This window comes from Triturus cristatus, chromosome 12 (genome assembly GCF_964204655.1).
Source record: "Triturus cristatus chromosome 12, aTriCri1.1, whole genome shotgun sequence".
Taxonomy (NCBI): domain Eukaryota; kingdom Metazoa; phylum Chordata; class Amphibia; order Caudata; family Salamandridae; genus Triturus; species Triturus cristatus.
The window spans coordinates 485,151,445-485,223,533 of record NC_140595.1 but is presented as its reverse complement, the minus strand read 5'-3'; positions in this window follow the sequence as shown (position 1 = coordinate 485,223,533).

Sequence of the window (72,089 nt, the reverse complement as noted above, 5' to 3'; positions counted from 1 at the left end):
ACAACCACCGAGAGCTGAACGCCTTGGGTACAATCAACCAGGAAAGTCACCAAGAAATAAAAAAAGCCCATCACCAAGTGATGAAAATTCTTACTCTCCACCTCAAATCAAAAAAGTCTTACTCAAAGGGCTTTGTGAAGGAGAACCAGGGCCACATGGCCTTTGACAAGCCATTTTGGAAGAAGATGTAGAATTCTAGTCAGTGTTTTTTGCCATGCTATTCAAGGAAGTTCAGTTCAGCTGCGCTATACCTGAGAGTAGACGAGGCTCCATAACAAATCCTTTGTTCAAAGAAGGTGACAGGACAAACCCAGCTAACTATAGGCTCATAGCTCTCCTTCATTCAGAAGCTAATCACTACGCATCCCTACTACTGGTGAATTTGACCAATTGGTCAAATAAAACCAATTTGATCCCACTAACTAAATCTGGGTTTAGAAAAGGTGTAAGCACAACTAAAAATAAACTAGCAAACACCTTTCTGATCAACCAATACAAGCAGGCTAAGAAAAAGCTACACCTCTGCTTCATTTTTTCAAAGCAGCTTTTGACCACATAAACAGGGCGCTATTGTGGAACAAGCTGAAAAGCTAGGGTCTCCCGGAGAAACTGCTGCGAGCAATCCAATCCCTATACTCTGAAACCTGGATTCAAGTTAAGATCAGGGATAGTACCAGAATATTCTTGGAAATCCTGACTCACCAAGTACTAAAACAAGAATGCGTGTTAGCTCCACCTCTTTTCAACCTCTTTATGGCAGACTATCACCAGCGGGGTTCAGAAAAACTCCATTCTCCCCGTTGGTCTCCTTGTATTTGCTCCTCTCCATCTCACCCATCTATCATAGGCAGATAACATTGTGATTTTTAGCTCAACCAAAGTAGGCCTACAAAGACCTGTTAACATCCTGGTACGGTATGCAAGAACCAACCATTTGGAGGTAAACGTGACAAAAACACAAGCAATGTCCATAGTTTATTGACTTGGATAGGCCACCACAATGGTTTTAAATGTTGCCCAACTGGAAACAGTATTCAATTACAAATACCTGGGCTGTACATCAATTCTAGAGGAAACTTCTTCTTCCAAATACAGTATGTAGAGAAGAAGGGGCTTGCGTTAATCCATGCAACCTTGGCAAAAAACTGGATGGGCCATAATTTCAAAAACTCTTATTAGTCATCATCGCCAAACGTCTACCAATTATTACTACACCAGCATGGCCATGAGAGGGCAGGACCCTGCAATAAAGGATAAAACGCAGACTAACACCTTTAGGCCAGTGTTCAACCTGCCCCAATGTGCATCGCCAGCAGAAATTTGGCCTAATAAAGCAAGATCTGGCCAGAAGATCAACAGCAATAAAAAGTTGTTATACCATCAGTTGAGATCAAGATTCCACACTAAACAGCACATTATAGTCAGCTCTTCAAAATGATCAGCGGTCAGAATACCATAAATATCTGAATGCCTCCCTCAAACAACTGTGCGAAACCAAAGTATTGTCTTCAAGGCCGCCATATGACGCCTTTAAAAACTGTGGCCAATATGGTAGAACAGCTACAATATTGTCTTGAATTCAAAATCAAATTCAGCTCCTACTCTCACATATGGATTGCAATCAAATACTATAACACCCTGGCACCAGCACCTTACCTAGCAATCCTCTTTTCGACATGTATAAAGCCCTAGCCCATGATTAATTGCATGGGTATCTTACCAACACTAACAAACCAGCCAATTTGAAAACACGCTGGTCTGACATCATGTAGAGTTTGCAAAGGAAAAAAGGAAGATCTAATTTATTAGATCTATATTTGTCTCCAGCTAATAAAAGTTTCAAGGACAGAGGGATCTGTACGTGTAGGGAATCCATCATAGCAAGCCTTAATCCTGGAGACTTGCAGTTAAACTGGAAATTTGGAAATATCTGGCAATGACCCCAACCAAATTAAATGGGGCTAATATTGTATGATTGTAACACTGGGAATATGTGAAAGCTCAATCACCATCTAAGAAGAAACAAAACCAGACTCCCTGAGGATGAAATATTGTGCCAGATCTAAACAATCAATTTGGTGTTTCGAAACACTATATTACTAAACATGTCATTCTTGGTGTAAAATGAGTGTTTACATCTTCTCTCAGGATGTTCTACTTTATGACGGCCTAGGGATGATCTTTAACAGTTGAAAGTAATATTATCATGACAAGTCCACTAACACAACTTAAAAAACACACTAATCTACTTTAGGTGGAATAGGCGGCTGAATATAGGTTACATTGGCTTTGCGTAATTGCCCAAATTCTGCCCCTGTTTTAAAACTGATTGGTTTTAATCATGTAGTTTTAGGATAACCCTGTGTCAACCCTAAGTCTATGTCCCATTGTGCTGTGGGTGTTAGGTGTATTGTACTATCTCTCATCACGTGCGATGATAAAATTTAATCTAGGCCTAACTCAGTCAACACTCACTTGGTCTCCTCACGCACGCTCAGATTTATGGCTTGTCAGATGGTATCATCGGTCATCACGTCAGGCTAAAACCAAAGTAAAATCCATTATTAATTGTCCATATAATTCCTCAAGTCCTAACCATGGTTCTATTTCACCACGGTGCCCAGTCTTACCTCTATCTTGAATTGCTGAGCTTGGTATCACAAGTAAATAGATTGGATGTATCTGTAAATGAAGCACATCATTTACGAACAGTCTGACCCAACTAAAGTCCTTGTACACTATAAAATCTGATGGTTCCCTTGATGAACATTTAGCCCTGGCACATAAGCCAGTGCGCATCTGTAAAATGATTAGTCTCTCTACATTTGAAATCATTAGACCAGTCTATCGCAGGTATCGGCGCACACCAGCGCGAATCTTCAAAGTTAAGCACTGAAAATTCCCTCTACATTAGAACTAATAAATACCGCCTGCCACAAGTATCAGCAATTAAACTGCACTTCTCTGGGTAAAATGCATATTCCATATGTATGCTGAGTAGTCTCACTATATTTGCTAAGATCAATAAACTGTGCCGCAAGTATCGGCAGAAGTGTTGGCATAGTGACCGCACATCTCAAATTTAAGGTAGATAAAGTATCTACCCATCATTGCATTTTAACCGTACATCTCTGGATTCAAATGCATCTTCCATGTTTAAGCTAAGTGGTCTCATTACATTAGAATATCAATAAACTCTACTGCAGGTGTCGGTAGTATGACTATACATTTCCGGGTGATGGCGAGTTAAAGCCAATACAGCAGATTTGTTATATTCAGTCTTCCCCACCCGCAAGGTTTTTGTACTTACTATTAGTGGCTGTATGTGTCTCCCTCACATATCTCGGTCCACCGTGTGTGTCGTCAGCAAGTGTTTGGACAACATGTGTCTAATGCGAGAGTATTTAAACCCGTTCTGAATGACGTAAATGCCATTCCATTTCTGGTCTCCACTAAAACATATCGTGGATGGCGGCCATATTGGGACAGTTTATATCACAGACTGACATTGTGGATGGCGGCCATATTTAAATGGTGTTTATAGCCATAGCACATGACCTCTCACTGTCAACATGATAAATATCCCCATAAATCACCACATTGTTTCCACAAACTGACGTCGTGGATGGCGAACATATTTGATTTGTGAGTGGCCCTGTGTAAATTATCACAGTAATCATACCCCAGAACGTTATGTGTTCCTATTGTTTCCCTGTTATACTAAGTTGACAGTGGCGGCCATATTGTCATGGGCTGAATCAGTTACAGGTGTATCAACCTATTACCAAGTCGATCTATAATTCTAGCGTATCCTGCCTTATATTCAGTGTCTCGGGGTGTTCACCCACATTACTGAGTTGGGTCAGCTTTCTCTTGTCTGAACCATTGTTTGCCATGACCTAAGCCATGGCAGAAAAGCATTGTCACGCTGTCTTATCACATATATATTCACACACAAATATCTGGCATTCACATACCATTCGTTGGGCCTCAAATTATACTTACTGGATTAAGGTCTCACCATTACTTCATGCAGTGTAGAGGGAAGATCATAGAAGAATTGATTACAGACATATTATAGTTCTCGCAGTTAGTGTATGCTCATTTTACAGGTATGTCATGATATCCATATATATCATGTACAGCCTGAGCATAAGAAGTTATATACATATCTACTTTGTACAGAGTCATTTTCATATCCTATCATGATTGTTCATGATCTCCTGAGTTGTTAACATAATGGCAATCTATATTTGTTGGAGGTTCTTACTGCATCAGTGATGTCATCAATGATGTCACTGACCATGTCATGAATCCGTGAATATATATATATTCACTGAAAAAAACATAGGTTTCAGGCACGTTATAGTTAGGAATTAGCATTTAAAAAACCTTAGAAATTCACTGAAAAAAACATAGGTTTCAGGGGCGTTATAGTTAGCTGGACTTTTCACTCGTACAAAACCATTGAAATTTCCCCGTTATAGTTAGTTCAGCTAACTATAACTTGCGCGCCCGCAATGCACTGCTGATGACGTCACATATTACATCACTCATGACATGGTCAGTGACATCACTCATTACATCACTGATGACATCTCAAATTGTTGAAAAAAATTAATTTAGCCCTCCCAAGGCCTTAATCGGCCCCAGGAACCCCAACCCCCGGGTCATGGCCTTTTTTTTTTTTATTCTTAAGTAAGGGGCTGCGTTGCTCCCCTCCTCAGGCCACTTATGGCCCCGGGGACCCCATCCCCCGGGGCCGGCCTTTGTTTTTTATTATTTAAAAAAAATATATATTTATAGAAAAACCTAGGAAATGCTGGACAAACCGTATCACAATGACGATTTGCGTGATATTCATTAAAAGGTGACTATGCATAGAATGAATCCACATGGAATGTATTTACACCGCTAGTGAAGCTCTGACGTGTCTGACGCCCTATCGTGCCTAATCCCGGCGCCCCCGCCGGTGGGTACTCTCCAAGTAGACACCCTTGTCGTTTATTTATACAAACATGGGTAGCTATTGACAGGCACATTTAATATACACGCACACCAAGCCATTCAAAGGGGATTCGAAAAAAATTCGACCAAACTATGCAAGAAACCCCCTCACGGTTAATAAAACACACATCCACCGCCGGATGTGTAATACTTTTTATTTTACTCTCTGGAAAGGAGACAAACCTCACTTGAGAGTCACAGCGTGCTCCTGGCTGAGCCCAATGCTGTGTTACACCCACCAGTGCCCGCCGAGTGCCTCACACCTCTGTGTTGTATTCCACCAGCTAGTGCGTATGCAATGACACTCTATAGCCCATGTGCACTGTAACACCACCCTGTGAATATGTCATGCCACACTTGCCTTCGCATGGGTTATATTGCCCCATCTAACGTGCCTTCCTCGATGCCTATGTTACAACGCACAGCGCTATGCCATACATATTACAATCTGGGATCCATATCTTTGTCACAGTGCATATGCAACCTTACACTCCCCAGCACATATTTTATATTACAACTTTAGAGACTAGTTAGGTTACACAACAGTGCCCTGTGCATATTACACTCCAAGGCGCATATCGCATAGCACGCGCTAGTGCCTGTGCTATCTCGCGCTCTGTCATTGCGCACAATGTATTGCATATTAGATTTCACGCCCCGGTTCATCTTATATCACACTTTTTGGTGCATAGTTTATACCATATACTATATCTAGTTTTCATTTTCAATCGTGCTTTCAGGACTATGTTCTATATAACACTGCGTCCACCTACCCTTTTCACAGGCATTATATTTTGCGATGGGGGGTGGAGGGTCAGGGGGTGTTTCTGCGAAGTGAGCCCAGAGTCACAGTCACAAACGTCTTCTTCTTCCTGAATAAAAGTGAGATTATGCTGCATACTTGTTCATATTTTAAGTAGTTCGCACAGACACACATTTTAAAAACAATAAAGTTCCTAATACCCACCTTCTCTGAACAGTTAGCTTGCTGCCCCATCCACCTCCCCCCTATCCTCTGTTGTCTGAATCCATGGACTAGCCTACTCCCTCCTGCCATGCATGGTCTGATGTGCTGCCACTGCCCCCCATTTAGCATGATGTACCAGTCCACTCCTCCTGCCCTCCATTGCCCAATTCTATGGCCCATCATTGACCTTCTGCTTAGCCGCTGTGCTTAGCTTGCTGCCCCTATTCTCCTTCCTCTGCCCTCCGATGTCTTTGTGCATACCCCTGCTCCATCCTTTTTTCCCACCACGTTCCATGGACCTGCCAATCCTATCTACTCTGAGTGTTCTGGTGAGCTGCCTTTCCCCTCCCACCTGCCTAGCATTGTCAGATGACTGTAACCTGTCCCTGCCACCTTCACCCTGCCTGTCCACATGCCATGCCCCTATCCCCTTCCTCCTGTCCTCCATGGTCCATTTTACTGCCACACCCTTCTGCCCTCCCTGGTCTGTTGTTCTGCAATTGCTCCTCCTGCCTGCCCCGCGCGGTCTGTTGTGAGGGCCCTTCCCCTGAACTCTCTTGTCTGTGCCCAGGTCCTGACCCTCCCTTCTATCCTCCATGGTCCTTTGTGCATGCCCCTGCACCCTCCTTCTTGCCCATCATAGCCATTGTGCTACCACTAACCCTCCCGCTTGCCATGCATGGTTTTCAGTGCTGCCATGGCCCCTCCCACCTTCCCTGTGTGGTCAGCTAGCTGCCCCTGACCCCCTCCCACCTTTCCTCCATGGTCTGTGTGTATGCCATCATAGTCTCATTGTTGCTCTCCATGGTGTGTCTTGTTTCTAGTGCCCATTCTGCCTGACCTCCATGGTAATCTTGCTGCTCCTGCCCTGCCCCCTTGCCCCCAGCCCTCTGTTTCCATGTGCAGACCCCTATTCCCTCCCTCCTGGCTTGTCTGTTCCATTGTAATGCTCCTGATCCGTCCCTCCTGCCCTTTATGGTCTGTTATGCTGCAGCTTTCTCTCCTGTCTGTCCATTATGGTCAGCTAGCTACCATTGTCTCTTTCCCCTCTGTTCTCTGTTGTCCATGTGCATGGTCCTGTCCCCTCCCTATTGCTTTCTATGGATTGTTGTGCTGCACTCCCGTCCCGCATGTGCTGTGTGGTGTATTGTGCTGCTGCAAACCCTGATGCCTGCCCTGTAGGGTCTGTTTGGTGCACCTCTCCATGTCCCTCCAGTCCTCTGTTATTCGAGTCCATGTCCCTACCCCAATTCCTCCTGCCTACCATGATCCAATGTACCATACTTGGGAACATTTTGAACTTGGTAAGAGGGCGATTTTGAAAAAAAACTGGGGTATTGATTTCCCCTTTCCCCTCGCGCGATCGCAATCCACTGCTGATGACGTCACATATTACATCACTCATGACATGGTCAGTGGCATCACTCATGACATCACTGATGACATCATCCTTGTGATAAAGTGGCGGCCGCGCGAGTTATAGTTATCTGAAATAACTATAACGGGGGAATTTCATAGGTTTTTTACGAGAGAAATATCCACCTAACTATAACATGTGTGAAACCTATGGTTACCTCTCTGCCAAATTTCAAGTAATTCTGTTCAGCCGTTCGGGCTGTACCTTGGACTAAAGGTCCCTATGGAAAATTGCATGGGGAAAACGTGTTTTGGGACCCCCCTTTTTTCTCAGCCCCCGCTTGACGAATCCCCCCGAGACTTTCAGGGTAGGAGCGGAGCGGAGCTCCCCACCTATTTTGAAAATTTTGCGAGGATTCATCAACCGGCGCCAAAGTTATTCCAAATAGAATGTTGCGGATTTCCTATGGAAACACGGTCCTAACTATAACTATCTACTGGCGACCGCCAGCAGATAATATATATATATTCTGCTCCAAAGGTTGTCCACCAGGTGAGTAGCACTCGATCAGCAGCTTTATTTATGATAGGCAGGGACGAGGATCCGCAGGCATTTCCAAAACGGAGCGGCTTCTACGAGCGGATTCTCGTCCCTGTCTATCTTAAATAAAGCTGCTGATCGAGTGCTACTCACCAGGTGGACAACCTTTGGAGCAGAATATATATATATATATATATATATATATATATATATATATATATATATATATATATATATATATATATATACATACATAAATATATATTTCAATTCATTTGTTGTCTTTTTTGTTTGAATGTATATTGTTCAATATAAGAATACAGGACAGGTTTCAATGTCCATAACATTTGCATGATGTAATGTTGATTGTAAGTGTTTTTACATAAAATAACATATTGCAACCGTGTTTTTTTAGATTTTATATCTGTTCTTATTAACAGCATATTTTCACTAGGTATGTTAAACTTACACATTTGAAAGTGTTGTTAATGTTTAATTGAAATGACTACAACTACCATGATGCCTTTTTTTGTTTTTTTTGAAAATAATAGTGCAATGATAACTTGCTCATCCTCTCTTTCCTATCACATTTTCACATTTGTATTGATCAATCTCACTATCATGCTACACTATGATATGTTTTGTGATTCATTTTGTCCTATCCCTGTTATTTTATGAAATTGATGTTACTTGTTATGCAACTCAATGTTTATTAAGAAACTATTTTAAGGTATGTAATTTTGTATGCTGAATATAAGTGGTTCTTTTTGGGAAAATTTACTCTGAAATGCTCATATGATGGCTAATGCTATAAATCCTTCTAAGTTGTGGAAAGGTTAGAATATTAGCAGCTAGGCCTTTAAATGGTTTCATTCACATTTCACTTCTCTACTGAGTTGTGTGAAATATTTGGTATTATGTATGTATACTTTCTAATCATAGTGCATTTCAGGACATCTTTTGATCTTCTATTTTTGAATTAGTTTTGTGTGTCATTTAAACTGTTTGGGTAACCTATTATAATACCACTGAAAGGTACAATTATATTCTTTAACTTTTTACTTTCAGGTTGCTTCATATTTATGTCTCAAAATAATTGGATGTATAATCCTGATTTTTTTAAATTTGTATTTTTATTAATGTATTTATTCAGGATACCTCCACTCCAGACGAGAATCAAGCCTTTAGTGAGGACTACATTCCTACTAATCCGGTTGCCGAAGAGCAGCCTGGTCCATCTGGTCTGTCCGGGCAGACAGCTGCACTAGGTCTGAATCGGCCCATACCTACACCTCCCACCCCATCTGTTACCACACCTCAGCCTATGGATACCTCCACTTCCTTTGTCCAAACCAACATCACAGCCAGCTTGTGCTTGTGGTTATACACCACCACCACTATCTCCAGTTTAAATAGGTACCTGTGGGTTGGGGCACACTGGGTGAAAGGCACAAGGTATTGGGGGTAAGGGTCGGGTAAGGAAATCACTGAGCCAGCAGAGTAAGGCCACTGGGTTCACTGTCACCCAGGCCACCATAGACCAAGGCATGGGATCCCTCCATAACCTAACCTGTATTAACATAACATGTGTATTTGTAAAGCACATGTTCACCCAAAGGTATCTTGGCGCTGAATAACAGATGTTTTGTTGTTACCCAACTCAATGGTACTCATTTTATTGACCTCAGAAGGATGAACGGCTGATTGGACCTGTCAGGATTTGAACCTGTGACGATGAGGTTCAACACAGGCCCCCAACAGTGGACTCTGATGAGTCCCCAGACATAATTGCCCAGGTCCTGACAGAGCTGTGGGAGAGAAAACGGTTGCAAAGGAAGCACAATGTACAGATGGAGATTCTGAACTTCAATTTCGGCTCCCTTACTGCGTTGCTCCATGATATTTTCATCCATATGTGTAGGGCTATTCCAGCAACATCTTTCTCTTTCTGTGGTCCAACTACATCGGGTGCAACTGCATCTGCCTCAGTTACAGAAAAGGAGGCCCTGCCACAAGAGGAAACAGCTGCACCCACATCAGTCCCTGCAATGGTGGACCCACCACACCCCTCAGGAGGGGACGTTCAGGATGACTGCCAGGAAAGTATGGCAACACCTCCACCACCACCGGCGGCAAAAGGCACAGAACCTAATTTCCTCCAGTGTGTATTGTTTATTTATGGTTATGTTGAATAAAACAAAACAGCCAAAGTCAAAGACTATTGTTGTATTTCATTTTTCGTTTTTGCTTTTTACATCATATAGTTTGAAATTAAAGCATCAAAATGATTGTTTAATCATAAATAATTTACACACAAAAAACACAGATCATTAACTAGTAATTTATTAAATTGGAATAAAAACATGTTTGTAATTCTTTTCTTCAATCTTACAACCCATGTATAAACCAAATAATGCATTTTTCTCATTTGCAGTTCCAGACTTTGCCAAGATGGAAGAATGGAATATAATTAAATAAATCAGATTACATAAGCTAACTATTATTAATGTATGTCATCAGCTGGAGCCAGCTCTTCTGGCCCACAATAGGAATCCCACCAATTGTCTAAATCATGGCAGTCCCTAATTTAGTGGCCACAGGATCATTCCAATACAGGGTTGCAATATCTGGTGCAATGTCACAAAAATGTTAAGTGTTGTGCTACAAGAAGTTCTGTCTGCAATGATAACACACATCAACAGCCTCAGACACTTAACACAAAATGAGGATTTTGCAAATGTGAAGGGAGATTAGTATGGTTTGTGTTGACTTCCAAATGTGGTTAGAACAATTTAAGCATAACATATTGGCTTGGTGCCAACATTCCACAGAAAACAAGTCTAGCACAATTTTAAAAACGTCATTTCATTCATTGTGCAAGTTGCCTTCATACAAGATATGCACACACAAAGTCTGTGTGTCTTTCAGAGGATCACCCCATGTTCCCTCTGTACTTTGCAACAGCAGTATATAACTGCATATGTCAGCACAACTTAGAAATGTCCATATGAAGATGACATGGTGAAGGAACCTAAATTAAAAAGCAAAGGCAATTAGTTAAAGACATTACAAAATGTTAACATAACAAATAAATATTTTGAGGGCACAGTTTCTAAGAACAATCAAAGATAAACAATGTAAATGAACAGAGTATTCAATGTATCAAAACTTTGATCAACAAACATCTTTGCAGTGTATATTCCTTAACTTACTCTTTCTAAGAAATTTCCATCCTCATCCTCATTAGATTAATAGTTGGTTTAACATGTAATGAAATAAACTGTGAATATATGATCACACTCATTTGAAGAAGTTGTCAATACCATCTTGACGTAAGTCAATTCCTTCCTCTTCACCACTATTATCTTCATTTGACATTTCAACATCCTCACCTTGTGGCTCTTCATGGTCTCCATCCTCTGCAATGTATGGGATGCTCCGTCGAAGGGCTATGTTGCACAACATGCAGCAGGCCATGATGATGTGGTACACTTTATAGGGTGAGTAGAGTAGGTCTCCACCGCTCTTACCAAGACATTGAAATGTGGCTTTTAGGAGCCCAAAAGCCTGTTTTACTCATCTCCGTGGTCTTCCATGGGCCTCATTTAAGCCGACTTCCCCAGGTGTTGTTGGATTCCTCAGCGGTGCCAATAACTATGGTTGGTTAGGATAAGCTGAGTCTCCTATAAGAACAAAAAATTTCCAAAACATTTAACAATAGTTTAGATCATCAAATTTGAAATTATCCAAACAAGATATTCACAGATTGTACTTACCAATAAGCCAGGCCCTATCAAGTCCAAGGTGTGACATTTGAATGTGTATGCTGTTGTTCCATAGTACAAAAGAATCATGGGTTGATCCAGGAAAACACGGACTCACACTTGTGATGTACAAATCTGGTAAGCAGACAATGTGCACATTTATTGAATGGAAGTTCTTTCAATTGCGGTAGACATTTTCTCTGGTGTGTGGTGGCACTAAGGCAATATGGGTACCATCAGTTGCTCCAACCACATGTGGTAGGCAACCCAAAGCATAAAAATGTCCCTTTACATTGGAATAATCCTCATTTCATGGAAACTAGATGAAGCTGTTGATGTGTCTCATCATTGAAGAAAAATGTCTTGTAGAACACCACTGAAAGTTGGTTGTGACATTCCACCAGATACTGCCACAGTGTACTGGAAAGATCCTGTGGCCACAAAATATAGCACTGCCATGATTTTGACTATTAGTGTTATTGCTGTGGTATTCTTATTGAAAGGCAGAAGATCTGGCTCCAGCTGATGATAGAAATCAAGATTTGTTTGCCTAGTCAATCTGAATTTTTTGATAACAGCACGTTTTTCCATGGTGGCAAGGTCTGGAAAGGGTCTGAACATTTGTGTCCGCCATCTACTCACTCTACCTGGGTTCAAATGTCTGCATTTAAAATAATAAGAATGTTGCAAATGTCAGCAATCATTTTTTATTTTAAATAAAACACACATTTCATCTAGTTTCAATAAATATACTTTTCTGTCAACAACAGTACAAACAATACAACACAAATATTGGGGGAAGGGAAAAAAATCAACATTAGCATTTTGTATATGTAAACAAAGTAGCCATCATTGTGAGTGGCGATGATGCACTTAACATTCACAAACACACTATTTCAAAGCCTAAAATGGTGGCTGCCTGACCTCGCCATCAGGATTGTGGCTATTAGTTGGCTGCAGCGGAAGTTGACCAGGTGGTGGGTGTGATACTCCACTACGAACACAGCCATAGGCTAACGTGTATGATGGCAACATATGAAAGCCAATGGATGTGTCCGTCTCCATTGATGATCATGCACATGTACACAGCCTTTAAAAAAAAGCTCACTTGCCTCTTAACACTGCAGCCTAATCCTCCTCAACTTTTGCTAATGTTTCTGACCTCTGGGAGCCAGGATGCTAGGTAAAGCAGTTGGCAGGGCCCAAGCCTTCCCACCAAAGGAGCTGGAGATGCTGGCTAAAGAGGTCCTGTCTCTGTACATCCAGCTGTATGGCTCACCAGAGGAACAGGTACATGTTGAAAATTAATATGTAATTCTGACTAACTTATATTTACTTTTTCAAAACACAGGCTAGAATGTCCCTTCTAGTTCCTGAGTAAAGTGTAGTGGATGAAGTGAAGTTTCAAATTCTTTTTAAATTACCTAGAACGATAATAGTGTGCATTTTTAAAAAACATTATAACTACAGAACACCACAACATTAGTATGTGTTATGTGTTTGAAGCCTGATATATTATTTGGTGTGTATTTCTATGCATATATATGTAGATTTGATATTATTATGTGAATTCTACAAAATTAACTTCATGTAATTTTGAAAACACAGTCTATTTTCTATACAAATGGATATATATTTTAATACTAAAAAAAATTGATATTAGCTATTTGTATTATTCCACAAATCACTCATGGTAGATCAAGTGTCTCCGACCAGTAAATTGTGAGCTAACAGTAACTCCCAGATACCTTCAGAATAGCTCACAGCCTTGAGTTAATTTTTAAAATAGCACAAGGTTATATTTTCTTTTAAAAGTTAAGGGAAGTCTGTGCACCATTTACAATTTTATTATCAGGCTGCAGATAGCAGGGCCTGATAATGAGCAGTGCACAGTCAGATTCATGCACCAGCCTGGGATTGGGTCACAGAGGTGAACAACTGAAGCACTGAGGTATATAACTCTGAGATAAAAGTCCGGTTCAACTCAGTATTGGAGCTGTGAATAAAATGTTTCTGAATGCTTTTAAATGGGAGAAAATAGAAATTGAAAGTTACATTAATGAGTAAGTCAACACTTCATTTAAATTTTCTCCCATTTGAAATTGTCGCATTTACAACCAGCAGGCTTCTTACCCCCAGCAGCCAGTAGACACTGCCATGAGCATTACGGGTAAAATGCAGCCAAATTCTAATAAGAGAGAAAATTAAAGTGCAGAAAAATGTTCCATATTATGAACTTTTTGGCAGAATATTGTTCTGCACTTTAAAGTTCTCTCATAAAAAAAACTACATTGTATGCTTATGTTATTCATGTAGGGGCGCCACATATGGCAAAACGTATATCCTGTGCCGAAAGTACATAAGACACAGGCTCTCAGTCACACATACACATTTGTCCCATTCATATGCGCCCATGTTCATACGTCCCCCAAATATCGCACTCTCACTGACACACATGGCAGCCCTTTTTATTGTGCCTTTAGTAATAGTAAGTTGTTCAAACCATGGTATCTGGCTCTATGGACATTAGCCTGAAAGTAAATGCAGCTGGGCGTGGGGGTGTCTGGCAACAATGCGCAAGTTGTTTAGCCTTCAGTAGTTCACGATGATTTTTACTAATTAGAAGTATCTCTTACAACAGAAAACAGAAAATGTTGTAGACCCCCGGCTTAGATTATGTCAGTGGGATGAATTAGTAAAATAAGGACATGTCAAGGGATAAGGGCACGCAACATGTTACTACAATTTTGTTAAATTTTATTTTAAAAAATCCGTACAGGTCAATGCCAATCAATCTAGAAGGCCATCATCAAGAAGGTGTGGACACTGAGGGTCTACAAGCGGTGCAGCATCCATTGATGGAAGAGGTGGGAGGACCTACGACACTGGACCAAACATCAGCTGAAGTGCAGCTTGGCCAATCCTCCTAACATGGGAAGTGTGTGCACCACACCCTGACCCCCCAAATGGCCCACATTCTTGCAGTGGCCTACCCCCCGCCTGATGGTCAGTAGAGAGCTCAACAGCAGCATCAATGATGTAAGCCATTTGTGGAGTTTATCATGTTACATGACTATTTTTTGTGACAGCAACTAAGTATGGCATCAACATAAAGGCTGACACATGTACAACGCACAAGAAGAGTTCTTGAAGGTGTAAATTTTGAACAAGGTGTATGATGATGTGTTTTGTATATGAATTTTTATAAAAATGATTCCACTATATTTCTGTTCAGTACCAAAGGACTGTTTTGAGCAGACGCATGCCTGCCTAAACAACAAATATACATGAGTTTCTTAGGTGTTATTAGGGACAGTTGTACCAAACATGTCACAAGTTATAATTGTGTCTGATAAGATGCACCGTCGCAATTATGAAGGATGTTACATTAGGCTTATTACAGGTGACATAGCATTAAATGCACTTATGATGTGGTGGAAGTTCCAAACTTCAAATTGGTGAGTTGGTATTGTAAATAAACAATAGTGAGCCAAAATGAGGTGAAACATTAGATTAAATGCCTCCAGTTTTTATTAAAAACATCTCACTAATATGTTTTGAATTAAAAAGACTATTTAATTTATGTTAAAAGTGACAGATTTGCATGATGTCTTACTCCTTCACAAATATGCATGTAAGCCTGTCTGTTTTTGAATTTTGTTTTCTTAGGCATACGTTTTTTGATAAAACTGACAGGAATGTGTACAGATTGGTGACAGAGTAACACATATCCTACATATTTTTTTAATGTCCCTTGTTATGTCCAGATGATAAATCAATGATGAACATGTACAGATCGATTGCATAAATGTATGATATTATTATATGTAGTGGCACTGGGAATTTTCTCCAGTACCAAATGTGAAAATGTTTAGGCACTTGCCCTCTTATTGCAATCTTATTTCATTTTCTTCTTTCTTATTCTTAAGCCATATCAGTTTGATTTAATCCTGAAAAATGATTTGCATTCAGGATTACATGTTGAGGCCAATATTGTTAGTTTGCACAAAATGTCACAATATGATCCAGTAACAGCTTGTGTATTTTTGAACTTATAAGTTTTCACTTTTGGGTATTTGAGAACACACATAACTGTGAGCAATGATTATTTTTTAAATATTTATTTTACATTGAGATCTTCTTAGTATAAACATAAAATATGAATTTGATGATCAGTTGGATGATTATGATTAAAATGGGGTTGATGTATTCCCAATGATTACAAGGATTAAAATTGACACAATGGTGCCAATTACGATCCGGTAAAAACCGGGTACGAACCGTCGGACGGAGCATATTCTCCGTCCGACGCGTACCCGGTCGTCAAAATATACAAACTTGGAATTACGATTCGCACGGAAACACCTTTCCCGTACGAATCGTACAAAACCCCGACCGACGAAAATAAACGTACAAATGCGATCCGGGAAAGCGCCGACGTGACGTCGGGACGCACGCAGCCTGCCATTCACGAACCAGGAATTACGATTCGCACCGACGTCATCCCGCACGGGGAATATTTTCCGGCTGCCAAAAACTGCCGGGAAATCAGGACGAGGCGAACAAGGAGGACCCGTACGCGACGGACAGACAGGACGACGTGAACAAGGAGGACCAGTACGCGACGGACAGACATGGACCCGAACCTACGTGTCATCCCGGCCCTCATAGCAGTTGACCTCCTCTACAGGTTACGACGCAGATGCCGCAGAAGGTCAGAACAACACCCATGGGCAAAGGGGGGGGCAGGGGCAGGACACATAACCCCCACCCAAGACACACAGCACACATGCCCTGGACATACCTGACCCTCAGGCCCTGGTCACTACGAGGGGGTGGGGGCGTGTCCAGCCAAGCCAGCGACCGCCACAACGGAAGTTCTTCACGACGCGAACCGGCAACACAACCATACAGGTACGTTCCGTACCCACGCCTTAAGAGCGTGGGTATGAGTCGTACCACGCCCACACCTACGTCACCCCAACAATTGCGGGACGGCACGTACCCATGTGGCAAAGGCCTGGGGACGGCCCGCACAAGCATTCCACAGCGTGGGTACGGCAATGTACGGACCGTACCCCCACCCGCGTATGCATGGAGCGTACCCCCCACCCCAACAGTGTAAGTATGACACGTACCCCCACCCGCGTACATACGGAGCGTACGCCCCACCCCAACAGTGTAAGTACGACACGTACCCCCACCCGCGTACGTACGGAGCGTACCCCCCACCCCAACAGTGTAAGTACGACACGTACCCCCACCCGCGTACGTACGGAGCGTACCCCCCACCCCAACAGTGTAAGTACGACACGTACCCCCACCTGCGTACGTACGGAGCGTACCCCCCACCCCAACAGTGTAAGTACGACACGTACCCCCACCCGCATACATACGGAGCGTACCCCCCACCCCAACAGTGTAAGTACGACATGTACCCCCACCCGCGTACGTACGGAGCGTACCCCCCACCCCAACAGTGTAAGTACGACACGTACCCCTACCCGCATACGTACGAAGCGTACCCCCCACCCCAACAGTGTAAGTACGACCCGTACCCTCACCCGCGTATGCATGGAGCGAACCCCCCACCCCAACAGTGTAAGTACGACCCGTACCCTCACCCGCGTATGCATGGAGCGAACCCACACCCCAACAGTGTAAGTACGACCTGTACCCTCACCCGCGTACGCATGGAGCGAACCCCCCACCCCAACAGTGTAAGTACGACCCGTACCCTCACCCGCGTATGCATGGAGCGAACCCCCCACCCCAACAGTGTAAGTACGACCCGTACCCTCACCCGCGTATGCATGGAGCGAACCCACACCCCAACAGTGTTAGTACGACCTGTACCCTCACCCGCGTACGCATGGAGCAAACCCCCAACCACAACAGTGTAAGTACGACCCGTACCCTCACCCACGTACGCATGGACCAAACCCCCCACCCCAACAGTGTAAGTACGACCCCTACCCTCACCCGCGTATGCATGGAGCGAACCCACACCCGTGTATGTTCGAAGCGTACATATTGTGAATTAGGAGGGGTGTGTGCAGAGTCCCCCCAGCAGTGCCCAGAGACAGGATGGGTGGGTGCCTATCACTCCCAGCAGTGCCCAGAGACAGGAGGGGTGGGTGCAGAGTCCTCCCAGCAGTGCCCAGAGACAGGAGGGGTGGGTGCCTATCACTCCCAGCAGTGCCCAGAGACAGGAGGGGTGGGTGCAGAGTCCTCCCAGCAGTGCCCAGAGACAGGAGGGGTGTGTGCAGAGTCCCACCAGCAGTGCCCAGAGACAGGAGGGGTGGGTACCTATCACTCCCAGCAGTGCCCAGAGACAGGAGGGGTGGGTGCCTATCACTCCCAGCAGTGCCCAGAGACAGGAGGGGTGTGTGCAGAGTCCTCCCAGCAGTGCCCAGAGACAGGAGGGGTGGGTGCCTATCACTCCCAGCAGTGCCCAGAGATAGGAGGGGTGGGTGCAGAGTCCTCCCAGCAGTGCCCAGAGACAGGAGGGGTGTGTGCAGAGTCCCCCCAGCAGTGCCCAGAGACAGGAGGGGTGTGTGCAGAGTCCCACCAGCAGTGCCCAGAGACAGGAGGGGTGGGTGCCTATCACTCCCAGCAGTGCCCAGAGACAGGAGGGGTATGTGCAAAGTCCCACCAGCAGTGCCCAGAGACAGGAGGGGTGGGTGCCTATCACTCCCAGCAGTGCCCAGAGACAGGAGGGGTGTGTGCAGAGTCCTCCCAGCAGTGCCCAGAGACAGGAGGGGTGGGTGCCTATCACTCCCAGCAGTGCCCTGAGACAGGAGGGGTGTGTGCAGAGTCCCCCCAGCAGTGCCCAGAGACAGGAGGGGTGTGTGCAGAGTCCCCCCAGCAGTGCCCAGAGACAGGAGGGGTGGGTGCCTAACACTCCCAGCAGTGCCCATGGAACGCAGAGTGGAGTAGCCACAGATACCATGCCCACAAATGTCAGTCAGGTGCACAAAGACCCTGCAGTACATGTACCACATGTGTGCGAGGCTGGGAGTATACGCATGCATAGCGCCGAAAAGAAAACATGTCCACATGAAGTCATGTCAATAGTCCACACACACAAGTACCATGACTACCAAGGATGCCACGAATGATGCAGGTGGAGACATCGCTCAGCATGCATGTGCAAAGTTGAAGGAGTCCGTCACACACCCAGCTGATGTAGACACAGCTCAGCACCACATATTGGGAACACCCTGCAGGGAAGCTGGCAGGGTACACAGAGGAAGGAATACACCTTGGGACAATTTCACCATGCAGCAACTGCGTACGTGGACAGAGAAACATAGCTAACACCGTGTGATGGCACACAGATACCAGGGTCCCCCCTATGACCAGCACACTACTACATTTCCCACACACCCAACACATGATTACCACCCAAAATCAGGTCGCAGCCCCACCAACAGCAACATCAGAAAAGCAGTAGTGTTCAAAGGAAACAAAAATGGCTTTAATCAGCATGATCTTAAATAGTGTGTTAGTAGAAAGTTCAATATTTACAAAGCCCATAGGGCAGTCCATGAGTCACAGCTGGATGGGGGACACAGTGGGATGCATGTCCCCTAGCTTGCCTGCACAGTTACATTCCGTCGTCTTCCACAGGGGTGAGGGCATCATGTGGGGGGGAAGGAACAGGCACCGCAGGGACAGGAGGGCGAAGGGTAGGCGACGTGGGTGCAGGGATGGAGGACTCCACCACAGGGGGTGGGGCAGGGCCAAAGGTGGATTCTAGGAGCGCGCTGCACACCTTAGCAAGGTCCTCCAGGGACTCCCCTGCTCCCGAAGGAACCACAGGCCCCAAGGAGGGGGGGGTCAGAGGGATGGGTCGCAGCGCCACTGGGGGAGGGTGTGGACAGGGGGGGGACTCAAGCACCCTGACCGTGGACTTCCTTGACCGCTTGCGGGGTGGTGTCACTGTGGGGCTCAGGGACAGAGCGGCCATGAAGGAGGCTTTGGGGGAGATGTGGCCAGGAGAGCTGAGGGGAGGGGATTTGGAGGGAGTGGATTGGGTGGAATGCGGACTCCCACTCTGGCTGCGTGTCACACGTTTGCCCCCCGACCCAGTGGGTGTGCCTACTACACCCTGTGTGTGCGTGTCAGGAGGTGTGCGGCAGACCTTCCCTGCTGGTGTGGTGCCTGTGTCTGTCGTGGTGGGTGCATGCTGACGTCTGGGTGTATGTGGGACAGGCATGGGAGTGGGAAGTGTGGAAGGGGCAGGGGTAGGGGGTGTGACGTAGCGCTGCAGGAGACCCACTGCTGCAGTCAGTGTCGAGTCTATGGACCTCAGAAAGTTGCGTTGGTCAGCCTGCGATGAATGAATGCCCTCCAAGTATGCCTCCATGTTGTTGAGGACCTGGCTGTGGGCATGGAGGACATTAAGGATCGCAGTCTGACCAACCTGCAACTGCCGCTGGATGTCCACAGACTCGGCATTGGCGGCAGCAGTGGAGACAGGGGCAGGGGGTGCGGTGCCTGGCAGGAAGGAGACATGCGGTGACTGGGCACGCTGGGAAGGGACACGAGCACGTGGGAGGCGGCTGATGCCAATGGAGGGGGCGGTGCGAGATGTAGGGCTGCTGTCAGATGGTGGTGCAGCCACCGCCCACTCGGAGAGATCATCCTCGGACCCGTCAGCTTCATACTCTGTTGTGCCAGTCGACAGGTCCCCGGGTTCACTCTCCTCCGCCTCAGTCCCACTCGATGTGCCAGCCACGATGTCACCGCTGGCACTGGTGCTCGGTCCCTCTGCGCCGTCTGTGTCCATGTCTCCCTCCGTGTCCCCCGACGATGCTGTGGGCAGGGTGAAGAGACAGAAATTAATCATACACCTGTATACATATGTCACATGCGTCCAATCTACTTAGGTTACAGTGCATAGCCTGAAACAAAAGAAGAGTTACAACTACAAAACAAGGTACATATGTAGGCCCTGCAAGACACAGTTGTATGACCCACCATGCCACGGAAACACTATGGAGAGCATGACACAATAGCAAATGAGATGACATGGAATTTTGACTGAGGAGCAAGGCCCTGGGGACAATCCAGAACTGCATCTGCACCACACAGCGTGGCAGGAAATAGGGATGAGCAGGGACCATATCCAGGAACTAGAGGCACATGCAGCATAGGTAATACTGATACCATGCCCACCCTGACTGGCACACTGCACCTTGAGTGTATGTCCAGACAAACATCACACACTGGCCAGTCCTAGCAAGGAGATTTCAGGTCTTGACATGTAGGCCATGCCCGCACCACCCACCCCCTACATGAGACAAGTCTTTGGAGACACAGGAAGCACGTACATCTCTTAATCTGGGTGAAATACACATGGGATGCAAAAATTCAATATTGCACACAAAATACCCAAGGTGCGCCTGTCCAAATATTCATGTACAAATGGGCATCATCAGATGATTGAAACAAGACACACAGGCAATGGCCACCATGAGTATGTACTTGGAAAATCAGGTCAGGCTGGACAGTGGACACTTGTACTACATTTCACGTCAATATACATGGTGCCAGGGGACAATGGCACAGAGCACAACCTATGCCGTAGACACAGAGATTGTCGACATTTTCTGATTACACACATGATACCTAGGAAAAGATGCCCCTGGGGACAGTAGTGGCCACACAACTCCATGCTCCTGAATGGGAATGACTGCAACACACGCTAACATCCCTGCACTATGCGTACCGCACACTCATGCACATCATGTCACAGGCCACCACATAGGACATGCGTGCTGGAAGGCATCACACTTGAGAGATTAACTCCCATGTCTGGACTCAGCATTAGTGCCAACTGACATGGAACCCACAAGTCCAGAACTGGACAGGGCACAGGCAAGGTCACAAAACCTGTTACACACCACCCCCCCACATGATGCTGCAGGCATAGTACACTTGGAGAAGGTGCCAGGCTACATAACCTTGTGACGGAGTGACTACACACAGACCAGGGAACACATTGCAAGGAGGGGAAGGGAGGCAGGAGAGCACTGCAATACTGTGGGTAACAGGATCTGCACAGCACCATAAAACCCTGGCAGTGTATCCATGGAACAGTGCACGTACAAATGCTGGTGAAACACAACAAACACACATGTACCTACCCCCTTCCTGCTGCTGCATCTCCTGTAGGCGCCTGTCCAAGTCTGGAAAGACCACCGCCAGCACACGCTTGTGGATGTGGGAGAGACGGCGGCGCCCGCGGTTCTTATGGCTCTCAGGTGAGTCCCCCAGCAGGACCCGTGCGATCCTCCGCGTCCAGCACCGGATATCCTGCCAGCGTTTCCTCACCTGGGACAGGTGCCGCCTCCGACCATCCGCACTCCACACGGCGCTGACGGCGTCCAGCCATATCTGCTCCTTGGCAGAGGCGTCTACCTGTGAGGATGAACAAGTGACACTACATCAATACACCTGGCACATGTCACAGAGACACAGATTAGAACACATTTGCTGTTTACAACAAGGCATAGTATGCATCCAACGCATTGCACCTTTGTCATAGGGACATGATCCTCTGGGGAAGGCCAAAAGCAGTACGTGCCATTGAAAGGACACAGGTGGAATGAGGGCAACTACACAATCAATGATCCAGGCTCACACTGTGCATCACACCCACCCCTCCTGTCTCTGGGCACTGCTGGGAGTGATAGTCACCCACCCCTCCTGTCTCTGGGCACTGCTGGGAGGACTCTGCACACACCCCTCCTGTCTCTGGGCACTGCTGGGAGTGATAGGCACCCACCCCTCCTGTCTCTGGGCACTGCTGGGAGGACTCTGCACACACCCCTCCTGTCTCTGGGCACTGCTGGGGGGACTCTGCACACACCCCTCCTGTCTCTGGGCACTGCTGGGAGTGATAGACACCCACCCCTCCTGTCTCTGGGCACTGCTGGGAGGACTCTGCACCCACCCCTCCTGTCTCTGGGCACTGCTGGGAGGACTCTGCACCCACCCCTCCTGTCTCTGGGCACTGCTGGGGGGACTCTGCACACACCCCTCCTGTCTCTGGGCACTGCTGGGGGGACTATGCACACAACCCTCCTGTCTCTGGGCACTGCTGGGAGTGATAGACACCCACCCCTCCTGTCTCTGGGCACTGCTGGGAGGACTCTGCACCCACCCCTCCTGTCTCTGGGCACTGCTGGGGGGACTCTGCACAAACCCCTCCTGTCTCTGGGCACTGCTGGGAGTGATAGACACCCACCCCTCCTGTCTCTGGGCACTGCTGGGAGGACTCTGCACCCACCCCTCCTGTCTCTGGGCACTGCTGGGGGGACTCTGCACACACCCCTCCTGTCTCTGGGCACTGCTGGGAGGACTCTGCACCCACCCCTCCTGTCTCTGGGCACTGCTGGGAGTGATAGGCACCCACCCCTCCTGTCTCTGGGCACTGCTGGGAGGACTCTGCACCCACCCATCCTGTCTCTGGGCACTGCTGGGAGTGATAGGCACCCACCCCTCCTGTCTCTGGGCACTGCTGGGAGGACTCTGCACACACCCCTCCTGTCTCTGGGCACTGCTGGGGGGACTCTGCACCCACCCCTCCTGTCTCTGGGCACTGCTGGGAGGACTCTACACCCACCCCTCCTGTCTCTGGGCACTGCTGGGGAGACTCTGCACACACCCCTCCTGTCTCTGGGCACTGCTGGGAGGACTCTGCACACACCCCTCCAGTCTCTGGGCACTGCTGGGAGACATCAGGCATCCCCCCCCTGGGACCCCCCCTACAGTACATAGCATGTGTGTCACACCTGGACACAATGGCAGAAGTCACAGTCACAAAAAAGGGACACAGTCTGTGCCAGTGGACACTGCACTCACCTGATAACCTGGTCGCCCATACAGCATGGGGTACTGTGGGAGGATCACATCCACCAAAGCCATGTTCTCCTCCAGGGTGAATGGCTGTGACCTCTCCACAGCCCTTGACATGGTTCCAGGGAATCAGTAGCAGCAGCTGGGTCGTGGAATACAGAGATGTGCAGGCAAGTGCTCCCTCATGGGACCTGGCTGCCTTATATCTGCCTTGCTGGCCCATTTCATGCACAGGAGTGCAGAGTGATTGGTCACTCACATTTCCATCCTATGTTTCCTCCAATCCCTTCAAACCTAGCAGTCAGTGGGTTCTTATTCTGTTTTTTTCTTCAGCATGATGTCAACCCCACAAACACATTGCAACAAAGTAGATTAATTCCAACTGACTTCTGCTGTGCACCTTCCAGAACAAAATCAAAGTTTAAACTTGGTCTCCATGACAACCAGCATGCATGTAGGCCTTAATACTTGTCCCTCATGTGTCCCCTATGTAATTTTGAGCTTCACACACAGGTACGGTGCGTTCCGGGGCCCTAGGGCACCCCAAATGCATAGCAACGGCCCGTACACGCGTGCGTACGTTCACTATCACTATGGGTGTCCTCGCGTATGCGTACTCGTAGTGGTACGGCCCGTACACACGCCTGTACGCTCCCTATCACTATGGGTGTCCTCGCGTATGCGTACTCAAAGTGGTACGGCCCGTACACACGCCTGTACGCTCACTATCACTACGTGTACGCATACGCGAGGACACCCATAGTGATAGGGAGCGTACAGGCGTGTGTACGGGCCGTACCACTACGAGTACGCATACGCGAGGACACCCATAGTGATAGGGAGCGTACAGGCGTGTGTACGGGCCGTACCACTACGAGTACGCATACGCGAGGACACCCATAGTGAAAGTGAACGTAGGCACGCATGTACGGGCCGTACCACTATGGGTGTTCTTGCGTATGCGTACTCGTAGTGGTACGGCCCGTACACACACCTGTACGCTCCCTATCACTATGGGTGTCCTCGCGTATGCGTACTCGTAGTGGTACGGCCCGTACACACGCCTGTACGCTCCCTATCACTATGGGTGTCCTCGCGTATGCGTACTCGTAGTGGTACGGCCCGTACACACGCCTGTACGCTCACTTTCACTACGTGTACGCATACGCGAGGACACCCATAGTGATAGGGAGCGTACAGGCGTGTGTACGGGCCGTACCACTACGAGTACGCATACGCGAGGACACCCATAGTGAAAGGGAGCGTACAGGCGTGTGTACGGGCCGTACCACTACGAGTACGCATACGCGAGGACACCCATAGTGATAGGGAGCGTACAGGCGTGTGTACGGGCCGTACCACTACGAGTACGCATACGCGAGGACACCCATAGTGAAAGTGAACGTAGGCACGCGTGTACGGGCCGTACCACTATGGGTGTTCTTGCGCATGCGTACTCGTAGTGGTACAGACCGTACACATGCCTGTACGCTCACCATCACGATGGGTACACATACGGCAGTACTCCCATAGTGATACGGGAAGGTACACAGGCCCTCTTAGCAGAAGTACGGTGTTTTTCACACATCACAGTGGTGACAGGCAGCACACAGGAAGGAATAGGGCTGACATACTTGTCCATGGATGGACATCAAGGCATTGTCTGGGCAGTACTACATGTGTGGGGCACAGGTGTGAAAGGCTGAGATGTGGCACAATACTCCTGAGTTGGGAAGGCACCAGATGTATGATGAGATGTGTACATATGTAATGTGTGACGGTGCAATGTGTGCCAGGCATGCCCTTGACTCCTTTGACATGTGTGCATGTCGTACTGCACACTTGGCATGAGCGTCACTGGCATGGCACGGACACCAACACACGGAAGTGTCCCCTGAGGCCCGGTACAGGGGTTACCACAGCTGACATGTCACTACCCACGGTGCACGATGTGACTATGTCATTTATGTGTGGGGGGTTCACATTAGGTAGATGTTTGAGCTCCCTCAAAAGCTGCAGCCGTTGCAGCAACCAACATGTGTCTGTGTGTAGATTGACATGGCACACTGTTCCGCACACCATGCCACATGTGGTATCGGATGTGAGGTCCGTATGTATGCATGGGACACGGAGTAGCGTAACAAGGACATGTCTGCATCCTCTCTATGAATGTGTGGTGAGTCATGACATGTACACCTTCATGGCAAGGTGTGTGGGCTGTCCTAGTGAGGAAATATGAATTTTATGATCAGTTATGTCCCCTATCTTAGACCCCAACGACTCCATGTACATGCTACAAGTACATGTATGTTCCCTCCAGTTCCAGCTATGAAGACGCAAATACATGTGCGTCCAACGTCAACATGCCCTCTTTCAGATCCGCCATGAATGGGTCGAATATTCCATTCCTAAGTATGATTGGCCACCGACTTTATATGGTTCACTTTTCTAGTTTTACAGTTCAGGCGAGTAGGCCCTGAATTCTGTCATCAAGCCTTTTCCTGCTTCTGCCTCTGAAATGCTCCAGCCTGGACCTGCATCCGTGTCCATGAACTTTGTCCTACTCCCTGCGTGGCTAACGGTGCCTGACGCGGCCTGTTGCCTGCCAAAAACTGTATTCAGCCTTCAAGTTATCTGCTCCGCTCCTCATCCAATGCATTCCTGTCTAGTAGTTTAGGTAAACATCCTTCCAGCTACCGAGCAAAGGGCTCGGCCTCGCTGTCTTTATGCAAGTAATTCATAGCCCCTGTCACCATGGAAGATTCCTGCCCCCTCGCATCTCATGCAGACACATAGACGCTTGTACATGCACTAACAGTCAGTATAGAATAGATTCCGTCCGAGAGACCTTTCCTTTTGGATAAACCAGTTCCTTAAACAAAGATATTAGATACAATTTGGGATTAGGTTGACCTGACCCCCCAGACTTCTGTCTCCACATGTAGAGCTAAATGTCAATTCCCCTTCACCCTCTAGTTGCACGTCAATCACACGTCATGCGGCTGCGCGCGCATCTCTGCCAAATATTTCTGCTGACACTGCAGGATCCTCTTATGGATCCACCCACTTGTGACATCATTTTAAATGACGTTTCTAGTATACGCCTGTATTTACGCCTATTTTCATTACGTATGTGTATTCTTATCTGTATTATCAGCTGTTACGCCTCCTGCATCTGCCTTAATGCAATGCTTTTCATATATATATTGTTACTTGTCAATAATGTATTCCCTATCCCTTCCTGAACCTTCGTGGTGATGGAATATGATTGCCTGGTTCGAACCATAATTCCTTTGTAAGGAATAAAGTCCTTTTCAGAACCTCTAATACCACGGATTCTGCCTCTTATTTTGACTGAGTTATTCTTACTAGACTTTACCGCATAAAAAAATAGTACAGGTAATTTAAATATTTACCACATAAATTGGCGCCCGAACAGGGACACTTTCTCATCTCACGCGCCGGAGGTGCGTTGCAGGCCCGGTCTCCTGCCACAGCTGAACGGACAAAAACGCGTACCCGCAGGATTTCCTGTATCTCCCTCCGGCCAAGCGGGGGTGACTGAGGCTGCGATCAACACCCAGACGAGGCGGTGAGAAGTGCGAAGTATCCCGACCAGAGCCTAGCTGAGAGAGCAAGATCCGAGGTATACAGAGGCCCACCAGGTTCCGAAGTCCCGAGTCCAGTCGAGTCCAGTCCGGTCCAGTTCAGTTCAGTTCCGAGGCCTTCCGTTCCGTGCTACCCGGTGAGTACCGTTGCTGGGGAGGCAGTTAGACGTGCACATTAATTTGTTCCGGTCCTGACGGGTTTGGGTACACAGATCCGGTCTGCACTGTTTTAGCAGTGTATCTGTACTGTTTAGCAGTATATCCAGTATGTTCATGTATATAATTCAGTATTATCTAGTATTAGTATTATGTCAGTAACTAGTTTTCTTCTAATTATCATTGTTCGTTAAATGTTAAATGTTTTACTGTGTTTAAAAAATTGTGGTATGAATGAGTGTTCATTATTGTGTTTATTGTATTAATTGTGTTCAAGTCCAGTTTGAGTAAGAATCAAGTAGGAAGGTTTAAAGATGCCGTTCTTTTCAAAATTAAGACAGATCAAAACTAGAAAAGGAGTACTCGAAGAAGCTGTTCCCATTCCACCTAGGGACACTCCAGGGTATTTTATGTATCATAAACATGGCCTAGATGCCGTATTATATCTTGACTTATGGGTGGACTACACCAAGAATCTAGCAGAAAGTCAGAGGTGGCCCGCAGCTGGAACATGGGATGCAGATTGCATCATGAGAGTAGAAGAAGAATTATGGAAAAAGAAAGCCAGACAGTCACAGAAAGATGCCATTGAACTATGGCGCAAAGAGTCGCATAGGCGCACAGAGAAAGCGCTCAGACAGGAAGAGAAAAGTAGGGAGAACTCAAATAAAGCCCGAGAAAACGTATTAGTTGAAGAAGGTATCCGAGTAAAAACAGAACAAGTAGACAGACAACGAAACACTCTTATGAATGGTATGTATCCTCTTTTGGCCGAAGGTTTACCTAAGGCCACCCCGGAAATACCGAAGGATTTGCCACCCCCGTTACTCCCGATTAAAGTACATCCCAAGACCGCAAAAGATATTTTCCTTTCCTCCTATTTAGACGATGTAGCTCCCAAATATGTTAATGTTCCACCACACACGCCACCTGTCGATGGTGCTCAACGCCGAGATCATCCGCCCCCAACTCCGCAACCACAAACTCCTCCGCACAATCCCACGGGTCCATCTGTTTCCACCGCTTTTCCTGCATCCACAGTCTCTACCTTACATCCCACGAATCCTTTCGTGCCTAGCACCTCAGAAGGTGCGACAGCAATTTTTGCCACGCCACCATCACGAAGTAAATCGTCTCTTAGAGATTTAGCAAACCAACGTACACCCCAAATAGCAACGTCCGACATGTTTAAAGAACATCTTGTAGATTGTAGATATGATCCAGTGCCCGGTAAAAATGACAGAATGCTGCTATCATCACTACGTATACGACGAGCTTCAATATATTTAACGACGCTACCAGGAATGATTAAACATTTAGACAATATATATCGCTTTGTCCAAACAGGGCAAGGCCCTGAAAGTATTGACGAAGCCATGGAATACCAGAAAGCGGATATACAGAGACAACTGTTACGTTTCTTCATAAACTGCTTGATCAGAGACAGAGATAGGTCCGAGGTAGACCAGGATGAAATGCAAGTACTTACCCGATGGGGTCAGAATATATCAGAGGGAAAACATGATAAACAGACATGTATAGTAGCTATGTGCCGAAAGATCCGCAAAGAAGTAGAACGAATACATAAAGCCAGATTGGAGGCAGACAAAACTGAATCAGAGGGAGAGGAGGAGGAAGAATCAGAAATGCCCACAGGACAATTAGAAACGATAGCTTATGTAGGTAGGGGAAGACCTTGTAACAATACCAGATACTTTAATGATCCGATACGTCCCATGCGTCCAGAATGTAACAGACATTTTCAAACCCCTATGCTAAATACGAAGTCCCCTGAACACTTATTCCAGGCTGCTGATAAATTACTCCGAGACCGAAGGGGGTATCATATGCTCGATTCTATGGATGAACAAGAATTAGCCAGGTCAGCAGTACAATGGGCTGACAGTTCTGAAAAATACAGTGATGATGCGTTGGCACACACGTTTTTGAATCTTACCCCAGACGAACAGCGTTTAGCTGGTATATACATGATACAACACCTCGTTATATTGTATAGAAGCCAACACTCCGATCCTGGTCCCCTACCTGATATACTGATAGAATTACTCACGAATAAATGGAGAGGTTCAGGTACTGATTTAATTAAAGAAATTCTAGAATATCGACACCAGTACATTGTCTTCGTATGCCCAGAACATGTTTCAGTTCCCCCCAAGATGGACAGAAAAACGTACCACATAGACAGACAGAATCCCTTACGCGAAGTGCACCCAATAAGAGGTGAAGACAATAATTTTAAACGCGTGTTTGTGTACGCGCCCATAACTAAAATTGAATTATTAGAAATGAAGAAAGTAGTACCTAGCCATGACAAAGACCCAGCAGGTTTCCACCGTGAGATAAAAGACATGTTACTCATGGGAGAGTATACTTACCCTGACATTATGAAAATATTAAAAGTCCTATTACCCGCCGGTATTTACGAGAAACTCAAAGAAAAGGAATGGGAGGTGGGAGACCAAAAGATAGATTGGACAGCATTAGAAAACGAAGAAAAGGCCCGAGCTGCAGGTTCAGGGCTTGGGGAAAGGACTACAGCATTACCAGGATTATTAGTGCAGGTACTACCACGTTTATTAACTACGAAAAAGGAAGACTGGGGTGCAATCTCAGCCTGTAAACAAAAACAAGATGAAGACACTAGTGATTTCTATTCCCGATTTGAAAAAGGTTTTGGTATTAATAGTGGCATAAAAGCAAGTAGTGAGTCGTATCCACATCTGTTTGTGACAAAATTAGTTGAGAATTCTCTGCCCCAAGTTAAGAGTAGAGTGCTGAAATTCGAGAGTACTTGGCAAGGTAACACACCGTCACAGATGTTACAAATGTTACAATATCATCACAATAGAATTAGAGAAGAACAAGAACATGAACAAAGACGTATGAAAGACACGAAAATGAAAATGCTTGTTGCTCAGTCAGTTCCAGCTGACGGTCATAAAAAGGGTACGACACAGTCCAATGATTCAGCGGGTCCTGTTAGAGGGACATGCAACTATTGTAAACAGCCAGGTCATTATATACACGATTGCGCAGTTCTGAAACATAATATCTCTACGGGTATAACGAAAGAGAGACCACGTCCGCCTAGACAGGATCAGATCCAACAACAAGTACCTCAGAATATACAGCCTATGCCAGCTGTACAACAGACCGCACCACAACAACAACAACAACCACAACAACAGCCACAGCCTATTGCTGCAATACAAAACACGACACAACAAATGTACCAGTATGCACAAAATGACTATCCAGAGTATCAACGCTACACATGAAATAGCCTAGAGAGGGAAGTTGGCCTACCCCTTATCGAGGTTCCCGTAGATCAAGAGGGTCCTTACGTACAGAGTCAAGTATTAGGGAAAGACAGAAAGTTTCTACTCGATACAGGGGCAAGCAGAACCACTATCAGTCACAGCGAAGTCCCAGGGGCACCCCTCTCAGGCTCACAAAATATTTCCCTTGGTTTTTCAGGAAAACCCACTATTAACGAAGTATCGCAACCACTTGCATTCACAGTTGGTCCATTGACACGGACTACAGATCTATTGCTTACGAAATCATGTCCAGAAAACTTGTTAGGTATAAAAACATTGAAGGCTCTAGGAGCTGTAATATGTTGTTCTCCGGAAGGAGTACGATTGTTTTTGCGTGACTTTAAAGGTCACTACGTGTCTAGAGACATGGATCACCGGTTACAGAATCTACCTGCACATTTATGGGCACAAGGCCCCACTGATGTAGGTTGTATGCACATTACACCATATCAAGTCACACTAAAAACAGGAGTAGTACTACCACGAATACGACAATACAAGTTACCCCCAGATGCTATTGTGGCTTTACTGCAAATCATTGACAAGCTCATTGCACAAGGAGTGGTTGTAGAAACCGACTCCAATGTATGTAATTCCCCGATAATTCCGATTCTTAAACGAACTGATCCAAAAGCACCACCCGTATATCGATTAGTTATTGATCTGCGAGAATTAAATAAATGTATTGTACCACAATACCCAGTGGTCCCAGATATCTCTTCATTGCTAACAGCCATAGATTCAGAAGCAACGTTCTTTACTGTAATTGATCTCAAGAACGCTTTCTTTAGCGTCCCAATCGATCCGGAAAGCCAATATTTGTTCGGATTCAGTTTAAATGGACGAAGTTTTAAATTCGCACGCGCACCTCAAGGATTCACAGAAAGCCCCAGCATCTATAGCCAGGCATTGAAAAGAGAACTTGACAGTATCCACATGCCAGCTAACACTGCCCTGCTTCAATACGTCGATGATCTGCTGATCACCGCCCGAAGCAAACCTGAATGTGAAAAAGCATCACTGACGGTTTTACATTTCTTAGCCGACAAGGGGCACAAAGTGTCCCCTTCAAAGCTGCAATTCTGTGTCCAGCAAGTTGTGTACCTTGGGCACTTGCTGTCCAAGGGGGGAAGACAGCTTACACCCGACCGTATCCAGTTAATTGTTAACATGTCGCCACCCAAGACACAAAAGGAGGTACGGGCATTCATAGGCCTCACTTTGTACTGTAGGCAGTGGATCCCTCAATATGCATTTCTAGCGAAACCACTCATTCAGTTGACAACACAGGAGGCAGCGACATCGACTGTCCTCCCTTGGACTCAGGAACATATGCAAGCTTTTGAAAGCTTAAAGAAAGCTTTATGCCAAGCACCTGTTTTAGCAACACCATGTTACAGCAAACGTTTTACACTTTTTGTTACAGAACGTGAAGGTACTGCTTTGTCAGTACTCACGCAGGAACAAGCAGGATCACACAAGCCATGTGCTTATTTTTCCAGTACATTAGATCCCATAGCTCAGGCTCTTCCTGCGTGCCTGAAATCAGTCGCAGCAACAGCTTTAGCAATCAGACAAAGCGATGCCATAGTGTTAGGACATCAATTAACAGTACAAGTACCACACGCAGTAGAGGTTCTCTTGAACCGGACCCAAACACAACACTTGACTATAGCAAGACTGACGGGCTATGAATTGACATTGTTCCAGCCACACATAGAAATCAGACGTTGTAGTACATTAAATCCTGCCACACTTTTGCCATTAAGTGGAACAGACCCATTGGCACATGATTGTATTGAAGTTATTACTATTACGACGAAACCCAGACAAGACTTGACAGATATTCCACTATCAGATCCAGAACTGACATTGTATGTAGATGGTTCATGCATGAGAACAAGTACAGGAGAGTTAGTGGCCGCTTATGCAGTCACAACAGATACTCAAATTATTGAAACGAATTGTATCGATACCTTGTCAGCTCAAGCAGCAGAGCTCATCGCTCTGACACAAGCCTGTATTCAAGCCAAAAATAAGAAAGTCAACATATACACAGATTCACGTTATGCATTCGGAGTCGTCCATGACTTCGGCGTACTTTGGCGAGAGAGAGGTTATTTAACTTCTCACGGTGCCCACATCCAGCACGGTCCCCTTATTCAAGCTCTGTTAGATGCAATACATCTGCCGACTGCAATATCGATTATGAAGTGTAAAGCCCATACAAAAGTGACTGACATTATTTCTCAGGGTAACGACCTAGCTGACAGAACAGCTAAACAGACTGCTCAGAATCAAACTCATCCAACTGACACGACAAAGACAATAGTTCCGACACCAACACACTGCATGACAGTTAAGGATCCCGCCCTTGATGTAATTGACATACAGACACATGCTACACCAGAAGAAATAAAGAGATGGACTGAATTAGGAGGGATCCAAACGGATCAAGGATGGATGACGAAGGGAAAATCTATATGGTTTCTCCCCGACTCAATGGTTCAGGTCATCATTAACACAATACATAGTCCAGCGCACCTAGGAGAGAAAGCTATGCTAGACAGCATTCAACACATTTGGTTCAATAAACACTTGCGAGCAGCAGCTAAACAGAAAGTACGTACCTGCATGATTTGTTGTCAGTTCAATCCAGGAAAAGGCGTACCTGTAGAACAGGGTGGATTTCAACCCCCCGATCACCCTTTTGAAGTCCTCCAGATGGATTATATCCAGATGGAACGATGTCGAGGATTTAAATATGTCCTCGTAGTTGTATGCGCTCTTTCCCGGTGGACAGAGGCGTATCCCGTCTCGGATTACACTGCCCCGACTACTGCCAAACAGTTAGTTCGAGAATTCTTCCCACGGTATGGTTTGCCCCGTATCGTGTACTCAGATAATGGCCAGCCGTTCTCATCCGAGCTAATGAAACATGTTTCACTTCTGTTAGGCTACCAATGGAAATTCCACTGTGTCCGACATCCCGAGGCAGCAGGTCTCGTGGAGCGACATAATCAAACTCTGAAAATTAGACTGTCCAAAGTATGTAGAGAAAAAGGTGTCGACTAGATAGTAGCTTTACCGGTTGCGCTCTTTTACATGAGAATGGTAGCACACTCTCGAACAGGGCTATCCCCGTATGAGGTGATCTTCGGTAGACCACCAAATATGTGGGGGACGCCTATACCTCGTAAAATAACTGATGTTGATTGTAATATGCTGACAGATTACCTGGCTTCCTTGATGTCTGCACTACAATCTTGTCGTTCACTGGTAGCTGCAGCTTTTCCCGATAACACTGAGGTGAAGCCCCATGACGTGGTTCCGGGAGATATTGTACTTGTAAGGAACTTCGACAGAAGGAACCCGCTGGAGCCTCGCTGGCAGTCTCAAGCCATATCAAAAAATGTCATGGACTATCATCCGACTTGAATTATCAGCCCTGCATTCCCTCACAGACTGACTCAAAACTCCCCCTGGTCGACAAGACAGAAAAGGAAAACTATAAACTGAAACTAAGGTCTAGCAAGTCAGACAATTTGATTGTTTAAGTCCTCTCCAAGGTGAATCGGTTGAATTTGTCTCTGACATGTATCCTCTAGACCGAAATAGAGAGAGAAATAGACAGAAACAGCTCAAGAAACATGCGTACTGTAAATCACTTCGTAGTCACTGCATAGTGACATTGTTCATTATGTTTTTTCTAAGTCTTCTGATTATTATTTCCAGTATATTATTACACATGTATTACCCTATCTCCAAGCTTGCTTTCCATGCTACTGCCGAACATTCTTTTAGCGAATTACCCCCGCATGAGTTGTCCTATAGATTTGCGCTGCGCAACAACACATTCATTAGTATGTTACATCATTCTCATCAGACCAGCAATGCTACAAATTGTTGGATATGTGGCCGACTCCCTCCCTATCAGAAATACAAGGGAGTTCTGCCCCTCTTTCCGTATCCATTCACACACAATGGCTCCTGTGGAGCATGGTTTAGTTTGATTAACTCCCTAGATTCAAATACAGTAGTTTATCAAGACAACTGGGTATGGGGAAACCTGAACCTAGTTTTACTTAAAGTCTGCTACCCTAACAAGGAGGGACTTACAAAAAGAACAGGAACTGATCTAGAAAATGAAGTATATGGATTAGGTAACTTTACACTTAATCTCATGATCCTGAATGTTGAATCCGAAGCCACATCAATCTTGCCCACTATGTCAGTATTTCCAGTTAGAGGCGAATTATGTGTAAGAAAGAATGGTTCAATACACATGGGCCATAGTAAATGTACCACTGTAATAGAATTCAGTGATAAAGGCAAGTCTACATTTTGAGCTTCTCGTCACTCCTACTTCATCTGTGGTCACACCGCATACATACGCCTACCCCTAGATTGGGATGGTACCTGTTACATTGCATTCCTCTGCCACCTGTTTTCCTAGCCCCGCCTGATTATCATAGGAACACCCATTTAGTACACAATAGACAGCAGAGAGATCTCCCGATTGTCGACTACACTGAAACAGCATGGGAGAAATACACAGATTTCAATAAAGGTTTCTTTCCCTACATAGGTACAGTCACTAATAGTAAGCTGATACGTAGATTAACTAGAACCCTTGAAGCAGTAGTGAATGAAACTACTTCCGCCTTAGGCAACTTAACAGAGGAGCAGTCTGCGATGCGGATTGTTGTTCTTCAAAATCGTCTTGTCCTTGACGTCATTCTGGCCGATAGGGGCGGAGCTTGTAGGGTCATCGGATCAAGTTGCTGTGTTTTCATACCAGAAAACGCGCCGTCAGTATATAAGGCCATAACTCGACTTCATAAGATCGTAAGCCAGATACACCAGAATCCAGGCACCTGGACTTGGTCCGGTTGGTTCTGGAGCGTGTTGTCAGCCTGGGGATGGAGGATCCTATCCTTCCTAGGTATTGGCTTTCTCATACTATTCAGTTGTTGCTTATGTCTACAATGTGGGCCAGCGATTTGTGGTCTGTGTGCCACATCGTGTATCCCGCCTTCAAATTTTCATTCAAGATTCCGGAAGAAGAAAGAAGAACAAATGATGCTATATGAACAGATTGATGGATTGATGAAAATGGATATTTCATAAGGGTCCGTAGGGGACAAGGAGGGAATGAGGAAATATGAATTTTATGATCAGTTATGTCCCCTATCTTAGACCCCAACGACTCCATGTACATGCTACAAGTACATGTATGTTCCCTCCAGTTCCAGCTATGAAGACGCAAATACATGTGCGTCCAACGTCAACATGCCCTCTTTCAGATCCGCCATGAATGGGTCGAATATTCCATTCCTAAGTATGATTGGCCACCGACTTTATATGGTTCACTTTTCTAGTTTTACAGTTCAGGCGAGTAGGCCCTGAATTCTGTCATCAAGCCTTTTCCTGCTTCTGCCTCTGAAATGCTCCAGCCTGGACCTGCATCCGTGTCCATGAACTTTGTCCTACTCCCTGCGCGGCTAACGGTGCCTGACGCGGCCTGTTGCCTGCCAAAAACTGTATTCAGCCTTCAAGTTATCTGCTCCGCTCCTCATCCAATGCATTCCTGTCTAGTAGTTTAGGTAAACATCCTTCCAGCTACCGAGCAAAGGGCTCGGCCTCGCTGTCTTTATGCAAGTAATTCATAGCCCCTGTCACCATGGAAGATTCCTGCCCCCTCGCATCTCATGCAGACACATAGACGCTTGTACATGCACTAACAGTCAGTATAGAATAGATTCCGTCCGAGAGACCTTTCCTTTTGGATAAACCAGTTCCTTAAACAAAGATATTAGATACAATTTGGGATTAGGTTGACCTGACCCCCCAGACTTCTGTCTCCACATGTAGAGCTAAATGTCAATTTCCCTTCACCCTCTAGTTGCACGTCAATCACACGTCATGCGGCTGCGCGCGCATCTCTGCCAAATATTTCTGCTGACACTGCAGGATCCTCTTATGGATCCACCCACTTGTGACATCATTTTAAATGACGTTTCTAGTATACGCCTGTATTTACGCCTATTTTCATTACGTATGTGTATTCTTATCTGTATTATCAGCTGTTACGCCTCCTGCATCTGTCTTAATGCAATGCTTTTCATATATATATTGTTACTTGTCAATAATGTATTGCCTATCCCTTCCTGAACCTTCGTGGTGATGGAATATGATTGCCTGGTTCGAACCATAATTCCTTTGTAAGGAATAAAGTCCTTTTCAGAACCTCTAATACCAAGGATTCTGCCTCTTATTTTGACTGAGTTATTCTTACTAGACTTTACCGCATAAAAAAATAGTACAGGTAATTTAAATATTTACCACACTAGTGTAATGTCATGTGACCTGTGTCTCTAGTATTCCGCTACCAGTCTCTGCAATCGACATCCTACTTCTGCTGATGTGTGGATGTATGTCACTCCTGTCTTGCGTCTGGCTGTTCACTAGCACTGGGACACAGCTAGTCCCATGCCATGGCATGTGGAGGTTCACAATCTCCGTGTGTAGCTGGGTCTTGGTAGGAGTGTCACCTGGCAGCCATATGTGTCCAGGGCATGTAGCACATACCTGACTCTGTATGTGGCATATGTGTATTGACAGATTAACATGTGCACAGTACAAATCAATTGTCGTTGTGGTGCACTCACTCCTCCTTGTCACTTCCAAATTACTGCAGAGCGCCACCTCTTGCCCGACCAATTCCGGACTTGGCTGCCATGCGGGAGAATGACAGTATCCGGTGCTACCGCTTCCCCCAACGGTTGATTCTGGAGTTGACGGCGAGACTGGCACCACACCTGCAACCGCAGCACAGGTATCCTACGGCACTGACACCCAAGCTGAAGGTAATGGCAGCCCTACATTTTCTAGCCACGGGTACCTTTCAAAATACCATAGCTCATGTTGGTGACATGTCCCAGAGCATGTTCTGCCGTGTGCTGCATGATTTCTTAGAGGCCATGTTGATTCACCTTGATGACTTCATCCATTTTCCTACCCCTGCAATGTTGACTGGGGTCAAGCGTGGATTCTATGCCCTGGGAGGAATGCCCCATGTCATTGGGTCCATAGATGGGACACATGTGGCTTTGGTACCACCACACGCACAGGAGGTAGCGTACCGGAATCGCAAGCACTACCACTCCATCAATGCCCTTGTGGTGTGTCTGTCCAACATGGTGATTTCACATGTCTGTGCTCGTTTTCCAGGATCAGCACACGATGCCTACATCATGAGGCGTAGCAGGATGCCTGAGATGATGACGCAGCTGCGCAACGAACGAGCATGTGTTGTTGGTGGGTACAGTCTGTCTGTCCTGTATTTTGCGTAGACTTCCAGCACGACCGTTACTCCTGCCCTACTTATGTCCATGTGCTTTCCATGTAGGGGACGCTGGCTATCCCAACATGCCATGGCTGATCACACCTCTCCGCAACCCCATCACGCCGGCCCAGCTCCGCTACAACACCGCCCATGGCCGGACAAGGCGAGTGATAGAGAGGACGTTTGGCCTCCTGAAGAGCCGATTCTGATGCCTCCACAAGACCGGTGGCACCCTCCCATATGCCCCGGCGAAGGTCTGCAAAATCTTCATGGTCTGCTCATGCTGCACAACATGGCAGTTGAGAAAGCTGTGCCACTCATCCTGGATCAAGATGACCAGGACCATCCACCCGTGGAGGATGAAGGGCTTGGCAATGGGGCTAGTGATGTGGAGGATGTGGAGCCGCAAGAGAACATCCGGACTCGGCTCATACGCCACTTCTTTGCTTAGTGGTGAGTACCAGTGTCTGAGTGTGCACGCATTGGTCCCCGTGTGGCATGTGTTGCGATGTGTGTCTCCACCTGCATGTATGGCACGTGAGTCAGAGGTGTGTGTGGATGTGTCACTGGAGTGATGGTGCCAGTGATGGGTGTATTTCCCAAGTCATAATTGTGACCTAGCATGTGGTCATCCTTACATGTGTCGAGTACATGCACATGCAAGTGGCTGTGCTTTTAGTGGCTGACTTCTTGTGTGTCTCTCTTCCCCAGGTACTTGCGCATGCCATCTGCTGGTTGCATTGTTGTGGCACTGCTATTCCTCATGGACACGTCATCATGTGCTGACTCAGCGTTACAGGCATGGACACGTTTGGAAGTCTCCTTAGGGTAAGGGATGCATCAGGGGTATATTGGGTGTGGCAGTTGTTCACGATGTATGCACACTGCCCCTGTGGATGTTTGGTTCCTCTGCAGACATGTTGCATCACCATGGGACACATTACATGCAGCTGGGTACACCTGAATAGATGGTCAGACTTGTTGACAGTCATCAGTGATGGGATTGTGGAATGTGATGATGGCATCAATGTGTGTAACACTGCCCTCGGACACATACGGTTTGCATTGGCTTGACATGCTGTGGGACTTCCACATCAGCGGATCAATGGTGTGTGGCAGGCTCTCGGTGAGCAGCATGGGTGTTTAGCTGTTAAACGACACTTGTGTGCCAGTTCCATGGCTATCACGCATTTGTGCTGCGGAAGGGGGGTGCCAGTGTTGGACCCACATGTTACTCCACATGAACTGGTCATGTGTGCTCCGAGTTGCCTCTGCAATCCCGAATACATGACTAATAAAGGTGTCCCTATGCCTCCAAGGTGCCTCTTCTCAGTCAATGCTGGTGTGTTGCCACGGTGCATCCGGCATGTCTGGCATGGTTTTCCGTGATAGTGGCTATGTGTCTACGTGTAAAGTAGCAAGATGCAAGCTGTTTGTGTGGGATTAGACTGTGTATTTTGCATGATGTCCATGAGTGTGTGGGTATTGTGACATGTGCCATCCCCATGCATCCAACGTTGGCCATGCCACCATTCCCAGCATCCACCGGACTCAAGCCTGCAGGACATGGTTCTGCCACCTGTCTACACATACCTGGGTGCCCCCTAGGACACTCCACATGATCCCTGCCCTCTGCGCATGACTGTTGCTGTACTCAATATGTCTGTCGGCACGGTTGTGCGGCCACCCCCGCAGCTGGTTGGGCCCATCACGGGTGTGTATGGTGCTCCATGTCTGTCTTGCCTAATACACTGTGACCCATGTGTGTCCTGTGCCAGACTCAGGCCCCAGGGTGTGGATGGTTGAAGTCAAAAGAGAACTCAGGCATGGTTAGACTTTACAAGACACATGTAAGGTAATAATGCAACCAGCAGGCATCTTCTCTTCATGGTGTGACCTTTTTATTTTAGTGGGGGGGGGGGTTTGACATGAGGGGCTTTCCGGGTGTGTGGAATCCAAAGTTCACTGGGGGAGTTGGTGTCCTTGCCATTGTAAATCCTCAGAGTCCATGCCACAGTCTTTGTCAACATTGGTCAGACAGTGACCAGCAAGGCCATGTGGCCGAGAATGTCTTTTGATGCTGTGATGCTGTTGCTCCAGTGGGCCAGGTGCCATGCCAGGTGTCCTGGGAGATGGTGGTGTTGCGCCGACCCTCACGGCCTTTTCCGTGGATGACCCGCCCTCCTGCGGGGACCCTCAGAATCAGGCCGTGACGATGTTTGGGATGCTCCGTCGGATGTTTCCTCCTCCTCCTCCTGATCCCTCCCTGTGGGTGGTGATGTTCTAGGCCTTCTGGCACAGGGAGGGTTGCCCATGTTGTCGGCCATCCGACGGAGTGTACTGTGAATTCCCGTGAACACCGTCACAAGCTCAGCCTGTCTGTCCTCCATCCTCCGTTGGTGTTGCAGTAGACAGGCATGTAGCTCCGCATGTTGCTGGGCCTGCTGGGTCTTGATCCCCTCGAGGACGGACACAACCTGGGCCATGCCCGTGGTGTCCTGCCGGTATGTGTCCAGGATGTTTCGGACATGGGCATATACCGGTTCCCCAGCCAACTGGTCAGGCTGGCGCCTCCGCCGTCCTCCACTCCCACCACCCCTGCCCACTTGCACCTGGCCTGCCCTTGTGGGCACATCGGGTCTCCGGGACCCCTGAGGGATGGCATTTGCGGTGTTGCCTGCCTCCTCCTGGGTGCCCGGAGAACCTTGTCCGTCCTGGACAGATTGGCTGCTTTGTGGTGGTGGGGCAGGGATCCTGGGTGTCTCCTGGGATGTGGCAGGAGTGGGGGTGGTGGTTGGCCCCGTTGTACCTGACGCAGGTGCTGCAGGTCGTTGGACACCAGAGGGGCCAGGTTGGTCGGGGTCGTCCACAGAGTGGTGTGAGTCGTCGCTGCCGGTGGGATCGGCCTCCCGCAGAGCCGGGTCCTGTGAGTCTTCCCCCCCAGTGTTGGGGGGTGATCCACGACGTTGACCTGTGTGTGAGAGAGACAATGTTAATTTTGTTCCATGCAACATCCATGTTTCATTGGTTTCTAAGTTGGCACATTTCCTCTGGAAATTTGGATATGTCTTGCATTCCACTCACAGTGCACTTGTACATGGGTAGGTCCCTTGGCCACAGCTTTTGCGACTTTACCTATGTGTGGCACAGTCTTAGTTGCTGCGTCAATTGTGACTGCAGTCAGCAGTGGAGTGTGCAGGTGTGGCGAGCCATGCATTGGCGCCTTCCGTGTTGCAGTGTACGTGGGCACATGGAGTGGTTCCACACATTTAGATAATGCAGGTGGCTGTCGTTGTGCTCGTGCACAGGTTGTGACATGGCCCTGTGTTTTGCCATGGAGGAGAGGGGGGGTTCTGGCACTGGCCACCCTTGTCTACATGCACGCAGTCTACCTGCTGATTAGCAGACATTCCCACACCCCACAAGGCTGATTTGCTCTCCCTGCGTGTCCCTTTCTCGCTCCCTCTCTGTCCCCCTCTACCTCCCTCTGTGTGTCGGCCTCCTCCCTGTGTCCGTCTCCCTGTGTCTCCCTCCCTCTCTGTCCCCCTCTCCCTCCCTCCCTGTGTCAGCCTCCTCCCTCTGTCCATCTCCCTTTCTCTCTCCCTCTGTCAGCCTCCTCCCTCTGTCCGTCTCCCTCTGTCAACCTCCTCCCTCTGTCCGTCTCCCTCTGTCTCCCTTTCTCCCTCCCTCTGTCACCCTCCTCCCTCCCTCTGTCTGTCTCCCTGTGTCCACCTCTGTCTCCCTCCCTCTCTGTCCCCCTCTCCCTCCCTCTGTGTGTCACCCTCTGTCACCTGAGCCCAGCTTCCTGGGCACACACTGTTAGCAGATCTTTGAATGGCCCTTGGATTGTTGATGTGAGTTTGTTTGTGATCTCCAGGCACCCATTGGGTGTAGTGTGTGTGTCTGCACTGCTGCTGTGGTGGTGTGTGCTGCCACTCTTTCACAGTGTTGGCTGTTCATTGGCTGCTGTCATGTGCAAGAAGGTGCCGTCACCCCCATGTGTTGATGCAAGGCGTCCGCCATTTGCTGGCGAGTCTTTCCTGTGTGGGGACACACTGTTTGTCTGGCTGTGACCTAGGCCATATGGGCAGAGGGCATTGTTGTCTGCTTCTGATTTGCACTATGTCATTGTTTGGGCCCACACTCCCGCCATGTGGCTTACTGTGTGATGTGCTGGTGTTTTCTGTGGCCTGTGACTTGACATTGTCCAGCTGGGTGCATGGGGCATGGTGGCGCCAGTGGCATGTGCGTGTTCATGGAGTGTGGTTGAGTCATGCGATAGCTTGGGGTGGTTGCGTGCCTGTTTGTGAGTTTGGTTGTGGATGACATTCCCCCCATGTGAGGTGAGTTGTTTGTTTACTCACCCGGGTCTCAGAGTCCTTCTAATCCGTCGACTGCCACCACCGGCAGTATGGCCATCACCCTCTCCTCCCAGGGATGGTAGTGTACGGGCCTGCGGGCCGGCCCTCCTCCAGTGACGTTGGCCTGGTTGTGGTCGTCGGTCATTTTGGCTCTGACCCTCCTCTGCAGATCGTACCAACTGGCTTGGCATTCATGCCTGGTCCTTCTGGTGTCCGCAACAGCATTCACAGCATCGACGATGGTCTGCCACATGGCTGTTTTTTCTGCAATGCTGGTCTGTCTGACCAATGTTCCAAAGAGGTGTGGCTCAACTCTGAGGATTTCATCGACAAGGACCTCCAACTCTCGGCTAGTGAACTTTGGATTCTTGTTGGTGGGCATGGTGAGGGGTGTGGGTGTGGATGGTGGGGGGGGTGTGTGGATGGTTGTGGGTGTGTGGGTGTGGTTGTTTGGGTGTGTGTGTGAATGTGATGTGGGGGTGTTTGTGAAGGTGTGTGTGTGAAGGTGTGCAAGTGTGAGGTGTGGTCAAGCTTCTAGTATGGTGCTGTAGGTTGTCTGTGGGGTCTGGCAGCAGTGAGTCTGTTGCAAAGGCTCATGGTTTGTGTGTGTGGTCCCTTTTTATTGGTCCATTGGTGGGTGTGGCTGTGTTTGAACTTTGGGTGGGTGTGTTATAAGGAGTGGTGGTGTTTTGGGCCTCTGTTTGTTTTTGGCAGTTGCAGGTCAGTGAATGTGTTGTTTTGGTAGTTGTTGGACATGTTTTGTGGCTTTGTGCCATTCGAATGGTGTATTCTTGTGCCGTTTTGGTTTGTCCTGGTTGTGTACGTGCGTTTTTTGGCGTGTATACGGTGTGTACATGGCCCATTTTGTTGTACAGTGCTGTCCTTGTGTGTGGCTTGGTACGAGACGTACATTCGGTTGTGATGTTGGGGCCTGGGGTGCGCTCCGTCCTTAGGATGTTGTGGTGGGGGTACGCTCCATGCATACGCGGGTGGGGGTACGACTCTGACGTACACGGGTGTAGGTACACGGGGGTACGACACGTACACGGGTGGGTGTACTACTCGGACGTGCAGGGGTGTACATACACGGTGGTACGACACGTACACGGGTGGGGGTACTACTCGAACGTACAGGGATGTACATACACGGTGGTACGACACGTACACGGGTGGGGGTAGGACTCGAACGTACAGGGGTGTACATACACGGTGGTACGACACGTACAGGGGTGGGGGTACGACTCGAACGTACTGGGGTGTACATACACGGTGGTACGACACGTACACGGGTGGGGGTAGGACGCGAACGTACTGGGGTGTACATACAAGGTGGTACGACATGTACAGGGGTGTACATACACGGTGGTACGACACGTACAGGGGTGGGGGTATGACTCGAACGTACTGGGGTGTACATACACGTTGGTACGACACGTACTGGGGTGTACATACATGGTGGTACGACACGTACAGGGGTGGGGGTACGACTCGAACGTACTGGGGTGTACATACACGGTGGTACGACACGTACAGGGGTGGGGGTACGACTCGAACGTACTGGGGTGTACATACACGGTGGTACGACACGTACACGGCTGGGGGTAGGACTCGAATGTACAGGGGTGTACATACACGGTGGTACGACACGTACAGGGGTGGGGGTAGGACTCGAACGTACTGGGGTGTACATACACGGTGGTACGACATGTACAGGGGTGTACATACACGGTGGTACGACACGTACAGGGGAGGGGTAGGACGCGAACGTACTGGGGTGTACATACACGGTGGTACGACACGTACAGGGGTGTACATACACGGTGGTACGACACGTACAGGGGTGGGGGTACGACTCGAACGTACTGGGGTGTACATACACGGTGGTACGACACGTACAGGGGTGGGGGTACGACTCGAACGTACTGGGGTGTACATACACGGTGGTACGACACGTACACGGGTGTGGGTAGGACGCGAACGTACTGGGGTGTACATACACGGTGGTACGACACGTACAGGGGTGTGGGTAGGACGCGAACGTACTGGGGTGTACATACACGGTGGTACGACACGTACAGGGGTGGGGGTACGACTCGAACGTACTGGGGTTTACATACACGGTGGTACGACACGTACTGGGGTGTACATACACGGTGGTACGACACGTACAGGGGTGGGGGTATGACTCGAACGTACTGGGGTGTACATACACGGTGGTACGACACGTACAGGGGTGTACATACACGGTGGTACGACACGTACAGGGGTGGGGGTACGACTCAAACATACTGGGGTGTACATACACGGTGGTACGACACGTACAGGGGCGGGGGTACAACTCGAACGTATTGGGGTGTACATACACGGTGGTACGACACGTACACGGGTGGGGGTAGGACTCGAACGTACTGGGGTGTACATACACGGTGGTACGACACGTACAGGGGTGGGGGTACGACTCAAACGTACTGGGGTGTACATACACGGTGGTACGACACGTACTGGGGTGTACATACACGGTGGTACGACACGTACAGGGGTGGGGGTACGACTCGAACGTACTGGGGTGTACATACACGGTGGTACGACACATACACGGGTGGGGGTACGACTCGAACGTACAGGGGTGTACATACACGGTGGTACGACACGTACATGGGTAGGGGTAGGACTCGAACGTACTGGGGTGTACATACACGGTGGTACGACACGTACAGGGGTGGGGGTACGACTCGAACGTACTGGGGTGTACATACACGGTGGTACGACACGTACTGGGGTGTACATACACGGTGGTACGACACGTACAGGGGTGGTGGTACGACACGTACAGGGGTGGGGGTACGACTCGAACGTACTGGGGTGTACATACACGGTGGTACGACATGTACACGGGTGGGGGTAGGACTCGAACGTACAGGGGTGTACATACACGGTGATACGACACGTACAGGGGTGGGGGTACGACTCGAACATACTGGGGTGTACATACACGGTGGTACGACACGTACTGGGGTGTACATACACGGTGGTACGACACGTACAGGGGTGGGGGTACGACTCGTACGTACTGGGGTGTACATACACGGTGGTACGACACGTACACAGGTGGGGGTACGACTCGAACGTACAGGGGTGTACATACACGGTGGTACGACACGTACACGGGTGGGGGTAGGACTCGAACATACTGGGGTGTACATACACGGTGGTACGACACGTACAGGGGTGGGGGTGCAACTCGAACGTACTGGGGTGTACATACACGGTGGTACGACACGTACTGGGGTGTACATACACGGTGGTACGACACGTACAGGGGTGGGGTATGACTCGAACGTACTGGGGTGTACATACACGGTGGTACGACACTTACAGGGGTGTACATACACGGTGGTACGACACGTACAGGGGTGGGGGTACGACTCGAACGTACTGGGGTGTACATACACGGTGGTACGACACGTACAGGGGTGGGGGTACGACTCGAACGTACTGGGGTGTACATACACGGTGGTACGACACGTACACGGGTGGGGGTAGGACTCGAACGTACAGGGGTGTACATACACTGTGGTACGACACGTACAGGGGTGGGGGTATGACTCGAACGTACTGGGGTGTACATACACGGTGGTACGACACGTACTGGGGTGTACATACACGGTGGTACGACACGTACAGGGGTGGGGGTATGACTCGAACGTACTGGGGTGTACATACACGGTGGTACGACACGTACACGGGTGGGGGTACGACTCAAACGTACAGGGGTGTACATACACGGTGGTACGACATGTATATGGGTGGGGGTAGGACTCAAACGTACTGGGGTGTACATACACGGTGGTACGACACGTACTGGGGTGTACATACACGGTGGTACGACACGTACACGGGTGGGGGTACGACTCAAACGTACAGGGGTGTACATACACGGTGGTACGACATGTATATGGGTGGGGGTAGGACTCGAACGTACTGGGGTGTACATACACGGTGGTACGACACGTACAGGGGTGGGGGTACGACTCAAACGTACTGGGGTGTACATACACGGTGGTACGACACGTACTGGGGTGTACATACACGGTGGTACGACACGTACAGGGGTGGGGGTACGACTCGAACGTACTGGGGTGTACATACACGGTGGTACGACACATACACGGGTGGGAGTACGACTCGAACGTACAGGGGTGTACATACACGGTGGTACGACACGTACATGGGTAGGGGTAGGACTCGAACGTACTGGGGTGTACATACACGGTGGTACGACACGTACAGGGGTGGGGGTACGACTCGAACGTACTGGGGTGTACATACACGGTGGTACGACACGTACTGGGGTGTACATACACGGTGGTACGACACGTACAGGGGTGGGGGTACGACTCGAACGTACTGGGGTGTACATACACGGTGGTACGACATGTACACGGGTGGGGGTAGGACTCGAACGTACAGGGGTGTACATACACGGTGATACGACACGTACAGGGGTGGGGGTACGACTCGAACGTACTGGGGTGTACATACACGGTGGTACGACACGTACTGGGGTGTACATACACGGTGGTACGACACGTACAGGGGTGGGGGTACGACTCGTACGTACTGGGGTGTACATACACGGTGGTACGACACGTACACAGGTGGGGGTACGACTCGAACGTACAGGGGTGTACATACACGGTGGTACGACACGTACACGGGTGGGGGTAGGACTCGAACATACTGGGGTGTACATACACGGTGGTACGACACGTACAGGGGTGGGGGTGCAACTCGAACGTACTGGGGTGTACATACACGGTGGTACGACACGTACTGGGGTGTACATACACGGTGGTACGACACGTACAGGGGTGGGGTACGACTCGAACGTACTGGGGTGTACATACACGGTGGTACGACACTTACAGGGGTGTACATACACGGTGGTACGACACGTACAGGGGTGGGGGTACGACTCGAACGTACTGGGGTGTACATACACGGTGGTACGACACGTACACGGGTGGGGGTAGGACTCGAACGTACAGGGGTGTACATACACGGTGGTACGACACGTACAGGGGTGGGGGTATGACTCGAACGTACTGGGGTGTACATACACGGTGGTACGACACGTACTGGGGTGTACATACACGGTGGTACGACACGTACAGGGGTGGGGGTATGACTCGAACGTACTGGGGTGTACATACACGGTGGTACGACACGTACACGGGTGGGGGTACGACTCAAACGTACAGGGGTGTACATACACGGTGGTACGACATGTATATGGGTGGGGGTAGGACTCAAACGTACTGGGGTGTACATACACGGTGGTACGACACGTACTGGGGTGTACATACACGGTGGTACGACACATACAGGGGTGGGGGTAGGACTCGAACGTACTGGGGTGTACATACACGGTGGTACGACACGTACACGGGTGGGGGTAGGACTCAATCGTACAGGGGTGTACATCCACGAGGGGGTACGACATGTACAGGGGTGTACATACACGGTGGTACGACACGTACACGGGTGGGGGTACGACTCGAACGTACACGGGTGTACATACATGGGTGGGGGTTCGACACGTATACGGGTGTACATACAGGGGGGGTGTACATACACGGGGATTACGACTCGAACGTATGGGTGCTGGGGGGAGTGTTGGGCGCGTATGCGGGCACATGTCTCCATGGTTGCTATGGGGGTTCGGTGCGGACGGTGTTTTTACCATACGGATGTGAGATCGGACGCACGGGTTGGATCGTGATTCCTCGGTCGGACTTCACTTTTCACATTTGTACGGTAAATCATCCGAGGACGTGTCGGACACATTTTCCGACCCAAGGACGTGTGGGGAATAATTCCCAAGGCGGTTCGTATGGACTTTTTACCATGCGAATCGTGATTGCCAGTTTGTACGGCACTTGTACGATTTGTACGGTAAAAAGACCGGATACGAGTCGGACGGGCCTTTTTTTTACCGGATCGTAATTGGCACCAATGTATTTTGTTTATGCCTATGAATTTCGATAGCAATTATATGGCTATAATTTCATATCATGCATAATAGGCATCTAGATTGTTCTTTCTTTAATTGCAAATATACTTCAGCAGTGATACTATGTTTATATTCTTGTATCCATGAATTACTCGTAGTGCAGTAAAACATGAGTATCCAAGCTATGCATGATATGCACTTGCACTTTATGCAAGTAAACGCTATATTTACTGAACATAAGATTGATATGAATGCATATACAAGTAATATGAAAGATAATACATTGTCAATACTCACAATTAACCCTGGGCGTGACACTACGCTTCGCCCACGTAGTGTACGTAGCGCTGCCTGCTTCGCAGTTTTCGAAGTAGGCGAAGCAGGCTAGCGCTACGCACACCCAGCGTAGCTGCCTGCCGCCGCCAGCTGCCTCCCGCCCGCCCTCCTTTTAAATCAAACCCCGCATGTAAAATAAATAAAAAGTAAAGGGACTTACCTGAAGCGCGGCGTCTCCGGGGCTCCCTCTTCCTCATTTCCAACTTCTTCTGACAAATGCGCATGCGCGGACACCCGCGCATGCGCATTTCTTGTGAGAAATGCGCATGCGCAGGCGTCCGCGCATGCGCATTTGTCAGAAGAAGTTGGAAATGGAAGAGGGAGCCCCGGAGATGCCGCGCTTCAGGTAAGTTTCTTTACTTCTCATTTATTTTACATGCGGGGTTTGATTTAAAAGGAGGGCGGGCGGGAGGCGGGTGGCGCATAGTGGGGCTACGCGTAACGCGCTGCTTCACGTGGCCCCACTACGCCCACTACGCCCACCCTTACTCACAATTCAATATTTTAATATTTTGCTTGTGCTAAAGAAGGTTGCGATTGCAGTATGTTTATAATTTCAGTGATGTATTTCTATGGCGGGAAGAGCACGTTATGGAAACTTTACAAAGGCTGGTTAAGCTGAAACGTGTCATTTTTGAACAATAAATGGGTGTGCAACAAATTGGTGTGCTGCATCCTTCCTGGCCTAGTCTGGATTGAAGTTCTGCTAAATGTTATTGGACGGGTGCTGTTCACTATCACTGGCATTGTTATCCCTGAGGCAGTGCGTACGGCATCCGAACAGCAGTGTGAGGACCGAGTCTATGCCACACTATTGGAAAAAGCTCTGTCTGGATTACTATCGGAAAAAGCAGAGAATTTCGGAGAAATCTTCCACAAGCGGTAAGTAGGGAGTAGGGGTGTTTGCGATTTCAGTGCCTTGCTTTTCTGTGTTGGAGGGTACAGGAGATTGGATCACTTCCACTATACCTGTCTACATCCCACAACTGCTTCTGCCATTAATTAACAACATTGTGCCTGGAGTAGGTGCACCATTGGCTGAAACTTCAGTGTAGTGTGGCATTCAGGGAGCATGTCACATTTATTTGTGTTTTGGGAAAATATATGATTGAATGAGAGATATAGAGACACGCCGTTGCCTACCTCTTTTCAGTGAATATCTGGATACGGGTGGAGTATCAACAAAGACTAATGTTGCAACAGTGGTAACAAAGCATGCAATTAAGCAAAATCTACTATTACCAGAAAAGTTGGCTAAACGTGAACTAAATAAATGGCAGAAAATCATCTGTCTCACTAAATACATTGAATAAGGGTGTGCACCAAGAGGATTGTGGATTTCGATCATACCCACCTACGAGAATACCAATCCAGAGCTTCTGAAAGAATGGGCTCTCTACATGGCGAAGACATGCAAGGGCATGATGGAGCATTTGGTAAAATATGCCCAAATGTATCTGATGGCAACAAGAAAGGAGCTACAAATGGTACAACAAGAACACAAGGAGGAGAGTACTGTCATGTAATTTCTAAAGACCTTAGAAGGAAAACTCAAATTGTACAAGGAGGCAATCAAGATTAGAAAATAACATACATTTCGGTTGGACAAAAAAGATTACACAGAGGGCAGAATTCTAACATGCTCGAAGCATTTTGATTAGTCTCAAAGAGATTTTCAAGTAACACCAGAACAAATACAACAACAACTATTACCAACAGGATTTGTTCTGACTTAGGTTCTGATACAGAAGAGCCAACTAGATAGGGCCCTTTAGGCATATGACCTCTAACCTTCTACCATAAATTCCAACCATTAAACCAGAAAAGGGAACAGATAAAATATGATCAAATACGAACAAGAGTAAAAGGAAGAGGAAGGGGAAGAAGCGCAAAGAAGGGCACAGAATACCCAGAAGAGGTGGGAGAAACAAACAAATAAGGTCACTTTGGCAGAGACGGGCAAAGACTGATGCATTAACAAGGGATCAATCCGTTGTAAATATATTATTATGTGTTTACACAAGAAGAGGAATCAGTATTAAGACTGGACTTATCTTTCTGTCCCACAGTAGATACACTAGAATGAGAATAGATTTATTGTTATACATAAGAAAACTGAAACTGATGAAGCTATACAAAATGACCACTGATTGGAAAATAGAGAAACCACAACTAATGCAGGACAATACATTCTCTAATTTGACCTTACAGGATGTTAATTCTATTTTGATGTTACATGAACTGGAATTAAATATCAATATTAATGTTGAGATTAATTTGATTGAGACTCTAATAACGTTAGGGTTTGTTTCAGATATGACACAAAGCAGTGGGTTTAGAATAAAGTCAAAATTTAACCCGAATGTCCCATATGATAGCATTGAGGCTTTCCATATGGTTATGGTACAAGAACTTACTAAGCTACAAAAATCAAAAGACAATAGGACATGAGACAATCTGACAAAAGAACAAAACAATGCACTATCTAGTCTTACTAATGACCGACTATAGTCATCAAGCCATCTGATAAAGTTGGAAATATAGTCCTGATGGATATTGGTGACAGTAGGGAGAAAGCGCTAAGACAAATAAGTGATGGCAATTGCTATGAAATAATCAGTTAGGATACATTCAGGTTGTCTATGTACAAATATTAGGATTTTTTGTGGGACTGGCATGAATCTGGCCTACTAGATGAAGATGAGTATCAATTCCGAAAAACAGATAATCCACAAATCCACAAGTAACTTGCCTGTACCTCTTTCCTAAAGTACATAAACACCCCACGAGTCCCCCAGGGAGACCTATTGTGTCCTTAAATGGAGGCTTATTAGAGAACACTGCCATTTTTGTGGATCATTTTTTAACACCCTTTGTCACAGGATTAAGAACATGTTGCTGTGACAGCACAGACTTCTTATACAGAACACATGCCATAAAATGGCAGAAAACATACATGATGATCACCTTAGATGTATTCTCGCTCTGCATGTGTATCGAGCAAAAGAAGGGGGTAAATGCTTGCAAGCACATTTTCTGTGGCAGTTCCACATGTATGTTAGACCATACGAATATACTACCCACCATGATGCTATATTGCTTGAAGCACAATATCTTTCTTTTTGAGGATATTTTATATCATCATAAGTCTGGGACTGTGATGATCACCTACTTTGCAAACTTGTTCCTAGGCTGGTTGGAGGTGCAGGTGGTCTGGACTGATGCCCAAAAAGGTATACAAAGCACATTCATATCAGAATTAGATACATAGATAATCTCTTTCTAATCTGGGACGTTGATGAGAAATTAGTTCTTGAATTCATCAATGTTCTAGCACAAAATGACAAAAATGTAAGTTTTACCCATAAGATCAGTAAAAAATATTGCGAGAACCAGGAAGTTGTAGTCACAATAGATGATAACAGACTCAGAACCTCCCTGCACAGAAAGTAAACTGCCAGCAACAGTGTGTTGCATGCCCAAAGTCATAATCCTGCCTCCCTGATATGCTGTATTCCCTATGTGAAACTCTTAAGAGCGTGGCATAATTGCAGCACAGACAACAAGTTTGTTAAAGAGCAAGATCATTTGACACATAAGTTCAAGCAGTGAGGATATTCCCCCATAATTCTATCATAAGCAAAACAAAAAATAAAGGAAAAAAAACAGGAAGATGTGCTGTTTAAGGACAACTTGAAAAATAAACAGCAAAAAAATGAAACACCTAGGCTAATCACAACAAATAACAAGAAATACTTCAAATTAACGACCTATCTTGAACAACATTGGGGTCTAATCATAGAAGATCTGGTGAAAGGCACCACAGTAAGTAATTCTCCCTCCTTTACATACAGCCAATCTAGGTCCATTAAAGATATGCTAGTGCATATCTTTTTGGAACCAGCCTCTTCCACCACATGTCTGGGAGAACGCAGTGTTTTTTTTAAAGTATAGTTCCTGTAAAGCCTGCAGGGATAGCATGAGCGCTAAGGAATACACTCTTTGGAAGAAAAAAAACAGACAAGTTCGTAAATTTATTACATTCACAATGGACTTTGTGGTCTATGTCTTGAAGTGCGTTTGTGGCCTCAAATACATAGGTAGCACAAAATTAACCCTAAAAAAGAGAATCCTGGAACATCTACATGCCATAAAAACCTGGATCTTAGCTATCCAGTTACACAGCACTTTCATGTCAAACATAATGGTAATAATGAGGAACTTAAAGTTTTTGCCATTGACTGAATCATTAAAAAGTTCAGAGGGGGTGACAGTGAAAAACAGCTGCGTGTTCTAGAATCACTGTACATTATTGAATTTAAAACCAACATGCCTAATGGCTTGAATATTGATAAGAAACTGGCAATTCACATTGGAACCTAAAAATGTGGCACAACATGCTCTAATTTCTTAATGGGAATGTTATCATAGTCAAAGCTTTTCCGATTCACTGTATCAGTATATTATGATTCATATTTTAATGTATATTATTTCAATTTTTCTTTCTTTCACTTTTTTCAATGTATACAATTAATTTGCACAGACTGTTGGGTCGATCCGACAATCAATCATTCTGATATGGAAGGTCCATTTTTAGATATAAGGCCATTCTGACTTGAATAATCATGTATGGATTGATTGCATAAATGTATGGCATTATTATATGCAATGGCATTGGGAATTTTCTCCCGTACCAAATGTGAATATGTTTGGGTGCCCTCCCTAATGATGCGATTTTATTTCATTTTCTTCTTTCTTATTCTTAAATCATATCCATTTGATTTGATGCTGTGAAATGATTTACATTTAGGATTGCATGTCGAGGCCAATATTGGTAAATTGTATGAAATGTCAAGATATGATCTGTTAACAGTGTGTGTATGTTACCCCTTTTACAATATTTTTGTACTTCACATTTTTCTTTCTTGGGTATTTGAAAACCCACATACCTGTGGCCGAATATTATTTTCTTTATATTTGTTTACTTTGAGATCTTTTTACTATTAACATAAAATATCAATTTGATGATCCATTGGATCAATATGAATAAAATGGATCAATATTTCCCCCAATTTTTACAGGGATTTGAATTGACACAATGTACTTTGTTCATGTCTGTGAGTTTCGAAATGCAATTATACAGATTTAGTTTCATATCACGCATTATAGGCATCTTGATTACACTTCAGCAGTGATACCATGTTTATATTCTTATATCAATGAATTATGAGTAGGGCAGTAATATACATGCATCCATGCTGTGCGTGATGTGCACTTGCCCTTTACATATAAAATTAAAATGAAAGATCATATATTGCGATAATCATGATTCAACATTTAATAATTTTCTTTGTACTAAAGAAGGTTGCGATTGCAGTATGTTCACTTTGTTTATGATTTCAAAGATGTTGTTGTTGCACAATAAAGAGGTGTGTAACAAATTGGTCTGCTGCGTCCTTCCTGTCCTATTCTAGATTGAAGTTCTGCCATACATTATTTGACGGGTGCTGTTCACCATCCCTGGCACCGGATTGTGAGGCAGTGCACCCAGGGCCCCTGGGCCTGAACAGCGGTGTGAGGTGAGTGTATATATATACATATATATATATATATATATATATATATATATATATATATATATATATATATATATATATATATATGTGTTAGACGGTGTTGCCCCTTCCATCTCCCCTCGCCCATGGCAGAGGATCACTACAGCCGGCTGAGCGTGCGGGGCAGATTCTCCATTCAAAAAGTTCAATAAAGCGATCACTTGGAGAATGCACTAGCACAAAATGATGGTTTATTCTAGTAACTCTTTTCGCTTGAACAGCAAGCTTGTTTACACCACAGGTGAGATCAAAAACTATCGACCCATTGCGCATTTCCCTCTACCAGCTAAACTCTTTGAAAAGATCATGAACACTCAGCTGGCACTATTGATCGAGGAGAATAAGCTGCTGGATGATACACAGTTTGGGTTAAGGAAAAGACAGCACAGAAAACAGTGCTCATTAAAGCATCGGATGAAATTAAGTTTGTGCTGGACAAAGGGGGTGCCGCAGCACTGGTGCTTTTAGATCTATCGGCAGCTTTCGACATGGTTGGTCATGCTATGCTGATCAATCGTGCCTCAGCCTTAGGCATTGAGCACAAGGCCAAAGCCCTATTGTCCTCATTTCTATCCAATCGCACCCAGTCAGTTAGTGTAGGCGACTTCACCTCACCAGTTTTCTCACTCCCATGTAGATTTCTGCAAGGATCGTCGCTAAGTCCGACATTGTTTAACATCTACGTTATGGACTTAGCACGAGTAACTAAATCATTTGGAATGGGTCTCATGTCCTACGCGGATGACACTCAATTGGTGCTTGCTGTGCATGAAAATGGAGATGCAGTTTTGGCCAGCTTTCATGATGATATGCTGGCCATTAGTACCTGGATGTCAAATCACTGTCTCAAATTGAACTCAACCAAGACAAAAGTATTGGTCTTTGGGAATCTTTCCCCAGTATGGTTCCCAGCCTGGTGGCCAGATAATTTAGGATTACCCCAAACCCTGTCAAAAAGGCCAGAAACTTCGGTGTCATTTTTGACAACAGAATATCTCATATACATCACGCTAACACTGTGGTCTTCTCATCCTTTTATCTGTTAAGATGATAAAGGAATTGTTACCTTTTGTGCCGGCCAATACCGGAAGAAAGTTAATTGGTGCTCTGGTCATGTCTAAGGTTGACTACTGTAATAGCCTGTTAATTAATGCCCAGGAAAGGGTTCTGGGCAGACTGCAGTTGGTACAGAACGCAGCCACCAGGATGCTGTCCGGTACTCCCAAGTTCAAGTCCATCTCAAATGTGGTGTGACAGCTCCATTGGCTGCCCATAAGAAGTAGAACGATAGTTAAAGCTCTTTTATTGCCTACAAGGCAATTCACAATACCGGTCCGGAATACTTGAAGAACGCCTTTCTGGCTTACACGCCCATCAGATCTCTTTGCTCAGCAGATGCTAAACTTCTGGTCGTCCCTAGAACTAAAAAAGCCAACTGGGGCAACAGAAACTTCATAGTCACCACATCCAAATTATGGAATTCTCTTCAAGTGCAGATTAAGGCTAGTCACACACTGCTATCATTTAGAAAACAAATAAAAACTTGGCTTTTCAAGCAATAGGCTTTTTCTCACCAGCCATTACCTACCTTTTCAGCATATAGCACCGAGACACTTACGGGTATTTGTGCGCTTTACAAGATATTAAAATAAATCAAAGTTACATAGTTGAACGTAATAACATGGCCAATGTGTTATTGGACAATGTTTCATTTTCCTCCACCCTAGCTTAAAGTGCATGAATGAAGTCTTTCATTGCTTTCGACACTCCAAAAACTAGACCACACATATTACAGTCAGTTTGGAAGCAAGCCCATTTATTTTGTTCCTTTACGAACTGCCGATTGTCAACATCACACATTTCATACATTTTCCATTTGTTCAAAACATATTTAATTGCATAACATTTGCAATAAAATTGAGTTTCACATTATTGAAAATGTTGCAATCATTCTTGCTAGTATTATTGCACTTTCCTTTTCTATCTTTTTGAGATGACAATGTGTTTTCCGAGTCCTCGTTAATATATCTAACTCCTACTTGAGCCACAACAGAACCAGAGTAAATTGTTTCCTGTGAGTCAACTTTTCTTGACTATTCCTACAGAACTCCACAAAAAAAAAAGAACTTCACATGATAGAGGCAAAAATTTCAGACACTGGCATTTAACATTGCGCTCACTCATTAAGTTAACAAATCATTATGCAAGAATAATATTATCATAAAGTAACTGTGCAGCTCACATTTCATCTTAATCTCATAACTAGACGAATAAGTCTTCTCAACTGTTGACAGGTCAGTTTCATTTAGATATACATTCCCTCTCTGTCAACCTCAAAACACTTCCTTATTTTTGGTATTTGTTTTTTGCACTTCTCTGGTAAAGTGACAGTGCAACGTAAAATCATCAATTACTTAATTGTTACACTTCTTTATTAAGATGGCAGTGCATGATATAGACATCCGTTACATCTATAGACATTTAAATTCCCTTCATAAATGTTTAATTTGATTATTCTACAAGTCCCCTATGTTCTGCTTGTCAATGCACTTGCCCTTTTGAGTGACAGTGAATCATGCAAAACCCCATTACAGAGTAGTAATGCATTATGAAAATCATCAACATAATTTTGAAAACTTATAATTCAGCTTCAGTTATGTTAATTTAAACTATCTTATCTGACCTCCATATTATAGTCACTTGCTCATATTTGCTAAAAAGTAACAGTGAATCATGCCGGGAGCTGGTCCCTTTGCATTGCATCTTTATCTATGTGATATTGCTCTATGTGCACCATTTGGGTTAGCCATCCAACACCTATTTTCAATGATTGGCACACTCATATTTGAAAATAAAGTGTGTTGTGTGTAAATACATATCATTCATTAAACAGAGAGATTATATGTCAATTTGATGTAGGTGCAAACACCCTTAATCAGTAAACAAATATAATCCAAGTTTTCCTAATGGAATATTGGTTCTCCCAATTGCCTCTTGGATCAGTCATCATATGCCTTACCTTACCCCTAACTACTTGGACACCTAAGTGTGGGAAATCGAGTACAGAGCATGTAGAAATCCAATAAAGTGCAGTGAAGTGTCTAAAAATGCCTTAATTAACAAATCTTAAATAAAATTAAAGAAACCACACAATTTAAAATGGCCAGTCAAGAAACTAAGACTTAATGAGAATTACATCACATCAGAAACAGTGCACTGAGATACTGAAATATTCTGTATAACATTCTATTAGCCATATGACCATATCTTTGGGGGAAAACTTCCTTATACCACCCGGTCATTAGGTGACCTTGTCTATTGTTGCTCTGCATCTACATTATGTCCCCAAGCATATTCAGTTACCAATGGTAATATGAGAGAGGATTCTTGTATTCCTACCTCGAATTCCCAATTCCCTCCTTGGATGCATTGTCACATGCTTGATGCCAAATTATTTCTGACAATTTGTCCTCCGTTTTAGTATAGTACTTCATATCTCTTCCAGTCGTGCATGCTTAACAGTTTCTGCATTTCCAAAACCTCAGATTTTCTTTTTTCACCTGCATAGTTTGTGGTTTCCTTGGGAATAGGAAAGTTGATGTTTGTATATTTCCTAAATTCACTCTTCTCCTGTAGTTAATATGTGGGTGGGATCCTACATAGTCTTTCCTATTTTCATTATGCATTAACATATTCTAGATCTATGACAATAGTCCTCACATCTTTTGATGTTTTGTTGCTTAGTTCAAAAATAATCTGCAAATATCTTTGCTCTCCTTAGTTCTTTCTGATTGGAACAATAATTCTTCTTTTTTCCTTCACTTCACTCTGTCATAGGCATTACTGAGCGCAACTTTCTGAGAATCCCCTTTTACAAAATGCCAACATCATTAAATCTGCTTCCATTTTAAAATCCATATCAGATGAACAGACCCTTCTTTCTCTGAGAAGCTGACTATAGGGAATGCTCCACTTTAGATGTTTTGGATACCCACTGTTAGCATGTAACAAAGCATTGGCTGCAGTTACTTGCCTGAATAATTTTATAAGAAAAGCATTATTTTCTACATGAAGTGCCGTATGTAAAAATTCTATTTTCATCTTATTCAAAATACTAGTTTATTGAATATTGTTGTCATTTATGTTCAATTTATCAAGGAACATCTTTAGGATCTCTTAGCACCATTCCATATTAGAAAAAGGTTATCAGTGAATCTTATCCAATGTTTTACATGATCCATGTATCTCTCATTTTCTTCTGACCAGGCTACCTCCTTTTCCCACCAACCATTGAATACATTTGCATATGCGGAGGTGAAGGAGGTCCCCATAGTCGTACCATGCTTCTACAGGTACTCCTTATTGTCAAATAGGAACACATTGTATGTTAAACAATGTCTCAATATGCTGATGATCATCTGTGTGTGCTGAACCTGGTTCAGTGGGCGTTGTCATAAAAAGTATTGGTATGCATGGATCACCTGCTCATTATCAATTAATGTATATAAGGAGGTAACTTCCATTGTTACCATAATATATGTAATTTTCCAAGGTATACCACTGATTCTATGCAAGAAATTAGACATATCTTTAATATTTGAAGCAAACTTGATAACATATTCCACTGAGAAGAAATCTAGATAGCCTGTGATGTTCTCTAACAATGCCCCTATGGAGTGGGCAATTGGTCTGTAAGGAGGATCGATGTGGGATTTGTGGATTTTCGAAATGATGTATAGTGTTGACATCATTGCATAAACTGTTCTAAAATAATTATATTAATCTACTTTCACATCCCCAATATCTAATCGGATTCTGTTTCCATATTTTTAGATGATTAGATTTCAAGATCTCAGAATGTTGTTGGTTCTTTAATTGTCTTCTTGCTTCTTTTATCTAGTGTGACTTGTCCATTACTATACTACCACTTTTGTCAGATGCTTTAATTATGATGGTGGAGTCATTGTTCTTCAATTCCTTTAACTCATGCCACTCCTGTTTAGTCATGTTGTTGCTGTTTTCACATTTCTTTATATTTCACTGATAATTCCTAAATAAAATATTTTTGTTCCCAGGTGATAAGTTTGGACAAAATTTGCTTCTTGGTTTCACATCCATAGGAATCAAGGAGTCAGTCTCAAACCCTATTGCTTACATGATCCTTACTTACTGATTTCTGTCTTCCCTCATATCTTGTTCTAATGCTTAGCTGTCGAGATGGTTTTATTAACTCAGGTATTTCTCCAACAGGGAAGGTGGAATCTGGACTGCTGTAAGTTCTTTCTCATATTGTTTCTGGTCAAGTTTCCAGTATTTACTTAATTTGAACTTTCTCGTAAATTTGTATAGCTCACTTCTGAAGTCTAGAAAGTCTGGGTTTCGATTAGGGCAAAAACCTAAACCACAATTGAGAATATTCATCTGAATGTCTATCAGATTCTATTTCCAGATATTGATCACTAAAGGTTTATCTTGCGCCAAGTCCCCTACTACTTCGGAATTTGTGCAGTTCTCTCCCTTTTGTCCCCCTTCTCGTCCTGCACCTCTTCTTCCCTGGTTCACTTGTTTTCTTTCATTTCCTGTAAAAAAAAGCCAACTAAATTCTCTCGGGGTTTTTCTTCTGTAGTGGATCCAGGATCTTATATATATATATATATATGTATAAATATATATAAATATATATATATATATATATATATATATATATATATATATATATATATATATATGTATTCAAAGTTGCCCAGAGCTTCAAAGATGCACTCCGAGGAAGATTAGTTCAACCGAACCTTTATAATTCGTCAACAGCATTCCAAGCAGATCTTTTAAAAGTGTCCCTGACGCGTTTCGAGGCAGCATGCCTCTTAATCATAGGGAGAAGCAGTCAGTGCGCGCACACACTACAACCCTTTTAAATGGTTCCTGATTAGCATACCGCTCACAGGTGAGTCTTTTGACAGCATGCTGGGAGTTGTAGTGATTTTAGTCCCTCCAGTGGGTAATTCTTGTGCCTCAAGTGGCTTGCGAGCACGGACCTCGTTATAGCTTCGTTAGTCTTTATTTAAAACCCTCCAGTGGGCTTCTGTACGGATGGCTGTTGAATTCAAGACAATCTTCATGCCGCTCACACCAGTACAGTCCTGGCGCGCAGACCCGCCCTTCCTTCACGCGGGTGGTGCATCTTCCCACGGCTGGACGGCCGTGTTAGAAATGTATTCAAAGTTGCCCAGAGCTTCAAAGATGCACTCCGAGGAAGATTAGTTCAACCGAACCTTTATTATTCGTCAACAGGAGGGTTTTAAATAAAGACTAACGAAGCTATAACGAGGTCAGTGCTCGCAAGCCACTTGAGGCACAAGAATTACCCACTGGAGGGACTAAAATCACTACAACTCCCAGCATGCTGTCAAAAGACTCACCTGTGAGCGGTATGCTAATCAGGAACCATTTAAAAGGGTTGTAGTGTGTGCGCGCACTGACTGCTTCTCCCTATGATTAAGAGGCATGCTGCCTCGAAACGCGTCAGGGACACTTTTAAAAGATCTGCTTGGAATGCTGTTGACGAATAATAAAGGTTCATCATCCACGTGATAATCTGATGCACATACTGATGCCCTAATATAAACTATGATACACGCACTCTAAAATACAGACTACTATTTTCAAAACCATACACACAAGAATGCCAGATACTACATAGCACCGACTATTTCCTAGGTCTATACACACATCCAGTGTCTTACACAGACAGTTACTCATCAATACAGTACTATAATATGTACTGATACACCTATACCTAGTCACACTCTACCACTCATCCAAAGAGTTAGTCACACACCTAGTTAGTTATGCAAAGAATGAATTACATACTCATTTACTCATGTATAGTTATATACACTAACTGAGTTATTTATACACACACCACATCACTTATTTATGTAGATACTAAGACATACTTATTGTCTTATACAATCAGTGATACAAGCAGACACTCATTTATACACCCACTCTTCAAATAACTTACTCTGACATATAGTCATTTATATACTTCAACACTCACATATACTGCCTTAAAACATATGTAGTTACTCACACATATACCACTGAGACATTCATTCACTCACCACACACCCATACACACACTAAGTCACCCATACAGCCCTTCCCAGATGCACTTTTGAATCCATACAACCAGAGAAATACCCACTCAGACATCTGTGCACAGAGTCACACCCCCCTCCACCGACCCACACAGACACTCAGGCACTCATGCAGATACTCAGACAAGAAATCAATAACCCATATAGACACCTATGTAGATACTTACCAACCCATGAAGCTGCTTGCACACCAACCGAGAGACTAATACAGACTTTCACATAGTTTATTCACTAACCCATGCATTCAGTAAGACACGTTCAATCACTCACTTATACCGTCAGTCATGTGCCTACTAAATATTCCCTTCAGGCACTTGTAAATCCACTCATTCTTCAATACACCGTGGCATAGATATATATGAAAAATATTTAAAGTTTAGAGAAACACACATTCACGGGATGATGTCATCAGTGATGTCATCAGTGATGTCACTGACCATGTCATGAGTGATGTAATATGTAACGTCATCAGCAGTGCATTGCGGGCGTGCGAGTTATAGTTAGCTCAACTAACTATAACTGGCGAATTTCTCTGGTTTTAGATAAGTGAAATGTCCAACTAACTATAATGTCCCTGAAACCTATGTTTTTTTCAGTGAATTTCTAAGGTTTTTTAAATAATAATTCCTAACTTTAACGTCTGTAAAACCTATGTGTTTTCCAGAGAATTTCAAAGGTTTTATAAATGTTAATTTCATATTTTAATATTAATAAAACCTATATTTTTTCTAATTGTTTTTTAATATTTTGCAACTCTATTATCCTTTTTTTAACTATAAAAATTATGTAATGTTTTATCTCTTCCCCCAAAAATATGCATATCAAACTTTTTTTGGGGGAGAGAAAACTTCAGTCCCGTGCCGGTACTCTACTAACCTCGAACAGCACGCAAATCCTATCCACCACATATAAATGATGCGCATTTTGTATCCGACAGGTTTGTGACACCACGCCCCGCGTAACAACATGTATGTATGAGGTCGCGCCAGCTGCTACTTTAGAATGTGACGGGTACGCACCACCAAGCCGCGCGTTACATCATGTATGTATGGGGTCGTGCCCGCTGCGCATTGCGAATGCGACGAGTGCACGCTGCCATACCCTGTGTTACATCATAAACGTACAGTGTTGCACCGCGTACGCCATTCCCTCATTTTTTTGGTCTCAAAACTATATCTAAATAACTTTAAAGTGTATATGAGTGCAAGCGATAATCTAACATATTTTAAACATTTCTATATTTCTACCTGTACTACACTTATATTTTAGCAATTATATTTTCTCAAAATCACGTCAGGTGCGCGATTGCCATATGACCATAAAAAAAAGCACTTCATTAGTTCATAACATTACATTTCCCATTGTAACAGTTGGAAAACGCCACCCATTTTAGTCAATCTCTGTACTGCATTTGATGAGACACACCTCTTCTGCTTAGAGAGCTTTTTTCTAAACTTTTTGCAATGTACACATATATTACACACAACATGCAACCATCATCTTCATCAATATTCATGGTCTGTAAAGTGGACTTCCACCTGTGTTAGCCATACACCTACAAGTTGCATCACCGAAGTTTTCCCCACTACCAGAGGTAACATACTTACATACACTGCCCACAGCACAATGTAATATCATACGGCCCAGGGGCACTATCATGCATAGATAATGAACACATGGATTCAGATAGATAGTGAAAGTGGGCATGAGCACATGCGCTCGACACATTTTTATTACCAGGGTCACATATCCAGTATTGTCTGTGGTGGATGCGTGTGGAGTCAGTGTAAACCATTCTTCAAGGAATAGTTGCTGCTATCATCTACTACAACAGTAATCATTGGATCGCACACAGACATTCAATAATAAAAGAATCAATCGTTTGTACTGCAGTAAGGCAGGGACAGTAGATGTGAAGTAATACAGAAAAATATTCTATTGTAAAAGAAACACAACTTATGGTATACTGAGACATAATTAATAGATCAGAAATATTACACAAAAAGATTTTATCATAAAGGATCCATTAGTTTTAGTGCACTCAGAAAGCCACATCAAAATCATTCAGCATGTCAACAACCAGCAATGATGTGTGCTGTAGACGGGCAGGCCGTACTTGGAGTAATATCTGTTGCCATCAACAGAACATCATCAGCAATAGCAACTCAATCTAAATTGTGAACACTGCTGTCTACAGTGTAGGCCAGAGAGAGTGGTCAGCAAGGGCCCACAGCTATGTAAGGTGGAATTCAGCTACACAGTTTGTCGTACGCGAAGCAACAAAAAGCGTGTCCTGGAGCCTGTAATAATACGTATTCATGATGTAGACAGAGCGCACTGGAGCAATGTCTTTTCCTACAGAACTGCGTCTTCTACAAGACCAACTCGATCCGAATTATGAACACTGCTATCTGCAGTGTTAATTGTAAACAGTACTCACACAGACATTCATGAATACTTTCTCTCACTTCCCCTTAACAAAAGACAACAACATAAATTGCAGAAAAATCTGCAATAAATAAAACAAAACAATTCAAATACCATTTCTGCTGTCTACAGTGTAGACTATTCAGTGTTCCTTTGCACTTGCAAATTAAATTTGGCCATTGTACTAAACATATAAGTCATTTAAAAAAATGTCTTCAAAGAAGTATACTAAAAACATAATATGTATATTCCAATAGACGTTGTAGTAACTTGACTACTGGATTCTATTATTAAACAATCAGCACTCGATCTGAATTGTGAACACTTCTGTCTGCATTGTAGGCCAGACTCACTATTCATTAACACCTGACAGCCATGTACCGTTCAATTCGAAAGCATGGACTTGCTTGCAGCAGATCAGAAGGGGTACACAGAAATAATATCAAACTTCAACTTCTGACATCCTCAATCATACAACCAAGACCCCATATCACTGTTCGGACCTGCTGTACCACAGTGTACTCCACCGACTAGTGTCAACCAAGCACAATAATAATGTGCAAATGTTATCTACAGAAACATCGAGTCTGATGCACCTCAACAGAGGGAATTCTATGAAAACCAGGCAACAAGTAATATCGGACTTCTTCCACTGTGGAATCAAGACACCGTTCCACTGTTGGGACCTACAGTTGCGTGCACCTGGTCGAAGGGAGTACCTTCATCTCCACTCTCAGATGAAGTTCTAACATCCTCCATTGTCAGATCAAGACACTGTTCCACTGTTGGGACCTAGAGTTTGATGCACCTCATCGGAGGGGGTACCACAAATCATCACAAACTGTAACTTCTGACATCCTCAATCATAGAATCAAGACCCCGTTCCACTGTTCGGATCTGCTGTACCGTGGTGTACTCCACCAACTACAGTCAACCAAGGCCATTAATCATGTGCAGCAGTTAACTACGGAAGCACAAAGTCTGATGCATCTCAACAGAAGGACCTCTGAAAATTCACCTGCACAATATATCGGACATCGTCCATTGTGGGATCAAGATACCGTTCCACTGTTGGGACCTAGAGTTGGTTGCACCTGGTCAAAAGGAGTACCTTCACCTCCACTCTCAGATGCAGTTCTAACATCATCCATTGTGGGATCAAGACACCGTTCCACTGTTGGTACCTAGAGTTTGATGCACCTCATCAGAGGGAGTACACAGAAATCATCACACACTTTAGCTTCTGACATCCTCAATCATAGAATCAAGACCCTGTTTAACTGTTCGGACCTGCTATACCACGGTCTGTTTCACAGACAGCAGTCAACCAAGCCCAATAATCATGTGCAGCAGTTAACTACAGAATCACAAAGTGCGATGCACCTCAACAGAGACAGTTCTGTGAAAACCCAGCAAAAGGTTATATCGGACATCGTCCATTCTAGGATCAAGACACCATTCCACTGTTGGGACCTAGAGTTGGTTGCAGCTGGTCGAACAGAGTACCTTCATCTCCACTCTGAGATGCAGTTCTAACATCCTCCATTATGGGATCAAAAGACCGTTCCACTGTTGGCACCTACAGTTCGTTGCACCTGATCAGAGGGGGTACACAAAAATCATCACACGCTTTAACTTCTCACATCCTTAATCACAGAATCAAGACCCCGTTTCACTGTTCGGACCTGCTTTACCACGGTGTACTCTACTGACTGGTGTCAACGAAGCACAATAATCATGTGCAGCAGTTAACTACGGAAGCACAGTGTCTGATGCACCTCAACGGAGGAAGTTCTATTAAAACCAAGCAACAAGTAATATTGGACATCTTTCATTCTGGGATCAAGACACCGTCCCACTATTAGGACCTAGAGCTGGTTGCACCTGGTCGAAGGTGGTATACAGAAATAAACACAGACTTTAACTTCTGGCATCCTCAATAATAGAATCAAGACCCCGTTTCAGTATTCGGACCTGCTGTACCGCGGTGTACTCCAGTGACTACATTCAACCAACCCCAATAATCCTGTACAGCAGTTAGCTACGGAAGCACAGAGTCTGATGCACCTCAACAGAGTGAGTTCTGCGAAAAACAAGCAGCAGGTAATATCGGACATCATCCATGGTGGAATCAAGACACAGTTCCACTGTTGGGACCTAGAGTTAGTTGCACCTGGTCGAAGGGAGTACCTTCATCTCCACTCTCAGATGCAGTTGTAACATTGTCCATTGTGGGATGAAGACGCCATTCCACTGTTGGGACCTAGAGTTGATTGCACCTGGTCAGAGGGGGTACACAGAAATTATCACAGACTTTAACTTCTGACATCCTCGATCATAGAATCAAGACCCCATTTCACTGTTCGGACCTGCTGAACCGCATTGCAATTTCAACTTCATGCATAGCAATGGCTGCTTCATTTTCCAGTATTGCTCATCCAAGAAGATCGTCACTACATGGACCACTAGTTTCACTATCTTGAGAACTTTCATTACTAATTTCAGCTGTAATAGTCTTTTTCTGTTCAACGTCATCATTCAACATTTTTAAATATACAGCAAAAATTGTACATGCAACGCTACTTTTACATGTATTACAAGAATCTTCGTAACAGTCAAAGTCTCCAAATAATTCACTTTCACTACACCATTGCTTAAACAGCTGCAGAAGTGCTAAATAGTAAAATTCTCCCTTATCTAAACTTTCACAACTAACTTTCTTGTGGTTTATGAGATTACTCTTTGCATATTTTACTAAACAACCATGACATCCAACTACTGCATATTTTCCTTTTTTTACATTCTCTTTAACATTTCAAGCTGTAATGTTGAAGTACTTCATACAGACATAGCTGTTCCAGATGTTGACTCCTTTTCAGTTAGTACGTGTCCAACATATTAGTTTTAAGATTGTCTGTACTGTCTGCTTCATTTACTGCTAATTCTTCAATTTCTTCAAATCATTTCAAGACTCCATTTTGTTTGCAAGACCTAAACTTACCCAAATGATTCCTCGTGACTTTGAATTTAAACTTGAAGAGCACAATCAGTCTGAACATCCATACAATCCAATTTCTCGGTGGGAAAGCATTTTCAAAGTAAATCTGTACAATTCTTTACTAAGGCTTTTCTCTTGTGTAATTTCTTCCCACAGTTCTTTCATCTCTATTTTTTCTGACTTTGTTATGTATGATGTAACGTAACATGTAACAGCAATTGAGTTATCTGCAACATACTGAATGTCCATGTTCGCATTCCAAATTTTTAAAATTACTGGATTGTAATCATCGATATACTTTGACACTTCTCTTCTTTTTAACTTGTAGTTATTCTTTTGAGATTTCCGAGTTATTGTGTGCCTTACAGAAGAAAAACAATAATTTACTCTTCCTTTACAAATGACTGGACAGGAGAAACCAAACTTACATCTGGTGTAATATTTTCCTTTAAAGTTGTAGTTTCTTCTGCAATACTTTCAACAACTGTTACTTTGGAAACGTAAAACTTGCTATCTCAAGCTTCTATCTCTTTCTTCTCTTGGTATCTCACATGTCACATACTATTCAATGAAAGACAATACTGTTTCATCAGAATAATTTTCAAATTTAGGTTCATCCTTGATCCATAGTAGCATATGTATATGAGGTGCACCTCTTGCTTGATACTCCTTTCTCCAAAAGATATCGGTAACCTCTCCAAGAGCTGTATTCTTTTAATTGCAGATAAAAGACATTATAGGTTGAAACCTATCATTACAATATCTGCACACATATACAGGATCCAATGAACACAGTTCACCACGAGTCTTTATTTAAAAAAAAAATTATATTGGAATTCGCTTCTCTTAGAAAGTCAAGCAAATCTTCCCATGCATACTCTGCACAGCTAAGTGAGACAAACCATGTTCTTGTACCTACGTTCCGTAACATACACTTGAGTTCTTCATGACGACAATACCAATACTCATTTGTTCCACGTTGACATGCCATCAAATTGATTAAGTGTCCTTCTAAATTTTCATCTCTTTCTTGAAGTTTCTCCACAAACTCTTTCGCAGAAAGAACTTATTGATGAACTTTAGTTTTAAGCATGTGGTTCACAGCATACGACAAAGAAGACAGATCACTTTCAAACAAAAAGTTGAAATATGTATAAAATGCACTGTCGAAATCTAGGATCTTCAGAATATAATCTGAAATTTCAAGTGGTCAAATAGAGAAAGTGGTCAAGTCTAGGGGTGGGCGGAATTTGCGAAAGCGACTTCCGAAAATTATCGCGAAAATGTTAAAAATCTCCGCAAACAAGCGGAAATATCGCGAAGATGCGGACGTTTTTTTCCGGCATGTTCGCGAGATTTTCTGCATGGTTGCGGGTCGCCAACTTACCCATGTGGTTGCTTGCGGGCGCGGCCATCTTGTTTTCAGTTGTCTCGCGGTGCATGATCGCGAGAAAAAAGACGTGATCGCGCGACGCATGACGTCACTGCGGACGCGAACTGTCGCGAGACAGCGCAAATGGCTAAAACAATACAACATCTCATGGAGAACGCGACCGGATCGGGAAAACTTGTCGGCGAACGCGGGGATTCAGGTAAGGCGATCCCGCGCGCGCGAGAATGTATTATTTTACAGCGCGAGCAAGAACCAAATTATCGCAAAGCTGCGGAATGCGGAAATTTTGACATTTCCACGCTCTCCGCGGAACGCGGAAATGCCAAATTATCACAAATTCCGCGAACGGAACGGAAATTTTGCCCAGGCCTAGTCAAGTCAAGGACTGAAGATATTTATGAACATTACACAATATGTCGTTTGCATTCAAAAGAAGTAATAGGAAGCAGCATTGAGTTATTTGAAATGAAAAAAGCACAGGGAACTCCAATAAGTGTATGGAAGAAAACCTTGGAAGGTCATTATTTTCCACAGCTGTTTCCTACAGGAGAAGGTGGACGGTATAATGATCCACCTGTACCGATTGCAGCTTCAGAATATCGATCAACAAGATTCATCTCCTAAACTTATCACCTGTTCACCCACATTTACAGTTTTGTAATAAATATTGTTCTCTATCAGATATAAAGTAGCCTTTTAAACTTTATTAACACCCACAAAATCTTTCCATATTTTCTGATTTTTTGTTACTACAACATTCACTAGAATGACTACTGCCTAATTTTCCTCTTTCACGCCAGCAATAGTTTCAATATTTTTCTTAAAATCCAAAGGTAAGTACACCACTCTTCCTTCAAACCTTGTTGGTGACAGTTTACATGTTTAAGGCTCCATCCGAATTATAGTTTGAAAAGAATTAACACATTGAATTAGAACAGACTCATATGTATTCAATTCTGCCAGTTCCACCGGAATAGCTGCTATTTCTAAGTTATTATTTATTGCTCTAAAAGGCATTTTGTTCTCTTCTAATTTGTTATAACAATATTTACATATACGTTGATCACTACCTAACTCAAATTGACTTTCCACCAACTAGTAGCTTGTAAATTATTCCCACTTACCATTGTTCTCCTTTTCACTTTTCAAATACAACATTCCTACTTTGACTTTTATAATCAGTACGTCGACAACAAACACAAACATAGTGTCGTATTTCACACCACACTACATTAAACTTTCCGATTTCTTCTTCAAACTGATCAGTGCTAATCACTTTCCCATCTCCTCCAACATCTGTAATTGTCAAACTTTCACGTTCTATGAACTTTTTTATTTATTTTCATTTATTTATTTTGAGAGTTTTATACAGCGCTGGCTAGACCCGGAGGTATCAGAGCACTTTACATAAAGTTCCACAGAAATTTCAAAATTACATCAGTTACACGTTACATCAGTTACTAGAAGTTACTAGAAGCACTGGCTAGACCCGTGGGTATCAGAGCGCTTTACATTAGGAATAACATTATTACACAGTTAAAAACAGTTACAGGTTACATCAGTTATACGAAACACATTTAAATAGTATGGAGGAAGGATAAATAGGGTGTATGGGGTAAGGTGGAAGGGTGTAGGTGGAAGGAGGGAGATAACGGCAGGAGAGACGAAGGAAGGTCTGCCCAATGTCCGGCTGGGTAGGTGACGGCCGAGGAGGGAATTCACAGCCCATCTCCCCTATAGCTATCAGGGTAGCTCCACCGGGCAACGGTCAGGTAGCAAGGTCTCAGCGGTCGAGGGAAAGTTCACAGGGTAAATATCCTGAAGGGTGTGCAGGATCCTGGTAGGATAGGGGTAAGAGGGAAGGGTGTAAGGGTAAGGGTGAAGATAACGGCAGCAGAGACGAAGAAAGGTCTGTCCAATGTCCGGCTGGGTAGGTGACGGCCGAGGAGGGAATCCACAGTCCATCTCCCCTATAGCTATCGGGGTAGCTCCACCAGGCATTGGTCAGGTAGCAAGGTCTCAGTGGTCAAGGGAAAGTTCACAGGGTAAATGTCCTGAAAGGGTGTGGGACATGAAGTAACCAGGAACATCACTGGTGCATGAGGAGCAGTTATGGATTCTTGTACCAAGACCACGGCTGCCCTCAGATTACCCGCACCTTTGTGCTGTTACCTTAGCATGTTTTCTGCTCCCTCATGTCTCTCGGAGGTCCAGTGTTCCGAGCGCCGCCAAGATCTCGTCCATCAGGGGCTGATACTCGTAGATGATTCCGCGGAAGCCATGCAGAAACGGCATAACGCAGTCTTGTGTAAAAACCATTCACGGTCAGTATCTTCTTTGGGCAAGACTCATCCCGATCGTCCTGCCGCTGGTCCCGGCGGCGCACAAAGAGCTGTCCGGACGAAGATCGGTGTGGCACGGTATCCGGAAACAGTGCAGGAAAATGATGTCGCTGACGCAGGTAACGCCAGGGTGGTTCTTGGTGGCGGCTATCGTCACGGCAACTGCCCGCGGCTGCCACGCGTTCTCGTCCATCTGCCTGTCCCGCAGCCGAATCACAGTGCGGTGATAGAGTGGTGACACCTCTCGTCAACACCTCACCTCCAATGGAGCGCAGAACAATCAGTCCGCCATCTTCAATGGGGAGCAACACCGCACTGCAGCCAAGCACAGCGCCACATTATCAGAGCTCAGGAAAGCACCATCTCCGCTCCCACGGCACACAGCATACCGACCAGGAAGACTGTCAGACTGTGCTATATTGCATGAGGCCCAGAAGCGAACCCGCACCAACAGTACCTTTCCGGGGTGGTCCACAGAAGACGAGGTCGCAGCTGCTGGAGGACGCCTCAGTGCGCGCGGCCAGCTCCACATGATCCGATGGGCTGATAGCGGTGCGGGCCTACCTGCAGCGTCCCAGGCCGATCCACCACACAGAGGAGTAGCTTGAACCCGCATGCCACAAGCGCACCGCTGCCCCGCTTATTTTGCCTCTCCGAGGACTCACATCATCTCCGGCCACTCGCGACCAGTAGTGCACGCTCCAGCTGGCTCCGTGCAGTGCCGGCAGCTGGAGCTCCACGCACCTCGCTCCGCCGAGTCCTATGACGCAGCACTCAGCTCCCAGGCAATTGTCGCGTCCTCGGTCAACAGAGCTCCGCAGTGGTCCCAAAAACACACCAATGGATTGGGCACACATTCCGATTCACGCAGCAGCACAGTTGCGCATCAGACTATCGTCCTAATGCAGGATACCTGGTGAATAACGTTATGGCTCGACGGAGCACTCAATTCATCTTAGGCTCCACTACTCCTCTGAACCAAAATTTTGCATTTCAATATCACACACTAATAAAGAAGTATATAAAAGACTTGTACTCAGTTCACTTAAAAATAATGTAGAACTTTTTACATAGTACACTTTCCTCACAAACTTCCGCATTTCTGAATAACATACAGCTAACATCCTCAACTGATAAAAAACACGTTTACAAACTTTTCTTCAAAGACAAGCCAGAGAATGCCCATACTTCTCAGTATATTTTCTTACGTGACATAGATCTTGTCCTTGTAACAACTTAACGTTCTGTTTAATACTTTCTCTTCAAAATCACAATGAATAACTTCTGTTTTAAATTGAAAGCACTGTCCACTATACTTTCAATACGCTGTTTCTCTTTCAATTCAAAAACATTCCTTTTATATTTGAAGCATTCTTTCATTGAATTCTGAATCACTCTAGATCGAAAAAGTCTCTGACTATTTTCATGAAACTCCTTTTGTCTCCAAGTAACAGGTACTATTTCTTTATCATCTTTCCTTTTCCTGGT